At 31.2% G+C, this 72089-nt stretch overlaps 2 protein-coding genes across 3 annotated transcripts; one reads left to right on the forward strand and one right to left on the reverse strand.

Moving 5' to 3' along the window:
• Positions 1-6354: 6354 nt before the first annotated feature.
• LOC139905716 (uncharacterized) lies at positions 6355-7101 on the reverse strand. Its single transcript, XM_071889372.1, has one exon. It carries the CDS (start codon positions 7099-7101, stop codon positions 6355-6357), a length of 747 nt encoding a protein of 248 aa, XP_071745473.1.
• A 2883-nt stretch (positions 7102-9984) lies between these two features.
• On the forward strand, positions 9985-22526 carry LOC121119666 (angiotensin-converting enzyme). Of its 2 annotated transcripts, none has more exons than XM_040714401.2 (6): positions 9985-10110; positions 10189-10531; positions 20459-20835; positions 20887-21033; positions 21108-22013; positions 22064-22526. In XM_040714401.2, exons 2-6 carry the CDS (start codon positions 10289-10291, stop codon positions 22410-22412), a joined length of 2022 nt encoding a protein of 673 aa, XP_040570335.1. In that variant the 5' UTR covers positions 9985-10110; positions 10189-10288; the 3' UTR covers positions 22413-22526. The 2 variants fall into 2 exon arrangements, with proteins under 2 accessions (XP_040570335.1, XP_040570336.1); XM_040714402.2 differs by having other exon boundaries at positions 10091-10114.
• Positions 22527-72089: the final 49563 nt, after the last annotated feature.

Raw genomic sequence — 72089 nt, forward strand, 5'->3', positions numbered from 1 at the left:
GTCAAAATCCCCTATTGAAAACGTACTCCCAATTCATATCCTTATAAAATCTTAATTTTTCAAAATATAATCTTAAAATTTGGAATATTTCATCATTATTAATTTAAAAAAATCAGTAAATTATATAAAAATATCCTATTATATAATATTGCTAGTGATTTTGAGCATTATTCTTGGAGTGTACTTGTTTAAAAAATACGCCCATCAATTTTTAAATGCATAATGTGACAATGTTTCTCTGTTTTTAATTCAAAATATTATCAATCATTCAACAGAACACAGCTCAAACTAGTAGAAAGTATAAGTTTGTTTTATATTATATGATGGTGACTGGTAATATTACACATCCAGAGTAGACATAGACATACTAAGGTTTTGTATAGCACAATCTCTCTGTTACTAAAAATATTAGTTCATAAATGCTTCTAAAGGAAAAAATAAAATAAAAATCTCCTAGATTTTAAGTGTGTTTTAGGGCAGACCAAGAACCAAAAAGGTAGAAAATCAAATATTTTTGGTAGTTAATTATATGTTTGTAAATGTTATGCATAAAATTTTTATACTTTATTTAAACATATTACATCAGTCAAAAATTATAAAAGCATGTATTTGAAATTTTATTTGTTTAATTAAAATAATGAAGGAGGAAAAGAAAAAGAAAACGGGTAGATAAGTAATCAGATCAAGAAGTGAGGTTCCCATACGAGCTCTTTATAGACCCCTCGCTCGCTCTTTTCCTTTTCACCAATATATCACTCAGTATATTATATGACGTAGTATCGATCATTCTATGTTGAAGTCATGTTGCTGGAACATTGTTCAATAATTAAACTCTATAATAAGTAATACCGCAGAAGAGCCATCCCGAATTCCTCTGGTCTAGAGAATACCCTGGTCCGTCAGTAAGCTTTATACACAGTAATGATTCATCATTTTCCTGTAATCTCTGACTGGGCAGATACGGGTTCTAGGATCTCCATTGAGTGGGTTACATACTCTTCCAGCCTTGGTAGAATAGGCAAGATTATATCTTTAAACCCATATATTATCCCTTCCTGGAGTATCTTTACCCATTGGAGAACAACTGGTGTTGACAACTAAACTGGGATTGACAACTAAACATGGGGTTTGCACTTTCTTATATCCTTAAGAAAAATTAAGAGGAAATAGTTAAGAGTAGTTCTTTTAAACGTTTGCAATTTTCTCTGCCCTTATCCCAAACGTCTGCAAGCCCATTTTAATACAAACATACACAAAGGAAAAGTAAGTCTTGTAAGAATGTCACTCTATCACGTCAGTTGCTCATTATGCTTACTTACGAACACACATACCCCGACTTCTTTTAATCAGGAACAAAAACGTTTTGCCCTTTTATTTATTTTGTACAGTTTATATTGTAAAATAGACACCACGTTTTTGACTAAAACCTCAATTCGTCCAAAAATTCAGAAAATATTACTAGCAGGAGGATGAAGACCTACTGACGATGATTTCCCGGAACCTTGTGACCTAGTAGTGGTCAAAATTGTCAGAAATTCAGATTTGTTGAGGAAAATAAAAAAAAATGAGAAGAATTCTGACCAATCGATGAAAGGAGTCACTGACAGCATTGGTGCAACTTCCCATTCAACTGTTGACTTTTTAACCGTTATGCCTCCCACAAACCAACTAAACATATTATATAGCTGAAACAGTATATATATGTTTGTAGCGAGTGTGCTGACGTGAAAAAATATACCATTAGAAGTGTTCCTTATTCGCGGAATTTGAAGTCATCTTACTTTTTGAACACACCTCGTAGCTCAGAGTAATTCCAGTCTATATGTCCTTGCTATATGCGGTGATTTTTTTTCAAGAAGGAAAAATCTTTTATTCCAATATTGTTATTTGTATTACCATATATATAAATCGAGAATATATGTATACTCAAATTCCAATAACATATATGCATATGTTATTGGAATTAAAGAAACATAAAAATAAAATCTCACTTACATTAACGTGCTATTTTATTTCTTGATATTTGCTAAAGTATACAAGTAGTAATTTTATTTGTATTGATTCTCAAGAAAAGGGTTTTAGTATGAGCAGAACACTCATTAATTTACCTATATAACATATATAATATTTGAACAATACATATTTATCATACTATCATTTTAAATTATAATGAAAATATAAAATCTCATATATCAATAAATTCAATATCCTTTTTCGGCCAAATATCCCAAATTGCCCTTCGGCAAAAATGTTTTCAGCCAATTGTCATAGTAGCTATTTCTAACAATATGACTGGTAGTAATTTCGTTGCATAACAACATTGTCGTGTGTAATTTCGTTGAAATTTATATTATATTCGAGCAATCAAACTATGGGATGATAAAAAAATCATCATCAGCCACTTCCCGTTATTATCATACATGCCTTCTAATATCCAAAAATAAACCTTGGCAATCAAGTCGCACAGGTGATGCGTTGGGTCCCAAAGAAGTTTGAACTTCAGCACTACCACGTTTCTAAGCATCAATGATAAGGTACTATAATACACCCCAGTCCACATAATGTGCAGATAAACTTCTGGGCCCCAAGATATGTTAAATTCTCCACTGCCACTTTCCTGAGCATAAATGAAGCTTTCTATTATCCCAAAATACAACTCGGCCGACAGATTATTAATGGACATTATAATTTCTACCTATTTATACAAGGATGATACAGCTATAAAAAAACATATGTGAATTTATGAATAAATAAAGCGATTACTCTCACCAACCTTGTGCAACATTTCACTACATTGTCCTTTCATATTACCCGTGACAGATCGGTTATAGGTGGATTTGGTTCCAAGGATGACGTTATGCAAGGAGATATTTGGCCTTGGAGCCCAGCGGTTCACTTGCACAACCCGTGCAACAGGATGTATTTTGGGATATTGCAATGGGTTACTGATCCTTAAGGAAGCGTAGGGTGATGAATTTAAGATGTCATAGAGCCCGGTAGTTAACCTGTGCAATCCGCGGCCCGGAGTATATTATAAAAGGTCCTTGATACCTAAAGAAGCACGTATGGTGGAAATGACCCACCTTGGATCCTAAAAGTTCAACTGTACAGTCTGTGGGCCGGGGTGTAAAATGTAATATTAAATATGTTCTTACATACTATGTTTCTTCATCACTTAATAGTTTTATCGTCCTAATTTATTATAAATTGTACAAGATAATATTGTAATATTGCCTTGGAATGAAATTACTAACAATCATATTGCTTAAAATGATGTTGCTTCACGATGATATAACCCATCAAAAATTTGTCTCACAATGATAATGTACACTACGATTTTACCAGTTTTTACAATATTACATTTGTAACATAATCATTTTACATTGAACCCACGTATGTAAAATGCACATGAATACTTTAATAGGAGGGCAGCTACTTATCCATAGACGAATGAGATGATAGTTACACCAGTTGGTCATCATACTAGGGTTCTAGGCTGGGTATACCATCGGAATAATGCTCCAAAAAGGTTAAGAAAACAGTGTTTGCATCATGATATGGTCATTTGACATACATGATCAATAGTGAGGTGGTTGGTCCCTTTCCCGTCTACTGGGTAGCAAAGTCTATAGATCTTCAGAAAGTGAAAAATCCGATTTCATGCATGAACACTAAAATAACAGTGATCTAAATGAAAGCAGAATTTCTTTAAAAATTATATTCAAAATACATATCATACAATTTTTTTGTTCTTTATATTATTTCGATAAATATTTTCTGTTAATGTATCCTGTTTGAATTAACCTTTCGATACAATTCAATGCTAAAAATCCTGTTTTAAGTTTATGACATAATAAGGGAGAGTAATTAGTAGCTAGAGTTCTATGATTATACGGAGTGGTCCATTAAAATCTGAGCACTTTGAATTTTCAACTTCAACAAGATATAATTTATTAATTAGCAATATATTTTCAACAAAATTAATACAATAAATAGATGTGTGTCTGAGCTCTCTTAATATTAATAAAGCTGTCCTTAGTGGCAATGATGGCTTCCAGGCGGGAGTGGAAGGCCTTTGCACTCACTGAGGATGTAGTCTTCTGTCATGGCATCCTAATGCTCGCTGACAGTGGCTTTGTGGTCCTCGGTGTTTGGATGACAGTCACAACTGTTCTTCCCTCGACATCTACTCAAAATGTGTGGTCGAGGGTGTTGGCATCAGGGCCGTAAGGGAGCCAAAAGTATCAAAAGTAGCCTCTCCACCCTCACTTTTTTGATATAATTCTGGCCAGTCTGATGTGAAATCCCAAAATCTCTTGTATGTCCCCTCATGGACTTGAGGAGATTTGCCCCGGGCTGTTTTTTCAACTCCTCCGGGTCTAGTTTGTCGAGGACGAGTCCTTCTTCCTCTCCCACGTTTCGAAGTTACGGCGTAGACTGAAGATGCCCAATTGCTTCGAATGTGCGAATACAAATTCGTCGATCACGTTCAAGTGTTATTTTCTCGACTTGTACGTAAGCTTCAGAGCTCAAATTTTTCTTTTTTTGTAATTAATTGTCTATGCTTTAATATCGAAATATGAATTAATTTCAATCACTCAACCTTCATTAATTATTAAATGAGTAAGTTTTCAGATTTCAAATGTGACGCATTTTCATAATTTATACTCTTGTAGACATTTATTTTTACTATTCAGTAATTTTTTTTCTTAAATCCAATTTGATCTCAAACTCCAAGACTTCTTTCTCTATAATGGTAAATATATGTATATAATATTAATAAATTAATTTAAGAGTAAAATAAAGTTAATCGGTTTAGTTTTATGTAAGCTAAGTGTTTGAAGGCAAAAAGGAACTGGGGAAAGTAGGATCACTCTAATTTGGGCAAGAAAAAAAGAAGAAGAAGAGCAAGAAATGAACAAATACCAAGCCAAAAAGGCATAAAAAAATTTAAAAGTCATGTAATAGTACAAAACAATTTGAATTGTATCCATTTAATTACGTTAAGTTTAATATGCTAAATAAATTTATTATTTACTTTCTAGATATATTCATTAGTTAATTGTATTATTTGAAATATATATATTTATTGATAAATTTAATTGTGTTTCAATGATTGAGAAAAACACTATTATTTTCTACTATTATCTAGAAGAGTTTAAAGCAGGTCTGCAGAGTCGGTACATACAATGCACGACTCCAACTCCAAATCCAGTATTTTGAATGTCACCGACTCTATTTTAGAGCCAATATAAGTACTATTAAATAATTTGAGTCTATAGACTAATTAGTTAGCGTCGTTGGTTATCTCAAAGGATCTTTTTTGCGTCGAATGATTCGGATATGTTTATCTTCATTCCTTTGAATTAATATATTTTCATTCAGATATCAGGACCACACACCTCCTACTTTAAGTTTTAATCTTGAGGGATCTTGTCAATTAGGACGAGGTTCTCATATTTCACTCGATGGATATCATCGACTTTAATAGTGAGGTTTTTCATTGTACAGATGTCCCTTAACATCAAGGTCAATGGGAGCGACTTTTACCTCGTGGATCATCGTTCATAGGCTCCATAATACATGGATTGCTCTGGATATTGTCCTGAATAGTCCTATACTCCGAATACTCATGTAAGAAGTAAAAAAAAAATACTTGTCAGAAAGAGAGATAATATCCTAATGAAATACCCCGTGATAGAGTTCTCATTCTATATCAATAGCTACTTCATAGAAACTCTGGAATCAATTCCTACTAAATTCAACTCCACTTTGTCTTCTACTCCAAAAAAATTATTTTACTCATTTAAGTCCTTCAGTGTCCTTGTTGTTAAAAAAAACAAAGAATTGACTTATCCCTATCACACTGATATCAATTCAATTTATAAAGCTTATTTCGTTTTGTATGCTTTGTAGTCTGTAAGAAGTCATAATTATGGTTTCTGTGCATGACGCTTCAAGCTTCATTCCTGACTCAATTATAAGTTTTGAATATATTGTCATTGAAAAAAAGTGTAAGACGCTCCTCAACTCTCAAAGATAATGTGAACCTCTATTCTTGATATACAGAAGTTTATTCTGTTATTATAATCATGTATTATAGTTCAAGGGAACTGTTACAGGATTATGTGAGAGAGAAAATAAACCCTATAAGTTACAGAGATAAATGCAGACAAAAAGCTATTGCAGGCATTATCCACATCTGCAGCCTAGATCCTCGCCCACACCTTCTGCATGGTTGGCTTCAGGCTGTCCACATTATTGTGTTGCTTTGATCATACATCCCTCTTCAACTTCCCCTAGAAGAAGTAATCCAACGGATTGCAATTGGGAGAGTTGGAGGGCCAGAAGTCGTCAAAGTTGGTCCTGATGAACTCTCGGCTGATCTAGGACGTATGACAGGGGGCAGAGTCCTGTTGCCACACGTAGGGACGTTTGTGGAAGTACAGTCGACCTAAAGTACTCCACATACACAGTAGAATTTACCGTTTCTCCCTTCTTGAACAAGAGTTGGTGCATGACCTTCCCTGCGCTTGTGATCCCGCCCAAGACCATGATGGAGCTGGATTTCTTGAAATTATACATATAGGGGACATTGTCCTTGGATGTGAAAACCCATCTGTGCTTTTGAAAGTTCCTTTTGCGTTCAATAGTGAATATTTTCTCACCAGATAAAATGATGGTGTGACTTGCGTTGGACGTCTTGAGCCTAGAGAGCAGAGTCTTGCAGTAGGCCAACCTGACCTTCTTCTGTTTTTCAGTCAACAGATGACGCACAGACAACTTGTAGGAGTTCATACAAAGCTCCCCTAATGCATTTTGGATGGTGCTGCGAGCCACACTCTTCTTCTTGGGCAGTGTTGTCTGATTCAAGGATGGATGAGCGGTCACAGTCCTCTTCAGGCCTGCCAGAAACCTAAGAGTAACTTTACAATCACTTCTGGCACTATGTGGGGATCTTTCCTCCTTTTCCTCATTTTTGAACCTGGTGTAGATGTCGTAGACAGTGTTCCTGGCGTATCCCGTGAGCTTGATGATAGTTACTGCTCCATGCCCTGCACGAGCGAGCTGGATGCCAGTGGATCTTTTGGTTTGCTCCATGACTCTTTGGAAGAATATTATCCACAAGACTGCAACCTCTTAATTGAGACACTCTGATGTGAACTCAGTGCAAGGATACCAGTGTTATTATCAATATAATTTAATCTGAATTTATCTAGGCAGCCCTGTAATTCTTAACTTAAATAGAATTCCATTGACAAATCTGCATCCCATTGCAATTTCTAAATTTAGTTAATTGGCAATCTTCTACTTAATTAGTAAATTGTTTGTCACTAACTTTGAATATTACTGTCGTCGGGAAATTGTAGCCTTATACAAATAAATTATTCGCCGAATTTAATGAATACAATTCTTTTATTATTTATTACAAAATATAATCAATTTTAGACATTAAAGATATTACGTATAATATTTATGCATTCTCCGTTTAGTTTGTTGAATGTGTTTGAATATTACAAATTTATTTTGGGTTTTTACTGTTCCATTATTTATGTGTTTGTACCTTTTAGTGTCATACAGAGAAGAGAGGTTGCGAGAGTATTCCTATCCTTAGTTGTAAAGATATGTGTGACCGATGTTTATGAAAAATTCCCTTCCCTTTCTGTAAAGAAAATAATACTAATAATCTTGTAGTATTTTACTTACTATAAGTCAATCATGTTTTTCCTTTGCGGGGGGTCGAGTGGTTTATTATCCTAAAATTAAAAAAAAGAAAAAGAAACAGCAATTTAATTCCCTTTTAACACAAACAACCAATCAAACATTCAAAATAATTAACATACTGATATTTAAATCAACTTAAGCGTTAAAAAGCCGAAATACAGTATTCACATATCTAAAATTAGTTTATCATTAAAAATAGACTATTCATAGTCAATAAAACTTCCATCCAGAGCTTTTGGTTTCTTGTTAATAATTGTAATCTTGTAATAATTATATTCTTTCTCTTCTCTAGGGAATTTGTAATGAACCCATAATTTACCCACTATGTGTAACGAGAAATCAGATGGCATTGAATGCTTTTTAAAATCACCATGTGTTGATCCCCCATCTCTTCCTGAATTTTTCGATAAGACTCAAACCAGATGAGGTAGGTGCATATATGTGGTTTTTGATCCTCACCTTCGAAATAATTTTTAGTTCATGGAAAAATGCATTTACAGGTCTTTCAGGACAAACCAACCACACTTTTTTTTGAAATGTGTATACATACATAGTTGATTATTATCAAATATCAATCTGTAAACCACTTTTTCTATTTGACCAGTGTATTATGATTAACTTTAGTGAAGTAATACATCTTAGAAATTGACTTATATAGAAGTTTATTTAATATAATTATACGCAGACTTCTTTATAAAAGAAGGGACATATTTTGAAATTTTACAAGTTTTTTTAACAAAAAGTTTAAGTATTAAACGATTTTATGTAATTTTAATATATATATTGAATACTCTTCAAGGAGCAGTATATAATATATTATCTACTACAGCATCTAGGGAGGTATACATTCATAAGGAAAAAAAAACCCTCTTTGACCCTGTGTTAAAAAAAAAAACACGTTAAAAAATAAATAACCCCTCTGGGAGTGGGACAGACGCAGAGAAGAAACTTTCCTTTTCGGGTCTACTACAGGTAGATGATGAAAACATACAACATAGGAAGATTAGTTCACATGATTACGAATAAAACAACTAATATAAAACAAGGATTCTTAAGGTCAGTTTTTTGGGTAATCATAAATAAAATAAAAACAGTCTTTCATCCGGATATTCATAAAAAAAAAAAAAAAAAAAGAGGAAAAGAAGAAAATATTGGCATACGAGGTGTGTTAAAAAAGTATGGTTACTTTTCAAATTTCGCACCCAAAATACATGTGTATGCTCGATTTTTTTAATTTTGTATATTGGCACATTCGCAACAAACATATTTTTTACTGTTTCAGCTATATAATATGTTTAGTTTGTTTGTGAGAGGTATAGCACGATTATTGGCTATTGAAAAGCATGGATCAAAGAAATTGCTCAAATTTTGTTTAAAAAGACAATTAAGTGCTTCCAAACCCTTGAAAAGTTGACAGTGGCAAATGTTTGCAAGTGGTACAAACTCTTCCAAGATGGTCAGGAAAATACTAATGAAAAATAGATGAAAAAGTTGAAGCAGTGAAGAAAGTTGTTTTTGAAAACCGTCAAATCGCTATCAAAGAAGTTGTTGAAGATATTGACAAATCGCTTGTGTCGTTCCATAATTTTTTTCGAACGTTTTCGAGCATGAGACGAGTGTCAGCGAAGTTTGTTCAGAAACTGCTTAATATTGACCAAAAGAATTGTACCATTTTTGGCCGAAAACAACACTACAACACACTCAGTCACCACATTCACCGGATTTTGCCCCAAGTGACTTTTTATTGTTCCCAAAACTGAAGAGACCTGCATAAAAATCCCGGAGATTTGCAACAATTGAGTCGATAAAGCTTGCATCGCTCAAGGTTATTCCAAAAGTGCTTATAAGAAGTGCTTCGAGGATTAGTAAAAGCGAGGATTGGTACAAGTGTATCTGAGAGGTATTACATTGAAGGAGACAACAAAAATTTGATGATTAAAAATAACTTTTTGTCCTAAAAACACAAAGTTAATTTACTTTTTGAACTCACCTCGTACTTATAACACTCGATTTCAATTTCTACTCTCTTCCAAAGTGGTTCAAGAGGTTGAAATAGCTTCTAATCTAATCAATTAAAGTATAAATATATAAATAATGTGTCTATTTTCCTTAATTAAATAGAGGAAGAGTAAATAAAACACATTTTATGTACTTGCTATTTCAAAATACGTTTTTGTCAAAAACAGTTTCAACATTCATTTCAATTAGTGTAATTATTGTACCCATTCGGTGTAATGTCCTTATTATGGATCTGATAGAACTTTGTACATTATTATATAGTAGCACATTGTATTGAGAGCCCTCTTCATCTCGAAATACGAGTATATTTGTGAATATTTATTTAAATGCCCCTCTCCTTTTCAGTTTGTGCGCAAGTCTCTACAGGTAAGTAAGTATATATGTACATAACAAGGCTTTAGTCTGCATGAAGTTCTTTTTAACTTGTTGCCTCAATCCACTCAGAAAAACAAGTTTCCGTGTGAATGTTGTTGTGAGAAGACGTCATTGAGGTTGTTATTGGTGCTGAAGCTAAGTCTACATTCATTATTTTCTGGATCCAACCATGATGAATCAGGCAGGGATTTTACATCTTTTGCTATTTTCATTTGCTCTGCTATTCTTATCGATCCATGCACAAAGTCCACTCGAGGCTGTCAATCGATCAAATGAAGAGAAAAAGGCTGAGAAGTTTTTAGTGGAGGCGGAAGAAGTTCTTCGAGTGGCTGCTGAGAAGTTGAGCAAAGTGAGTTGGACATATTCTACAAATATCACTGAGCACAACGAGAAATTAAAAATCGAAGAGGAGGTAAGATATCAAAAAATATATTCATGAACTATGAAGTAATAGGTATTTATGTACATACAACAGGGGCGTCCGCGGGGGTAGGTTGGAGGGGCTACAGTATCCCCCCCCCCAATATACAAATTTCCATAAAATTAAATTGATCCTTTTTTTCCAAAAAATTTCATTTTTTGTTAATAGCTATAGACTTTTGACATTTTTTATACAAAAAAAATAATATTTTAAATTTTATTTTTGTTTTTGAACAGCTATAGATATTTGAATTTTTTTATATATATTTAATTATTTGTGTAAAGCTGTGTGTTTTAGAATTTATTTTTCCAAAAAATTTAATTCTTAAAATTTAATTTTGAATTTTTCTGTCAATATTTTTTTTTGTAAACAGCTGTCAGCTGTGGAATTTTGAAATTTTGTTCATTTTTTTTCAAAAATTTGTATTTTTTGGATTCTTTAAAAAAAAATAATCCAAAAAGGTAACCGCTCCCTAAATGTGTTTTTGAGGACGCCCCTCTTGTCCATATGATTGACAACTTCACAGTCTGTGTTTGAAGGGTTGTCATTTGTCAAATTTGGCAATGTTTAACTAACCTTAACAAGCTCGTTAAATTACATTCCAATTACTTTAAAAACCTACATCGTATCCTTCTTTTGTTTTCCTGACATATTTAAGAAAGATATTCATCCTTAAAATATCATATACCACTCCATTCAACCAGTATTTCCTAGATGGAAATACATCGAGTTCAGAACAAAATACAGAAACAATAAAAGCACTTTTACATAAGTTTTATTAATCATACTTTTAATTCGGGGATTGTTTTAAAGGTAAAAATGACTCTGAACGAGATTAGTCCTAAATTACTATAAACCCAGCTATTTTAGAATTCAGATAATTGATAGAAAAACTGTCATCAGTTTTGGATTCTGCACTCAAAGATAAATTCATTTTTTGGCTTGAATTTATTTGTAAAAAGTGAGTGTTTCCCCGTGGCATTCATTCAGTAATTATTGGCCCTTCTTTTTGCACATACCCTCTCTTTGCTAAAAGTGTCCCTTTCTGCTTTGTCCCTTCCCGCACTTTTCAAAACCTTCCACCGCGCCTGAATCTGCACTTGATTCAGAGTATTAATTTATGCAAAGAGAAAATATGAAACATAAATTCTTCGAGATCCGAATTGATGTTTGAATTTAGAGATAATATGGACTGGAATTCTCAGGTGAAATGCCTAGTTTTTCAATCAATAAGTCGCATGAGACACGAAATATCACATATCCACAAATTGATAATGATGTGAATTAGTAACTGCAAAGAGTAAGGCCATTAATTTTTTTTTTTTTTTTTTTTTGAATAGTCATTTGTTGTAGGAAATCATTTTTATTTAAATAAAAAAACCCCTTCCTACATTTATATTTTTTTAGAAAATCATTCTAAGCTAATAAATGCATTTCAGTTTATGTTCCTGAATTATTATATACATATTTTTAAAAACTAGATACAGATAACATCTTTATTTGGTTGTACACGCAAATATGCCTAGATATAACTGCTAAAATCATTTGTAAGCTTTAGAAAAATGTAGTTAATTAAGACTTTATTGATTTATGTTTGTAACTATGTAAGTCGGTAGGAGGTCAAAATGTCGACCGACAAAATAGAGAATGGACAAAACGTCCAATGGATAAAATGTATAATGGGCAAAATGTCGAATGGACAAAACGACAACCGGCAAATATTACATTTCAAAATATGAAAAACAAATTCCACGACATTTCTCTCCGGACATTTCTAACCCGAGATATTTACCCCACCACTCCTACCTAAACAAATAGTAAGGAACCCTTATAAACCCCCATTTATACCTAGAAGTTTGGGGGTATCTTGGGTACCGCCAGACTCAAAATGAGATGAAAAACGAAATAGTCTCAAAATTGGGGACTTTTCGGGGTGTAAATGGAGGTTGGGTAAATTGAAATAGTAGTGGTGGGTTTAATATCATTTTGGAGCCAGGCCATACCCGAAAACAACTCAAACATTTAGGGGGTACATATGGGTTGTGAGGGGCTCTTAGTGGTTGCTTAAATAGTGGCGGTGGGTTTAATCCGATTTTTGGACACGATGGTGACTGAGAATAGACCCAGCATCTATAAGGGGAATTAGGAGGCCCCTTACTGATAGTTTATATAGGAATGGTGATGCTGGGCAACACCATTTGGAGTAACCCTTTATTTTATATTCTATGGTCGACCTTCTGTCAGTCGACGTTTTGTCTATTAGACGTTTAGTCTATTCGACGTTTTGTCCATTCGACGTTTTTTTCGGTGGAAGTTCTGTCGGTCGACGTTTTGTCCACACACCATGTGAGTCACTCATATTTAGGTAAGTATGTACAGGGTTGATTCTATTTAGTGGTTCAGGTTTTATTATTTTCAATCCGGAATGACATTGGATCAAAATCACAGAGGAGGTCAACTTGATATCTTATCTCTGAGACACTTGGAAAGAGCTAAGAATATTCTAAATTTTCTCAAGGGCGACAAAATGGATGATTTTTTTTCTCTGTTGACGCCACTGTGAATAAGCAGAATAGCCGCTACATCACAACCGAACATTCAGAAAATATATCAGCTTCAGTGAAACATGTCTTAAGAACAAAAAAATACAACCGGAACCATGGTCTTTGGCGTTGTGGTGTCTGCCCTTCCACTTTTGTGAAAAGGAAAGAGCGGCTCCATGCAGATGCTTATATCGAACTTCTAGATATAAAAATGCTACTTTGTGTCAGAGAAAAGTTCGGGTACAACTATGTTTTCACTCAAAACGGAGCTCTGTATCATAGCGCCGCTAAGACCCAGGCCTTCCTAAGAGACAACTTTCCGGACTTTTGGGACCTCAATATGTGGCCACTCTCCACTCCAGACGCAAACCCCTTGGAGTACTCTATCTAGATACTTCTAGAGAGGAGAGGGTGTGTGACACTCCTCACATGAGTGTCCAGGGTCTAAAGGCTTCCATCAAGAAGGAGAGGACCAAGCTCGAGTCTGACTGCAATGTCAAGGGCCGTAAGGGATTTAGTCCTTGTATTGCGGATATTGTTAGAGTTGAGGGCTCATATATAGAATAAAAGTTGTGCCAAGTACTATTTTCATATGATTTTGTTAAATTAATGTCCTCACAAAACCTATCATTCAAATCCACATCTTGAAACATATGAAATGAGTATAAGATCAACCCTGTATATCACCCCTAATTGCCTTTGGATAAAAGTTTAGTTCTTCACGAAATATATCTTTTCAAATTATAATGATTATTAAATGAATATTATTCCAGGTCTTTTGAGAAAAGTAGAGTGGGTTTGATGATTGCAAAAGATTATTTTGGTACAAATTGAAGGGTCTATGTGGTGTATTGGTTTTTGAAGGGACATGGGATCCTTTTTTAAGTTTATAACATGTATTTAGGGGGTGGAATGCAAATTTTGTAAATTTAAACTCTAAGTATATAAAATATAAGTACTCATAAATACATCTTGAGTCTCACCCTCATTGGTGGTTGTGACTAAATATTTAAATAATTTAAGACATTTTGATCAAGACTTGATGATATCCATTTGGACTTTTGACACATTTGATTCAAGTGATAGATTATCTCTTTCTTTGAAATTTATATCCATCAAATCTTAACAACTGAGAATAGGAATGCTCTCGCAACCTCTAATCCCTCCATTACTCAAAGATATTCAAAATACAACTACAAGTAACAATATATGAATATATTAATATTAAATTATAATGAGTAACACAACACAGTATTAAGGTGGTAGTGTGATATTTTAACTTAAAATACAGTGTTTGGTATATTTTTGTTTGGGAAAGATATGTATTGCACGAGGTTACCGTAGTAACTACTGAGCAACTAAGTTCTAAAGTATCCAAAGTAGCCCCGGAAACATAATAAAACCACATTTTCATATGTTTCGTAAGGATGAGTCACAAGGAAAACTTTGAATTTAAGCTGTACCTAGCCAAAATTAGGAATCTTCCAAACACTCTGGCTTATTTGAACTACATTTTAAATTTGAATCCGAGGATACTAAAAAATTTCGTCGTAAAACTCCTAACATAGTCCAAAAATATTGAAAAAAGATGCAATTCTATCCCAGTTTCGAAATTTTCCTCTTTATTAATCTAATTCAGTTCCAACACTTAGATCCCAATCTTATCTTTCTCCATCTTGAGTCCTTAAGCAAATAAAACTTCTTTAAAAATGACATTACAAACTTTGAGAGGATGGACACATTATCTTCCTTATAATTACTTTACATGGAGCTTGACGGCCGTGTTTAATCAAAGAAATAAATTAACATTTTAATGAAATAAATACTCTACAATATTACATTTGTGAATGTAATTGTGGGATTTAGTATCTCAGTCCATTATAAATTGTTGATTCAAATTAGGTAAGGGATTTAACAATTTAGCATAATTTTGCGCTTAAGCATTGAAGATTTTTTAATTTTAGGTACAAAAATAATGAGCTTCCATTTCACCGCCTCTTTGCATATTAATACGAACAATTCTATTCATAAATGCAACGTATTGCTGAATATACAAACTTACTTCAATTCCTTATAGTGTTCTTGAATTTTATACTGAATGATTCAAATCTTATTGAAGATATTGATCATGTAAAGTTATCTTGACATATCAAGAAAAAACAATTAAATATAATTGTTTTACTTAGGAAAGTGATCAAGAATGGCATAATTTATTTTAAATCAAATTGGATTAAGGTGGACTTAATCGTCCATCTGATATATGTTTAACTTGCACTTTTGTATTTGAAATATTTTTTGAATTTCAAAAATAAGTCCATTTTTAAGAAATCACTTCTTCAAAATATTTAAAAAAAAATTATAATTTTTGTTATGAAAATGTTAGCAGATGACCAATTTGCTTTCGACATTCTGTAATCAGAAGGTTCATCGTTTTCACCAATACATGCCTCTTATTAAAAGTAAAATAAAAAAATAAATCGAAGGAATAAAATTTAATAACAAAATTAAATGGGGAATTAATAGGAAATAAACAATTTATCTTCAAATGTATCTCTAATTGTCTTAATTGTTAATTTTTTTGTCAAGAAATACTACAACAATAAAAAGATATAATAATAAAACTAAAAAAATATATATATTATGGGAACAATTTATTAAAATATGTAATCAATTTATTTGCGTAGAGATCATAGTTCTTGACAATGGTAACATTTCAACATGGTGATAATCAATTTAGTAAGGCAGTCTCATTAATTTTTGAAATTTGAATGACATTCATATTGTCCAATGACATCAATGAATCACAATTAGTCGATAGTAAGGCTTGAAGAGTCTAGGAAGTATAGTAATTAATGCCCCCTACGGACTGTACAGTGTACAAGACGAATTCATTATCATAAGTGGAATTGCAATCAGATGAGTGTGCTGGAGATGATACATTTGTTTGTCAAGGACACTAAAGAACTCGAATCAATAGAATATTCCTTATAATAGGAGAAGAAGTGGAATTTACTGTAGGAGGAATCACTCTGAGGTTTAATTAAAGAACTATGGATGGAGGATGGATACCAACTGGCGACTGATGTGATGGATCAATGAGCGATGTTCCACAGAGTTAGAAGTCATTGTCACAGACCTTGATGGAAAAAGTTATCTCTACGATGAATGTACCTTCCATAATTGTAGGTGAAATCCACTGAGTAAGCCATGTGCTCCTCTTTATAAAAGGACGATATCCCTGAACATCAAGTTCAAGGCTGTAGGTGTGTGGTAAGGGTATCCAAAAAAAAACATGCATTCAAAAGGAACATATAAAGATATTAATTAACAATTCATACACTGGCCATCTACAATTACTGAATATACACCTCTATCTTTTATCCTACTTTTTTTAAATCTTCCTTTTATCTCTACATGTATCCCATGTATCTCTTTATGTAATTATCCTTTATTTAGATGTTATCATTTTTGTTAAAACGGTTCAAACTAACTGTTGAAGCATCCTCATCATGAAATACATCATTTATATTTAATATATACCCAATAATTTCAAGTCCTGGCATAAAATTAAACACTTAATCTTTTTAAATCTGAGTAACATGAATGGGAATCCGTGGAACAATGGGAACTATTATTTTTACATACATCATAATCAAATTGATTAAATATTAGTTTCCCAAAAACTCATTGCATCAGGTGAAATTGTTTTCGCCAAAATATCCTACTATCATTAAATTCAATTGCTCACCACTCCATTAATCTTATATACATTAGGATGATTACTTTTTGACTTTTTTTATACAAAAAAGTTATTTACTACTCTGTTAATAAATGAACTGCCCAAATATGACAAAAGTTACCTTTATTTGATTAAATCCCCCTCCCGAAAAAGGTCACCCATAAATCATTTATGGCATTAAATAATGTTCTTGAGGTCATTGATATATTTATATTAACAAAACATTATTGTTATATTTTATAATTCGCAAGAAAGACATTTCATTACTTAATTTCAGGAAATAAATTGTGCCTTGCACGTATATCTGGGGAGCCTTAGCCTCATTAGCCTCTCGTTTCTACTAGGAATGGCTGATATCAAAGTATTTTCGGATCTGAAATCATTAAAAATAATTTTTCAATCTGATATTTTCCAAATGTACTTGTATCGACTTTACTCCAGACCGCATTTTGATAACAGACTCATAGTTTAAGTATACACACGTTGTTACCTTTATTGTATAAGACAACCTTTCCTCCAAAAAAAAAAAAACACGAAATCATTTCGTAATTAGTCAATAAGTCAATTATACCAACTTTTACTTATTTCTCAAATACTCTTTACTCATTTTCATTCTAATTTTAAACATTTAAAAAAAAAAAAAATTACATACATATATCAGGAGCGTCCGCAAGGGATGGGCTGGAGGGGCTTTACCCCCTTCCACACACACAATTTTTTTTTCTTTTTAATAGAAAATTTTATATTTTAATTTAAAAAAAAATAAATTGATTAAGATTTTGCCAAGAAAATTCTACAAATTGAGTTTTCTGTGAATATCTATGGCTTTTTGAAATTTTTCTTAAAATAGTTTGAAATTTTGAAATTTTTCTCAAAATAGTTTGAAATTTTTAATTTTTTTTCAATAAATTATATATTTGAAATTAAATTTTTAAATTTTTTTTCAAAAATTTAATTTCGTGAGAATTAATTTATATTTTAAAACAAATTGTATGTTTGAAAAAAATTAATTTTCTGTGAACAGCTGTTGATTTTTTAATTTGTTTAAAAAAAAATAATATTTCAATTTTTTTTTTATATACATATTAAAAATTTTTTTTTTTGATTAATATTTTAAACTTAATGTCTCAAATTTTTTTCTAAAAATTTAATTTTTCAAATTAAAAAAAAAAAAAAAAAAAATAAAAAATCAAGCCTTTCCGCAAATATAATCCTGCGGACACCCCTGTATAGAGTCACAATATAAAAATCCTACATTATATCTTATTCGATACTGTATTATAATATTGCTGATTGATATATTATTATAATTGTGGCTATACATTTTTAAATGTATATGATAGCCAGAATGTCTTCATAGAAATAATAAAATGGATAATATATATATAACATAAACGACAAGGGATTTACAAGAAATTGTATTCCTGTTCTTTTGGAAACGGAGGATATGTTAGAATAACTTATTAATTCGTTTATATGTGAAAAAGAAATACACAATGAAATAGCCATGACGTATCAAATGAGAACCAACAGCCGACCACAAAATACATTGGACATTTTTGTGTTAGCCAGTGTCCTAAATAGTGATGGGACGTTAATCAGAATCGGAGAATAAATAATTTGTTCTGGAACTGTAATCTGGACCAGCATCGGGGAAAAAATGTTTAATTTGCGATTCAGATTCTTATTTATTATCGTTATTTAGCTATTTATTACTTTTCTTAGTTATGAAAAAAAAAAAAAAAAAAATAGCCCTTCCCCAAATTAAGAAATTTTTGCCTTCTAATAAAAAATTTAATATTTAAATTTTTTTTCAAAAAATTAAATATTTCAATTTTCTTTCAAAAAATTTTCTTTTAATTTTTTCCTCATAAAATTTAATATTTCAATTTAAAACTTTTTTTGTTTGAGAACATCTCAGTATTTTTCATATTCTTTTACACAAATTCTATATATGAAATTTTTTTCCCAAAAATTTAATATTTGTATTATTTTTCCAATTTATTTCATTTTTTATGATTCTAAGTGGATTTTGGAAATTTTTCTTCAAAAAATTTAATTTTTTATGAATAACAGTTGATTTTGGTAATTTTTTTTCCGAAAAATTTATCTGTTTGGGAACATTTGCGGATTTTGGGAATATTTTTTGAAAAAATTTAATTTTTAAGAATTGTTGTGGATTTTTATACCAATTTATATATCAAATTGTATATTTGACCTTTTTTTTTTTACAAAAAATCTAACATTTGCATTTTTTTTTTTCAAAAAAATTTCCAAATGCTATGTCCCCCCTAAAATATAATCCTGCAGACGGCCCAGATAGCAAAATCGTATTTATTCATTATTATTTGAAGCATTAAAGAATCAGCATCCGGAATTTTTACTAGAATCGTATCGGAACTTTTTGGAATCGTCCTATCACTAGTACTAAGTTTTAAAAACATGACCAATGTATTCTTTCATTCATCTCAGTATAGGTATTCTTTGTATTAAGCATTCCCTGGTTAAAGAAATTAATCTTTTTTATACTTTTTTTCCATTCTTTGTCTTTGTCTAACTCCATCATATAAAAAATGGAACAAATATTGAAATTTATAAAAAAATCTTCTATACCGATACGATGCAGATATTGGATATTTTGTCCGATATATCGTTTTTCTCATTGCGATCCAACCTCTGGTTTCTACATATATGGTTTTAATCATTATAATAATTAAAAATATACTCAGAGTTGTATAAAATGCTTCTTAATACACAGTTGGGTGGCAACACAAAAGTAGGTAACATATCTCCTATAAGTAGATCATAGAGAACTGATCCGAATTTAAAAGTAATACAATTTTATCCCTCTTGTGTTGAATATTTCAAAATAAAGGCTGCAAAATTTTTGTACATTTATTTATGACAAATGTAGGAACTTTTGATTTTGTTCCGTTCCGTAATTTGCTGTCAGTAGCTCTGAAAAAGTACTTAACAAGTCTCGAATGATTGAAAACCCACTAGAAAAGTGAGAAATCTCCAATAAGTTTTGTTTGAAGCAAATAATGTTATGAGTATGAATGAAGTTGAATTAGTACAAATTTTTTTTAGTGTTCCTTTATTTCAGCAATGTCCAACCTGTAGCCTGCTTAATTTGTTAGTGCGGCCCATTAATGGGTGTTGTAGCTTCTGATGGAAAAAGATGCCTCTGTTCTTTTTCAAGACTGGACAAAAAATCCATATTGAGTTAAACAAGTTTTGCAAAAACCTTGTCTACATGTTATGTTAACATTATTTTTTTGCCTATTATTGAAAATATAAAATTATTATTGATGTATCTCTAAATCTATTTCTCGAGTTCACGTTTTGCTGCCCTACCCTGTATGTCGATTTATTATATAATATGTATCGGCAAAATGTATTTAGACGAATTCTCATAGAACTGTAAAAAAGTCACCATTCCAATGAATATACAAAATAGTTAATTTTAATAGATTAATAGTTGGTAATTGAAATGAATGATGTTATATTCAAATAAGACGATAGGAGGCGGACAAATTATAACTTTTATAATCTGCATGTGTACAAGTTACAACTTGTACATAATAGATATATATTTTACATACCTCCATTAACATAATTTTATTTACTTTTTAGAAAAGAGATGCTGCTGTTTTGTTAAAATATGGAAAAATGGCGAGAGAATTTAATTTGGATCTGATGTCTGACCCTTATATAAAAAGAAAGTTAAAGCATTTGTCTAATATTGGAATGGCTGCTCTAGAGCCAAATGATTTTGAGCAATATACTCAGATTTCTAGCAAGATGAATACTATTTATAGCACTGCAAAAGTCAAATCTTATAAGGACTCAAACAAACTATTAAGCTTAGAGCCTGACCTCAAAGAAATTTTTTCGAATTCGCGAGATCCACAAGAATTGGCCTATTACTGGAAGGAATGGAGAGCAGCTTCAGGAGGAAAAATGAGGGAGCTCTATAAGGAATACGTCAAATTTGTTAATATGGCTGCAAAGTAACATATATCATTAATTAATGTTATCTGAAGTTAAATTTCATTTTCCAGATTGAATGGATTCAAAGATGGTACTGCAATGAAGGTTAACAATTTCGAATCCGAGGGTTTTGAAAGAGAAATAGAATTAGTTTGGGAGGGACTCAAACCTCTATATGAACAAATACATGCCTATGTCAGATTCAAGCTCCACCAAAAAAAAAAAAAAAAAAAAATGCATAGTTTGTTTTGTCTTTATAAATTTTTATTATTCATTTGTTTTATCGCACTAGATATGGAAGTGATGTCATAGATTTGGAAGGACCTATTCCTGCACATCTCCTGGGTAATATGTGGGCTCAGTCATGGTCAAATATAAATGAAATTACTCGCCCTTATCCTGAAAGTTCTGACATTGATATCACACAAGAATTGGTGAAACAAGGATGGAATCATACACGCATATTTAAATCGGCTGAGAAATTCTTTATCTCTATCGGGCTGGATCCAATGCCCAAAGATTTTTGGATAAAAAGTATGCTTGTCAGACCCAAGGATGGCCGTGAAGTGGTATGTCATGCCTCTGCTTGGGATTTTTATAACGGAGAGGATTTTCGTATCAAGCAATGCACAAGTATAACTCAAAGCGACTTTTCGACTGTTCATCATGAAATGGGACATGTGGAGTATTATCTCCAATATCGAAACCAATCCTTTCTCTTTCGAAATGGAGCAAACAATGGATTCCATGAGGGAGTGGCAGACATTTTGTCCTTAGCAGTGGGAACGGCTGACTACTATAAAAGCCTTGGTCTCATGGACAAGAACGTTGATGAAAAAGATCCAAAAACAAACATTAATATCCTTTTCAACATGGCAACAGAGAAATTGGTATTCATGCCCTTTGGATATTTAGTGGATAAATACCGTTGGGATCTTTACTCAAATGTTGTTGATCCAGAAAAGGATTTAAACTGTCATTGGAACAAACTGAGGCTGGAAATTCAAGGTGTTTCTCCTCCAGTTACTCGTTACGAGTATGAGGGGTACTTTGATGCTGGAGCAAAGTTTCATATCGCAGGCAATTATGGTTACATTCGGTACTTCACGGCATTTATATACCAATTTCAATTTTTCAAGACAATGTGTCTTGCTTCCAAACGTTATGTCCCAGGAGATCCAAATATGCCTCTTCACAGGTAATTTTTAAAATTGTATTTTTAGATTGTATGAAAAAATTTATTTGTAGATGCAATTACTATGGAAGCGAAGAGGCGGGAGACAAGTTGAAAGAAATGTTGAGTCTTGGTTCATCTATTCATTGGAGAAAAGCAATGCAAATCATGACTGGATCTGAAGAGATGGACACTTCAGCTTTCAGAGAATATTTCTATCCTCTCGAGGAATGGTTAGAGCAGGAGAATCGAAAGAATAATGTAACCGTCGGGTGGAGAGTCAAAGGAAATAATTCTACTTGTATTCCTGGACCACCTGGACCTCAGATATCAGGATCATCAAAACCATCCTTATCATCTCTTTTACTTTTTATAATGGGGATTTTATTCATTTGTCAGTTATATTTGACTTGCCCTTCCTAGGGCTTAGAATTTCAATTACTTAACCTGTACATTTGATCAGTCATTAGTATAAATAATTTTGTTTATTTCTAAATTTTATTCAATATATAGCTATTATATCTACAACTACCTATATATACGTTTGTATAACTAAACTGTCATTAAAAGGATCCTTCTGCCACATACATATATACATTTTAGTAGTATCAATTGATAGGGCAGTTACATTTATCGTAATTTCTGGACTACACCGGGTGGAACCTTGAAACTTACACATGTTCTTTAATATTACGTTCAAAAAAATATTTTTCTGATACATAGTCAATGTCAAATTGATTTGTTCCATTCAGTCGCCCTTGCTATCACTGATGGCGATACACCTCTTGCAAAAAGAGTTGCTAGCATTGTGAATGATGTTTGGGTACATGGAAACCCACTCCTCGTCGACATAGGCCTTCACAGCTTCAACTTTTGGATAACGAATACTACTGGGTCTCCTCTCCATGTGAAAGAAAGGTCGAGGGGATTGACATCCGGAATGTATGATGGTCACATTCTCTTGTCCCTGAAGTTGATGTTGTTAGTAAGAAGGTCTGAGTAATTTTTGGATTGTGAGCGGGCCCCATCATGCTGAAAGACGACCTTGCCGTAAAGGAGATTTGGCTTGGTACAGGGTAGCAGATTGGCCGTAGAAATGTTGATAACTGCCGTGAGCCTCTAACCATCCAGGAAACAGATCAGGTGCGTCATTGGGGCTTCCATATTTATGATTTGGTTCGTAGCTCTCCTTCCTCTCTGTGGTCTGACATTTTCTTAACATTGTAGATGGTCTTACGAACCATTCCTGTAAGTCTGAATACCTCTGTTGGAGTGTGGCCCGCACGTAGAAGAGTTGATGCCATAAGCCTAGAATCTCACTGTGATGAAAAAAACCCAAAAAAACAAGTAGTTGGGCTTGATATAAAATTACAGTTAGTTACAATTAATTATTCCTATACAATTACAGACAAATCCAATTTTCTCTCACAGAACCTCTCAAATCAATATAATAAAAGTATGTAAGCTACAAGTTTCCGCCCGTAAGCCGCATTAAATAAATAATATACAAAGAATGGATTTTTTTAATCAGGAAATATAATTATTAACGAAAAGATATTGAACTTATAAAATTAGTGAAAGTTATTTAGTTCTTTATCATAAAAATAAACACTGGAACTAGATTGGACCTATCACAAACTTTTTGGTTGGAACAAATCTTTTTCCAGGCGGTGGAGTACCATTTCCTCGGACATACTTTATCCCTTTAAGTTTGAATGTGACAATATAAGTTTTTCTATTCAAAAGCATGCTGTAACGATGATATAAGTTAGCTACCTATAAAAAAAACAGTCACACAATTATTTTGAATTGATAGTTGAGAAAGTTCTATGCTTTATAATGCGTTAAACGCTTATAACAAATGATTAAAAGGATATAATCCCATTGTAGAGTGTACATTATAACCTCTTTTAAAATTGAGAAAAAGTGGTAAATTATGTAATCTACCATTTATTAGTTATAGCTCACAATTTTATTAAGTTTATTAAGTAGAATGACTCTATAAGCATTTAAAATGAATGGATTTTTTTCAAATTTACCCGAAAAATGATTTAAGAATATCAGTAGTTAATAATTTTTTGTTTTGTTATTTTAATCACCCCTTTTTTATGCCAAAGAATATTCTATACATAAAACAATTATAGTGACTAAAATCTGATGTATTCTTTTAGCTCTCCCATACTTCTACAAGTATATGTACTTCTCTAGGAGTGACCGGATCGTAAAGGCAAATTAAGGTTAAGATAATAACTTCTTCTAAGCGCGTTGTCCATTGCACACGTTCCATTATTTTAAATATTCCTTTAATTAGGGAGATGGAGTTGCACTGATTAAGTATTAGTAAACGCATTGAGGACTAACTAATAATTTATCCACAGCATTTTGTCCATTGATCTACTCTCCATTTTTTTAAATGTTTCTATAGTTGATCGGACGGAGTTGCACTGTTTAAGTATAAGTGAATAGTATAGTATTACAATTACTCCATCATACCATTTAATTATTGTAGAAATATTATGTTTTCCTTTGTTTTGATCAAATATCTTTTTTCTCTCGTCTGCTGTCCCTAGGTCAAAGATATTCCTTCCTCAGTAACATCACTCAATATATTTTATCTTTATGGTTAGGCTGAAACAAAATCGTAGGGGAAACACAGCAGATGGGTTCAGCAACTCTCTTTGTCTTTTTATAGTGATGTTATTGGGTGCATTTCTTTGAGTAAATGCAAAGCATAAAAAATATAGTTACTTAAATTTGTTTTTCCCCTTGATTTTTTGACGCTATATCTAGGGTTTTCAATTATTTTTATCTTTATATTCCTGAATCTCAATGATTTCATTCGTTATATTAATAAATTTTCCGTGAAAGTGGAAAATATTTGTTGTAATTATATTGAGTACAGCTTTCAATCGAGTAAGCACTTATCAGAGCAGTTCCTACGTCAAAAGAGTTAAATCCCATCCGTATACGTACTTAAAAAGTATGATTATTTTTATAATGCTCTTAATAAAAATCATAGAAGAGATCACTTGGGGACTTTTTGAAAGCTTCCTTCAATATGCACATCAGTACCGAGTGGTTCATTAAAATCAGAAGAACTTAAATTTTAAACTTCAACAAGATATAGTTTTTAATAGAATTTCTACAAAATGAATACTATAAATAGATGTATGTCGGAGCTCTCTTAATCATCATTGTAGCTACCTTTACTGGCAATTATGGCGTCCAGGCGACGGTAGGGGCAGTTTTTGTAGTCCTCTGTTATTGCATCCCAGTGCTGGATGACCGTTGTTTTGAACAGATCAGTGTTTGGATTATGGACATTGCAGGCCTTCCTTCGACATCTAACCAAAAAGTATTGTCAAAGGGATTTGGCATCAGGGCTGTAGGGGGAGGGTTGTAAGAATGTCTAAAAAGAGTTCAATAGAACGCAAAAGAATCATTGCATGGGGATGAGGGAATTGACCTAGGCAGTTTTCTTTAACTCCTCCGGGTCCAATTTGATTTGACAGAACCTTTCTTCCTCTCCAACTTTTCGGACTTACTGACGGCGTAGACGGGGGTCATGGAGACGCCCAACTGCTTGGGGGTGCGAATGGGAATTTGTCAATCACGTTCAACTGTCATTTTCTCAACTTGAATGTAAGCTAGAGAGCTCAGGTTTATCTGGTTTTGTAACTAATTACTTATACTTTAATATATAGAAATATGAATTAATTTCAATTACTCAAACTTTATTAATTATTGAATAAGCAAGTATTCAGATTTAAATGTACCACCTGGTAGAGAATGAAGTTCAGAAATACTCTGATTTGATAGAAGCAATGAATGTATATATAAGTGTACGATCGATATATGAATAAACCGATTACTTGGCGTGATCATATGTCTATTAATATTAATTAATAACTGATCAATATTAACCTACTATTATCGATGTAAAAAATATTTTTCTTTGTATTAAAAAGAGCAGTTATTCTAAAAAGATCCATTTCTAAAAAAGAAAGATTTTACTCTTTTTGAAGCAGACCTGGGTAAATAAAATTAATTTAAATTTCCTTAATTTTTTTTATATTTTAATGAACTTATAAAAATCATATTCAATTCGACTTTTTGATTTTATTTTTTACATATTTTTTGCGATGAAAAAATAATTGTAAGCTAGTGTTTGGATACGTTTTTTTAAAACCCAAAACCGTACAAGAAAGTCTATCTATAATATAAAACTATTCAAAATAATTTATATATTTACACATCATTTGTTGGAAATATGCATCACTATGCCCATAAAGGTGAAAGGCTAATTTGAAATAAGAAACAGATTGACTGGTAATCGTTTGTTTTTTTCTAAAAATGGTACCATCCCAAAAAATCAAAATCGGTCAGATTCTAATGTACGAGGGGGTTTGAAAATTTTTCGACCTAAAAAAGATACTAGACATTTTTTCTGAATTTTTATTTGTCAACATAGTCTCCTTGTTAATCTACACACTTCTCTCAGAGATGATCCCTGGCCTAATAGTACTCGGCGTTTTTCTCTGCTTGTCAAATTTTAACATAGCAAGCCTATAGTATGTCGGCTATTGTGTTTGCTATTGTTTTCCTTTATTTAAAGATTACCTTTTCTTAAAAAAGAAATCTAATGACAGCTTGATACTCACTTTTGTGTATTTTCACACAAACACTCACATCAACTCACTCAAACGACTGTTACATAGCAGCTGCGCTTTCAAAATGGCTGAAACTTTAGTAAGTAACTGTTAACAGATGCTAGATAGATGTGAGTATATCTTATTTACGAGTGCCGCCATCTTCACATTGAGGTCGGAACTTTCCAGACTACTTTCGTCTATACCGTAATTCATTGTTATAAGGGTTAAATTTGTTCTTGGTCCGAGTTCAAAAGTAAAAAAACACGTTCAGTCTAATCAATTTATCCTGTAACAAAGAAAAAACCATAAAATTGATTAAACTTATAATGTTTTTGAAATTCCGTCGGGCTTGAAACGAGTCTCTCCTTCACATCTGTTGCTAACTTTCGAACATCTTGTAAGTCAATGCAATATTTGTAGGTAATCCACCTCGTATGTCCAAAAATACTCGTATGGTAGGGCCGTTGTATTAAAATATATTACTGTATATACATATTGTCCCCTCTATGGAAAATGTACATTTCAAAAAAATCCTATTTAAAATACATACATATATTATATGGGGAAGCAGACTTGAGTAGTTTGTACTGAAAAACCTACCTTGAAAAATTAGCAAAGGAAAGACGATTATTGAGTGTGCTCTTTCTTCATTTTTGTTCACTTTTATACAGGCCGTTGTGGTGTTAACTTCTCCCTCTGAGGTAAGCTTTTTGTATCATAGTAAAATTATAAATTATTTTATAATTGCATAGTAAAATAAATAATACAAGAATTTAGATATTTATTGATATAAATCGTTTCTATTTTTTTAGCAGGCCCGTTTTTTGGAATTGGTAATCGGAAGAACGTTTTTTTTCCTTCGCTGTTGTATTGATTTTTAACTGCATAGAAATGAATTTCCTTATAATTGCAAGTCCTTGTTGTACTCGGAGTAGAATGGAGGATCGATCTCAGAGTAATTCTTGTCAATGTCCTTGTTTACTTCCTTCTCCCCCTCCTCCTTCGTCACAGCTGCTTGTACCTAATCTAATGAAACGTCATGAGGGTTAAGCGACTCTCCTCCAAAACATTCCTCAAACTGTCAGGGTTACCATGTTCATTTTCGTTTTTTTTAACATGCTCTAAATACTCATAATTTTAATCATAAACAATTTCTCTCAATTCCGCCTTCTCCTCTTCTTTTCCTTCCAAACATTTCAACTTTAGGTATCACTAAATGAATGCTTTGTAAATCTTGGAGCAAGTCCCCGTTGCCGACAGTTATTAATTATTTTATTATAAATTGTTTTTAGTGGTAAATGCAGGGGTGTTGCAACAAATTGGGAGGGAAGCGGGGATACCCCTTATTATGTATTATATAGTTACAACTCACTTTTTCCTTTTAATGAAATTAGATTCTGTGGAATACTTTTCATTACTATTTGAAAATAGTTATTATAATTAAACACGTAACTCATGTTGAATCATATATTAAGTACCAAAAATGCGTTTGACATGGAGTTGGATTTAATTAATTATTCATGAATGTAAACCTACAAATATGTATTGCACTTGAAGGCAAAAGTTGGAATTGAGCTAAATAAACTCACTACGTTAAAAGAAATCATCACATTAAATTAATATTCTATTAATAGGTAGAAGAGGCACAAAATATTTGCAACAATTTAAGATTTTGTGATCAATTACTTGGAGTAAGTTTGATTCGAAATTCGACACAATATATTTTTTGATTATATTTGGTAGGGATTGCAATTATCACAATAAATAATTTTTTCTTATTCACAAATTACATTTGAATATAGCTCAATAAACGTTGCATCTGTACTCGTCCATCAGTCAAACTAAATTAAGTTTGAGTTAGATATGAAGAAAATGAGGCTAAAAACATTTTTTGATGAATAAAATAACGTTAGCTTTCAGAGTGCTGAATTATTAAGTTCAATGTACTATAGGAGATTAAGATATGTATTGTAAATCTTTAATCAGTATTGGAGATCGGATACATTCCCTTTCAAAAAACTATTGGTACGTGTTTTGGCTAAAGAACATGCCTGATATTAAGTCTAATTAATTTAAAAAAATACAGAAGAATAAAGAGTGCAAGCAAAATTTCCGGACTTGTTGCAATTATTCCTTTTGTACAATGAGTTACCATATCTCAAATTTATCCTCAATGAGGGAGTTTTGAAGTTTAATAAAATGATATAAACACCGAATAATTAATACTTCAAATGACATCAAATAGAGAAAAAATTACAATGAAAATGTTGTTTATTAATATTTACACCTCAAAAACAGTTTGTCTTCAATATGTATATGAAGGATAAGTTGACAAAAATCATTGACTATCTTCATAATAATTTGATTATATTATTCCGCTAAAAATAAAATTTTGTGCTTGTAGCTTATTTGATGTTTGATAAAACGGGCCTATCGGAACTTTCCTAAGTCTTATATACTTATTAACAAGAATAACTTTAGCATCATTAATCAGTCTGATGAAGTTCCATCAATTTTACTCTCACAATTTTTGACAACAAATTAAATGACTGCGCAATCTTGGATTATTGTAATATAAAAACTATTTTTGCTTGATAAATCGAAATACAAGTGTAATATAGGACTACATACTATAACAAAAAACCTCTGTTAAAATTGTTTACTTAAGAATATTGCTAATAATTTAATTTAATTTTTTTTTTGTTTGGGTGGAGAAAAAAGAGACTTAGACAAATATTAATATTAATTACAAAGTGCAAGTTTCAGGGACACTTGAAACCATAGTTGACTTAAAAATAAGGGTGCGTGATATTTTCTTAAATAGTTCCGTTTCATTTTGAGTAAACAGATTGAGAATTAATATTATTTCCACTTTATTAGGAAAAGAAAATGCATGGTTTTTTTCAAATTTTTGTCATATGTTCTCTGTGACGTCATTTAGGTTTAGTTTTCATTTCCGCTCTTTAATAAAGATGTATACCTTTATTGATCCCCCCTTTACGGACCACGTAGTTTGTGAATGTCCCTTAAACCAATGATTTCTTCTAGTAGTCCTTGCTTAAACAAACTTTATTGCTTTTTAAATTGTTTTTTTTTTAATTTGTGAGATGTACTTACTCCAATTAATTATAAGTAAACATTATAACATTAAAAATGTTCTATCTGACCTAGGAATTTCTGGCAATATTTGTTGGCACAAAAGTATATTATTAACATAATTAATTGAGCTATTCATGAGAGTGGTTACTTTAACAACGATAGAGAGACGATCAATATTTGTTGACAACATATATCGACATAGATATGTACTACTCATAATAAATAGTTCTATTTTAAATTTAACCATATGAAGCATGTGCTTAAAGTATAAAATAATATAGAGCTATATTATACAGTTCACAAAAATCATTGGCCATGTAAAAGTTATTTTAATATCTGTAGATAGCGCTAATTGAGTTTCACTGTTCTCAAAAATTGGCAAGAGTCCGCTCAGTTCCTTTCACTATTGGTTCTAGCTCACCGTACACTATAGATCAGGGGTCATCAAGCAGTTATGTGTCAGAGTCTATTACAAATATTTTAATGGAAAATGATCAAAACGTCATTTAAGTATAGTTTTCATTTATGAAGACGATTTAATCAAAAGTTGGTACAAGGAACAATGCATATAAAGTTGAAAATATATAAAAAAGCTTTTCAGTAGTGATATTAATTGAGGAATGGTAGGCGTGGGTTATAGCTATTTTTCCATTTTTCTAGGTATTAAAACTTGAAACGCATTAAATTTTTTTCGAGCTGTGTATCATATATACTCTTCCTCACAATACACGTTATTGAATCTAGAACTGGATCTCCTCCTCTAAGGTAAATAAAATGGATTTATTTCTAGCAGTATCCAGGGGCGTTGCTGGCTTTTATCCTTTGGGGTGGAGGTGAGGGTGGGGAGGGTATTTTTCCAATCAAAAGTTAGGGTTTATAAATTATCATTCATTCTATAATTAATTAAGCAATGTTAAGGTTGGTTACCACATCTATGTATAAGTCTATATTTAGGTATAAATAAATAAGTATATATAAATTATATTTCTGTTAGAATAACCCTTCTCCCGATTTATTATATATATATATAAACTTAGATGTGTAAACGTGCAATTGATGTTTTAACATGCCTTTAGTCTGTGAGAATATCACTTCATCAATAAAAATAATTGCAGCTTGTCGTCATCTACTCTGTCAATCCACCTTTTCATACTTCCGTAAAATATTTGTATTTTCGGATTGAGTACTTCACATAATTGTTCGTAACAATTATCATTCTCTAATTATGATTGTATTTACAAAACCTCTTCACTTTATGTACGGATAATTGTACGAAGATCAAAATTTGATGAATTCTTGGAAATAAATTCCCAATTAACACATCCAACTTGTGAAAATTAAACTTTTGAAATAAGTTGTACTTTACTCCAACATGTTTTGATGCATGACAGTCGTGAAATGTATGAATTCTCTTTAAATTTGGATCGGAATTTAATTGGTGTAAATACGTACTTACATATCGTTGGGTTAGTGTAAAAGTGATGCATATACAGGATGTGCAAGCTATCCGTGCCGTGAAAATGATTGTTTTAAATCTCAATTTTCTTTCCAGCCAGTCATCGGATTAAAAATATAAAATTTGATATATTTTATTCAGTAAAATCACCTCTGCAACATGTACAAATCCATCAGATGTCTACTATTTTTGTTTCCCAATGCAATATTTGATGCTCCAGGGACTTAGGGTTTCTAAGTGTAACAGATCGGACAAAGTAAATATAAAAAAGCAGGGATTTGTGAACGATACTTTTTTCCTGAGGATTTTGAAATAAATCTCAAAGCAGAACTCTTAAAATTAAAATGCAGGAAACAATTTATAAGGGTATATTCCCATCGTGCAATATTTCAGGAAATCAATGCATTCTCTCTGAAATAAAATGTGACAAAGATTGACGGAAAAAAAAAAAAATTGGTGTAAGAAATATTAAAATCAAGACTGGCTTTAGAATATTTTCTCTCGAATTCGTACCCTCACAGGAAGTAATGAGAACTAGTCTCCGTTTGAGGCCCTTAGAAGATTAAAAGTTATCATGATTGGCAAAAATCATAACTTAATCCTTAAAACCCAGAAGTTGAGTAAAAAACTAATTAAAATGATCAAACAGCTTTGAGGATGATGTACAAATTGTAACAAAATCTCTGAATCCTGACTTATCTGTATGTACAATTAATTAGTCTAATCAATCAGATGAAAAACCATTAGATGGAGTTGAATGTTCCAATGTTTTGGAACATTTTGAAAATTTAGAGAATTTTGGCATTCAGTAAGACGTCTATAGAAATCAAATGTTCCAGCAAGAATGTTTTAAAGCCTTGAGAATTCAAGGTGATTATTTAGACAAGGGTCTTGCCTATATTACAGGGGTTTTTATTTGATATAAATTCAAATCTTTATATCTACATCTTTGACCGTCTTTAGAAGGCTGTCTCCTTTTTTAAAACTAGGACAAGAATAAGAATAAAGTACCTGAATCATAAACTTAGAACAAAAAATGCAAGTGTGAATTTGAGAAGATTGAAACAAATTGGCCAATTCACAAATTAGTAATTAAAAATATATTTAGTTCACGAATTGTACAAAAAAAATGATTTTATTGAGTAAAGGATTCTGTTTAAGTATTTTTGATTTAGTATATTTATTTCAAAATTTATGCTCTTACCTATTTTATATTAAAAATAACTTTGAATTAATTAAAAAAATAAATAATAATAATAATACCGTAACCATCAGAGGGTAAAAAATTCCACTAATAGTATTGTCTGATGAGAAAATAAAATGGTATATTATGTATTAATACGATTTATTTTATCCAATTTCTTCCTAAATTTCCTACTTTGTGACGTCATCAAAATAGCCAGTACAATTGTGAACAAAAATAAATAAATCTCTGATCGACACCCCTTATATATAGTAACCTTGCATTTTGTTTTACAATTTATTGTTTAAGCTTTATTATATCGAATTATGAATTAATTTCAATCACTCAACTTTCAAAAATTATTTAACTAGTAAGTGTTCAGATTTCAATTAATCCGGTTCATCGAGTTATGTAACTAAATACTTTTAATAACTTTTTTTTATTTTATGATAAAAAAGTATAGTTAACCGTGATCATATTTTTGGTTCTCAAATATTTTATCTCAAACATTGATTCTCTGATTTTAACAAAAAAATTCATCAGAAAAATGAAAATCAATATTTCACTTATGAAAAAATTACTTGAGTTGACTTTGGACTTGGGAAATATGAGTGATTAAATTTCTTCATACCTATATGTTACTTTAGTTATACTGTAAAATTTCACATTTAATGGTTCTAATTAGAGAGGTAATATTTTAAGATATGTTAATCTTGTAGTTTGAAACCAATCCACTTGTAATATTCAATCCCATCTACAGCTATTGTAAGAATTTATTGCTTACTCAAAATAAATAATAACTATTTATGATGATGAATATTTGACTTAAATTGGTTTAAAACTACAAAATTTCTTATACATATATTAAAATATAGTCGCAATTAGCCATACTTTATATAGCAGAATATACATACCATAAATCAAGTATTCTGTTTCATAGCTTAATAGTTATCATATAGTGTGTTTATTATATGCATCTAGTGGTTTACGAATTACAGTTAAAAATGCAAGGGCCTTCTAGATAACTTTTGATCAAAATCATCATGATTTTGAAGATGAGATTTCAAAGTTGGATTGAGTAGCAGAACTGAAACTTAATTTTTACAATAATAAGTTACTTGAAATATCAGATTTTAATCAAAACGGATGAGAAAAAAGAAAAATCTAACTTTTTATGGAACAACCCAGTTAGTTTGCATTAAAAAAATAATTTTGGTCACTTCATAAGTAATGTCATTTCATAAATCAAGGGGTCTATAAGAAGACAAAATAACTCTTAGTTTTATTAGCTAAATAATTTAATAATAGAAGTATTGTAAGTAAGTATATAAGTAATATACGGGATTGATTTTATCTAGAGGTACACATTATATTATTTTCAATTTTTCAAGAGTAAAATTAAAACGAGAGGTTTTGTTAGGACAATTATATTACGAAATCCTCTGAAAATATTGCTTGTCACAACTTTTATTCAAAATGTGAGCTCTTGGCTGTAATGATAATCAAATTGGAGGTCTAAATTCCTTGCAGACCTTGACCATGAAGTCAGACTCGAGCTCAGTCCACTCCTTCTTAATGTAAGCCTCTAGAGACTAGAAACTTTTATGAGTAGTAGGATACACCTTCTCCTCTACAGGGCGGAAAATCTATTGACGCCCGTTTTTAATCTTTTACTAAGACCTCTTTAACTCTCTTCAAAAAAGATAGAACCTTGAAATCTACACAACATGGATTTACATAGTTAGCCAGTTTGGCTTTATTCATGGATAGATATTGCACTTTTAAAAACAGGCGTCAATAGCGTTTCACCCTGTAGTCATGCTTAGATAGAGTAGTCCAAGGAGTTCACGTCTGGAGAGGAGCGCGGCCACATGTTGAGGTCCCCAAGTTTGGAAAGCTATCGATTAGGAAGGCCTCTTTGTGATGCGATAACAAGGTATTGAGTGAAAATAAAGCTGTCCCCGAACTTTTCTCTGCCCTTAGGTAGTAGCACTTTCTTATCTAGAAGTTCGATGTAAGCATTTACCTTTAGCCTCCCCTTCCTCTCCACAAAAATGAAAGGGCATACTTCCTCTGTGCTGGCCATAGCACCCCAAACCATGGTTTGGCTGTATTTTTTCTCCTAAAGATATGTCTCACTGTAGCTATTCCGAGTTCTTTGGATATGGCTATGGGGCCTCGTGAAAGAAGCTTCAAAATTTCACTCGTTGTTTGCTGCATTTTACTCCTTCTCGTTTGCTTTATTTTTAATTTAGTCGAACTTTACATAAGGAAGTTTGAGTCACAAAACCCGTCTTTTGCCGGTTTTGAAGACCCAATTTGAGTCAAATGGAGATATGAGTTTGCGTGAGATGATATATTTGTTTGCCAATGACACTAAAGAACTCGAATTAATAAAATATTTCTTATAGTTGGAGACGAAGTGGAATTGACTATCAGAGGAATTGCTCTGAGTTTGAATTAACGAACTGTGGATGGAGGATGGGACTCCGATTGATGTTATTGATAATTGTTATTGAGCACTGAGCGATATTCCACGAAGTTAAAAGTCATTGTCACAGACCTTGATGGTAAAAGTAGTCCCTATAATGAATGTACCTTCAATAATTGGAGGTGAGATCCACCAAGTAAGGCATATCCCTGAACATCAAGTTCAAGTCTGAAGGCGTGTGGCTAGAATATCCAAAGGAAAATATGTACTTTCATTGGAATAGTGGGTGGATGCAGGTCAATATACTAGGAGATCCATCTAGTTAATCAATAAATTAGAGGATGAAGCTGTCAAGATATTTATTAATACACAGCGACCATCTACAAATACAATACACTCTTTAGTCTTTTCTCTTCCCTTTTTTATTTCTCACTTATACTCCGATCTCTTATGTAGTTACCCTCATGAATATCCCATCTCTAACCAATTAAATCAATTGAGTCACACAGTATCCACAATTTTTTTCTCTTTCTCTTCTGGAAACATCCATTATCTTCCAAATATATCCAGTATATTTTTTGTAAGAAATTTGGTACACTTTGAGGGTATGATTTATGAAAGTAACACTTTTTCTCTTATATTTTGACTTCCATTTTCCTTTATGGAGCGTCTCCCACATTTATAGAAGCCTTGCATTCAATTAACTTTCCGCTGATTACATCAATTTGAGTAAATTTTGAGTTTTTTATATAAATTTTATGGAAATATTTGATTTGATAAAAGCATTGGACATGAAAAAGTTTTTACATCCTTCACTGTTTACCTAAAAAATTCGCATTTATATGGAATAAATTGTTATTAATATCATCCCATTGTAACATGACCTGACTATTTTGTATCTTATCACCGTTTCATTGGCATAGCAAAAGACAAATGTTATATTCCGTCCCCCACATGACTAGTGTAACTATTCTTTGTTTTTCCACAATGCTGTTGAACTATTTCCGTAACAATTTTTGCCTCAAAAATTATTCACTATTGTTTTGTTATTTTGGAAATATAGGGACAAATATTTGTAAGCATTTATATGATTACATTTTGACCACAATGGACAGTTTGCCAAAAAATAAGCTATACTATTTAGACTGATACATTATTTTTCTTTTCTACTCCTCTCTTATCTCTTATTGCTAGGTACTTTTGCCTTAAACTATTTTCCTTCCGGACATTTTGCCTTAAATCCATTTAGCCAAAATATATAAATAAATGAAATTTGTACGTAGTTATTATTTATGATTGTTCCTTGATGATGTCACTCATATTTATTTCTTCTTTTATAATCATTTTTAGTATTGGCAGACCAAAGGGCCTACACTCCAAATGACCGGTCCTAAGACTGGACTAGACCGAATAAATAAGGACTAACATACCACTATCTATGAGTTATTCATAATATTTCACCTTAAAATATAAATAAATGAGGCTCAACATCGTTATAATTTATTTTTGTTTGAAATTGATGTTCCTTTTATATTAAAAAAAAATAAAATGTAATGTTTATTAATACAAAAAATCAAAAAATGGAATGTTTATTAATACAAAAACTCAAAAAATGGAATGTTTATTAATACAAAAACTCAAAAAATGGTTCTTTTCCGTTAGAATAATGATGGAATTATGCTTCAAAATGTCATTGCTTACACAAAAGTACAATTAAAAAAAAAAAAAAAAAAAAACTTAAACACTTTTTCACTTTTCTTTTTTCCCGCTCACATCGACATGATGCATTATTCATACTAGAAAAGCCTCCAAAATTGAGGATAATATGAAGCAAGAACACAATTCCATTATTATTCCAAGAGAAAACAAACATTTAATAAATTTTATACTAATAAACATAACATTTTTTGATTAAAAAATTCAAAGGAAACAACAACTTTAACTAAAAATAAACAATAATAACGTATAAATCTAATTTATTTATATACATGTGGTGGCAAAATGTTCTTGAGGCAAAATGGCTTAAGGCAAAATAGTTTAAACTAAAAGTACCGAGCACCATCAATACATCAAATACGTTTTGTATCTCTTTAGTTATTATATAATTTAAAAAAACCTCCCTATATAATTTAATTCTTTTTCGACAATACAAAAGATATATAAAAGTATTGAGCCAAGAATACAGGGTTGCCGAGATAATTCAGAAGGGTCTTTCTAAAATTGTAGACTAGATAGAGATGTGAGCAAAAAAACAACAACAATTATTTTTTTGACATATGTGTATTATTTTATTCATTGAGGCAATCACTTTTTCGATCATCCGGGCTCTGAAGCTCTTGTAGGCATTCTCTACATCTGAAGCCAATACCCTCTCCCATTTCTTCTACATGGTTGCCGTCACGCAGTCTACGCTGTAGTAGTGCTTTGAGCAGACCCCCCTCTCCAACTTTCCATAGAAGAAGTAATGCAAAGGATTGCAATCTGGAGAGTTGGAGGGCCAGGTCTTAGTGGGCCAGAAATCGTAAATGTTGGTCCTGATGAACTCTTGGGTCATCTCGGACGCATGGCAGGGGGAAGAGTCCTGTTGGCACATGTAGGGCTCAGGAATGTTTGCCTGCAACCACGGAAGCACAGTGGACAACAAGTACTCCACATTCACAGTAGAATTGACCTTTTCTCCTTTCTTGAAGAAGAATTGTGGCATGACCTTCCCGATCTGTTGATGACGCCCAACATCATGATGGAGCTGGAGTTCTTGGACTTGTATAATATAGGGGACATTGTCCTTGGACGTGGAGAGACATCTGTCATTTTGAGAGTGAATATTTTCTCATATGAGAAAATGATGGTGTGACCTACATTGGACGTCTTGAGCCTAGAGATCAGAGTCTGGTAGTGGTCCTACCTGACGTCCTTCTGTTTCTCAGTCAACAGATGACGCACAGATAACTTGGAGGAGCTCATACCAAGCTCCCCCAATTCCTTATGGATGTTGCTGCGAGCCACACCCTTCCTCCTGGCCAGTGTTGTCTGATTCAATGATGGATCAGCGGTCACTGTTTTATTCGTTATTTACTCGATCCAGTCCAGTCATAGGACGAGTCATTTATAATTTAAGTCCTTCGGATTACCAATACTAGAATTGATTTTAAATAAAGATGAGTGACATGATTAAGGACCAAACTTAATAAGTTGTAGGACTGAGCTAGACCGGACCGAGACTGAATAAGGACAGATACAACAAGAGCTTCGATAAGTCAGAAGTATGTTACAACCAGATACACTCCTATTCTACTTTCCTATCTAAGCAATTTTTTACGGATAATTTATTTAATAAGAAAAATATAATTAGAGTGACCTTTGATTTGAACAAGACACATACTTGAAAGATGAAAAGACAAAGAGAAAAAGAAAGAAAAGTTTGTAGAAAGCAATTTCTTGAAGCTCATGGACAAATATGTTGAAATATTTGTGTTCCTATCAGTCAAGTGATAAAAACTCATGTCATTTATAACTCAAATTGCGGACATTATTAAGTATTGGAGTATTTGCTTTTAAATAGCATTAAATCTAATATGTAGAATGCATGGGGAGTAAGACATTTGATTCGTTCTTTCCTTGAAAGCCAGGGTATAAGTCATTTATGTACATGGCACTTACACCTTGCATTCATTTGTATTTGTTTAATATTTTGTTGCACTTGAACACTTAGGCTGCAGACAATTATCACAATATATATGTATGTACAAACATCATACATTTGTATTCAAGTATGTAGAACCTGTTGGATCCATTGTGTTCCTCTATAAGGAGAATTTTCAACCCTTCAAATTTTTACATCTTTGGCTTGTATCCTGGGATCCATATGTTTTTACTCTGGGGAAAATTCTGGAAAAATAAATGTTTGCCACAAATCTCGCTACATAAAAAATGTATTTATTTTGTTATATTTATTACTTTCACACATACTTAATGTATACATATGAGGCAAAAGGAGGATCGAAAGCTTTACGAAAACAATTTTAAACCAGAATGGACATTTGGTAAAGCGTAAAGCCTCCGTTTACAATCAAATTGAGATATGTATCTAAATATGTTGTAAAGTTATAGTTAATTATGCATTTGTTACTTTTACCTTGACATCCCAAAATTTGATAGACTCTTACTTTAACTATATATAATCTTCGTAACAAGTTTCATTCAAATCAATAAGTAATTTATGCCGTAATTCTGGTAACTAACAAACAAACAAAAAGGTGCCAAACATAACCTCTGTGCAACTTCGTTGGCTGAGGTAAAAACAGGACTATTCCGTTCTTAGTTAACTGATGAAAAGGGGTAAGTGTTGAAGACTTTTTCCGTGTATGTTTCAAGTCAAATGGTATATGATATAACTAATATTATATCTGTATATAATATACATTTTTTTTGTTTGTAAAAATTGTATTTTGTTCATTTTTATTACGAAATTATATATACGAGTATATTATTTACCTATTTAAAAATGGACATCTATGTCTAATGATAAGGTTTACATCCTTGAAAATCGTTAATTATTCTCTTTATTGCCATAAAAACATTGTTTTGTTCTGTTAGTAATGATTTCTCTGAATATAAGTCTCAAATTTTCCCGAAATTCAGGGATTAAAAAAAAGTCGTCTAAAATTACCAGTCCTAATTTGGAAACTTATTTTTTTTATATCCTTCTTGAGGGTGTAGTTATTCATGTTATAAAATACAAAAGTCCTTCAAATTTAGGAGAAAAAAGGGATCATATTCGACAATCGAATACGTGAAAAACTTTGATAAGAAAAATTTTACAATTAATCAGAGAAAAATATCGAAATTGAATAATTGTGCATTGTACATGTTTCTTAGTTTCTAAAAAAAGTAATACTATTAATTTAAAAGCCCTAGTAATTAATGATATTTTTTATTACACCCTTTTCAAATTAAAGTCGATTTGGTTGTCCAAAGTCCGTAGAAAATTGTTACTTGGATTTTGGTTAGTGAAACATTAAAGGAATTTACTAGGAGGTTTGTAACACAGGAAATGATTGTTTACAAGTTATATGAAGGGTTTCCATAGAAATTACTCTTATGTCAAATAGGTAGTCGATTACGTTCAAAGTGTAAAAGGTCTCTTTTTGCTTCTATCACTGACAAAATCAAAAGAGATCATGTTCAGATCCAACATGTTCTAGCCATAGTGCATTGCTTTTAATGTTTTTGCTCTTTCTGAAACCTTCAACTGAATGTTAAAATCTTCATTAAGACTATTTCTTGTTCAGGGCAAAAATATTATGGGTCATAACAAGATAAATTTAGCTGAAAGTAAGATTTTCCTTGATTTATGGATTTTTTTAACTAATTAGAGGTTTTGTACACTAATAACAAGGTTGAATATCATTTTCACGTTGAAAATAATATCTACTCTCCTAATCCAGCCACTTAAGGAGAAACAAGAAGAAGGTCCAAAGGGGGTAGAAAATTACTCCAAAAGAAGTGCACAAACCATTATTATATTATGATTTATCTAGTTTACCTTATAATTAGGTGTAGTTTGAATTAATTGATGTACAAAAATTCATAAAGTTTTTTAGATATAATTTAAATCAAATTTATGGGTGTTCATTTACTCTTTACAACAACCTTTAATTGTATCCATAGTAAAATAATCTAAAAGAGTAGAATATTAAACTTTTTAAGTCTAATATAATGTGTATTAGCTAAAGCTGGAAAACTAACTAAACATTTACTGAAGAACTTAATAAGTAAAAATTTAAATTGGATGAATTTATGTACAATATACGAGTATGTAACATCATTAAATTTTTTTCATAAGTACTTTATAAAATGTAATGACATGATTCAATTTGATACTTTATTACAGAGGTAGGTTGGGGGATTTTTGCACAATTTTCTAGAATTGAGTCATTAGTATACAGGGTAGGGCAGCAAAATGTGGACTGTTCATTAATGTTTATTTTCTCATTACTATGGAAAAGTTAAGTGATCATTTCTGATATTCTGTTTCCACTGTTCTATTTGCGGTGTTTTCCAATGTCATGTTCTGCCACCCCTCATTTTTCTAATTGCCAAATAGAGCGGTCATTTTACATAATGCCCTTGAAATTTTCACAATGTCTGCTCTTTCGGGCATTTTGCATTTTGAAAATATTTGAGACCAGAGCTGGATTCGGGTGCCCGAACATTTACAGATCATACACAATATTCGAGGGATTTTCTGATCTTAAAATATTGCTGAGTACTTAATCCCAGTTATAAAAAAGGTAATATTTATATCAAATGTACATTCTATTTATAATGATTTGGGACATATAAATAAACATTTGCATCGTCTGGTTATTCAACATGACCTTACTTATGCACACACACAAAAATTGACAATTTACATATTCGGTTGTCAACTGTCGAAGTTTTTTTTCTCTAATCAGTGTTTTTAGCATTGATAAGTTGAATAGGACTTATTTCTTATTAAGCTGTGGAGAATTATCAGATATTATTGAATAATAATTCCATAGTTGGACGAATTGGCCAAATACCAACTGATCTTAGATCTTTGTATGTTTTTTGTGTGTACTTGATAGTCAAATATTTATGTCAAAAGATCTGAACCTATCCGAATCCGGGAAAATGTGTTACGAACTATCTTTAACTGTTGGACAATTCTTCTCATAATCCTCTGTTACTCACTTTGCAAATCCTAATGAGAATGATATCTGTTGGGGGTTTCAACTTATTGTAATCTCAAGCCAATTTGAGCCGCATATTGAATAAAACATTGAATTTAATATTTATATGTATTTTTGAACAAATGATTCTTTTTATGTTAGAGCCATTAACTTTAACTTATACTGAAATAAAAAAAAACCTCAAATACTATTTGATAAACCAGTGTAGAATTTCAAATTAAAATCTTAGATTCATAATATATTAAGAGGTTTTGTAGTCATTTCTGTCTTTGTGCATATAATTTTTCTTCCTTCTTTTACTCTTTAACAAAATCAATATCTAAAATCAAACTAAATACTACCATTTTGGTAAGTCTCGAAAAAACTCTATCAAAGAGCACCTAAATAGTGAATAAAACAAGATCGCAAGATTTGCATTCTATATTGATCTTGTTGCACTTGATCATGAATCTGTAATTAGTTTTTTTTTATCAAATATAATTTTTAAGAATTTTTAATTTAACTTTTAATAGTATTTTTATCGGTTTAACTTTCGTACATAAAAAATTATCCAATACTGAGAAATGCAAGTGGAAGATTAAAAGATCCCTATTTTAAGGGATTAAAAAAAAAAACAATGAGTCAGTTTTTAATCGTTTACGACAAAGTAAAAAATTAGTTAGACTTTTATTTACAAAGAAGTATTTGGTTCTAAAGGGTTTAGTTCAGCTGCAAAGTTGATTTGAATTATTATTTTTTCAACATAATTTTAACAAGGTTAGGTACAAAAATATAAAACAGGGTATTAAGTTTTAAATCAAACGTGAGATGCTTATCAAAAAAACAAGTATTCTATGGCAAAAAAAAAAAAATCGATGAAAATTGCAATATTTGCAAAAATGAACTAGTTATCGAGGGTTTTTTGTCAACGACATTATTTCCCATAATTTTTTCGGTTTTCCAAGTAGGATTTGATTATTGTTATGTTTGAGTTTCTCTTTACAATGTCAATAAATACTAAATATATACGTAAATCAGGAAAATCAAGGATATACAAAACCAGTGTTTAAATTAGAAAATTCACTTCCTTTTGTCAAAATCAAATATCTCAAAATAGTAATAAGGGATTTAATAACGTAATATTATCTTTTGTAGTATAAAATTTATGTTCTTGTAGTCTATAAAAGCAACAAAAGATTATTTCAAATAAATAAAACCTTTAGAAATAAATTTCTTCATAAAAACTTGCCTTACTAGTTTTTAGTGAGTTATTAGTTTTTTTTTATCTTTAGAGGAATGATAATATCTTATATTCTAACAAATTATTATTTCTTTATTGTTTATTTTATGTTTCTATTTATATTTGAAAATATAACATTAAGAAATTTAATTTTGTTATCAAATCTAATTTTTTTTAACTAAAGTATCACTACTTACTTAGCTATACGTATGTCTCTATAAAATCATTAAAGTATAATATTGATTCCCTAACTTTTAATAAAATAAATAGAAGCAAACATTAAACTAAAAATTCAGAAAATTACAAATAAAAAACAACCTAAAAACCTTTTTTTAACATTTGGGAAATTGATTAAACAAATATGACCTTTAATAAATTTTGATTAGTAGGTAATGTAAAAATCTCTGTGTGTTTTTTGCTAGATGTTTTTATTGAGCTATATCTGACTATAAGTACATTGCATCAAAAAAGCTCAAATATGCGTAAGGTTAAGCTATCACTTAAAAAAATTTCACTTACAGTTTTGTGTTGTTTATGCACATCACGAAGTATCGAATGCAACATCAAAGGGGAGGTTCTAATGATTCTGTTCTGTTAATATGGACGTCAAAACAGTCGATAAAATAATGGAAATCGTTGGACCGTCATGTGAGCACTTGTTCCATTGCCCAGGAACTTCAGATTAGCCAGAAAACTCTTTGGAACCATATCAATCGGATAATCCATACTATATTAATTTTATAGTCGAAATAAACCGAAAAACGCTCAGAACTTTTTACTCAATCTATATTGTCAGGAAGTTGAGTTTTTTAACTTTTAACCTTATACGATGTGCAACAAATTAATTTCCTCGTTCTGAAAGACAATATATCAAATTAAGTGATAAGTGACGTTCCCCTTGTCCATACACTAAATAAACTTCAATACCCATTGATTTGTTCAATCGATAGACAACATAATAATTATAAATATATTCCTCCTTCAACCATAATGAAGGTAAATACCAAGACTAACTTGCTTATCCTCTTCCTAATTTCTTTGTTAATTTGAATTCAATATACTTACTCCCTTTTTCCGTTAGTACAATAATTTTTTTTTGCATTTGTAATTTTTTTGGTACATTTTCGAATGGACAACTCATACTTTGAAAAAAACTCTAAGACACGGGACACAATCTTGTTTTATGAAAAAAATCAGCTTATTATCGAAAAATCAAACTTACCCTCTAGAACTCTAGAATCTGGTCTGACCAGAATGAAAATGACCTTAGGTATGCAATTCAAAATTCTGAACAACTTTTATTTGATAACAAATGTATGTATCTGACCCTTTAATTTTTTATCAGCGGAGATGCAACTATAATATTTTATTATAGTAGGTATATTTTTATAATTTTATGATTATAATTGTGTGTCCACTGATCAAAAATATCAGGGGCCATTATAATATGCATGTTATAAAATATAAATATACTTTAATTTATAAAATATTCTGTCCAATTATTTTTTGATAATATTAATTTTCGACGGCAAACGCACGTTTCTCACTACGTCAAACATGGTAGTAACTGACTGTATTTCCAAAAAAAACTTAGGAGTCTTGCCTCTAGAATGAAACCATGTTCTTTTCTATACTACTTCAAAATCTGATTGCCACACATAAAAAAAAATGAAGTCATGTTATCACACCCTGTATAATTGCTTAGACGTGATACAATGAAAAGTTTCCGACTTAACGAAGATAAAATAAATTTTTCCTGATTTTTATTTTATTTTTCAATATAGTCTCCTTTAACTCTACACACTTCTCCAATGATGCTTCCATCTCTATAACACATGTACTCCGCGTTTTTCTCTGCAAAATAATTGTTTCTCTTCATTTGACACAATTTTTGTAGTCCTCTGTTTTGGGCATGGTGTATCCATGTTTCATTTACAGTCATTGATCAGCGTCAAAACTCGGATTTATTGCATTTAAACTGCACCAACAGAAAAATACTCGATTTTGCCCATTTTATAAAAACCCTCTCATCAACTCTCTCAAATGACTGTTACATAACGACTGTGCATCCAAAATGGCTGAAACTTTCTTGAATAACTATCAACAGATACTAAATAGATGTGACTAGCTTTTATTTAAAAGTGCTCCCATCTTCACGTTGAAGTTAGAAACTTTTCAGAACACCTTCGAATATACTAGTAGTGAAGCAAAATATGCATTGTGATGGTGAACAATGATTTGTCTTCTCTTGTTCGTTTTTCGAATTTCTCCAAAGACTTTAGGAAAATAAATTGTGATGTACAGCATAGAATTGACCGTCCTACGATGCTCAAGTGGAACAGTCGCCACATTACCAGTTTTGCCAAAGAAACAGGCGACCATTTGCTTCGAAGTGGTTCTTCCTCGAACAACTTTCGTGGGATTTGACTTGTCTTCGAAGACCCATACGGTCGATTGTTATTTTGTTTCGGACTCATACGCATAGATCCATGATTCATCACCTGAGGCGGTATTATAAACGTTTTTTGAAGCACCGCATGTTTTCAACATTTCTTTGCACCAATCATCAGGAGCTTTCTTTTGAGCGATTGTCAAATTGTGCGGGATCCAACGTGAACAAACATTTTTTACGACCATGTGTACATGCAATATCGAATGTATGCTGGCGGAAGAAAGTGCTCTAGGATGCCTCTATCTAACAGTATGTCACCTAACGATCTTGCATTATCACTTCACGCACGCCATCAATGTTCTCTGGCACAACGGCCGTTTTTGGACGACCTTCAAGGAATTCGTCTTTGTGCGAGCGTCGGCCACGATTGAATTCATTAAACCAGTTTTTTACAGTACTATGAGATGGTGCTTCATCGCCATACAAAGATTTAATTTCATCAATGCCCTCTTGTCGTGATAATCAACGTCGAAAGTTTTGAAAAATGATCGCACGAAATGTTCAGGACTTAATTCCATTTTTTTGCCAAATTAATTTTTTCAAGTCAGTGTTAACAACACAAATGATCGTCGTACGTCAAAACATTCTGAGTACGATTATACTACCAAAATGTCAAACTTACCAAAGGAAATGTCAAATTTCAGCGGGCAACACTTATTATAGCCTAGGCCAGAAATATATATAGCAGCCTACGTATACTGCAAAATATGGGGAGTCCGAATAATTCCCAACACAGCGTAATTCAAAATCCACCGTGTTTGAAAGTTATCAGTTTCTTGTCCATCATATTTGAAATGGAAGTTTGTTATGATCTTCGTCTTTTGTGTATTCAATTATACTCTAAATATTTTACCAAAAACAAGAGAAGCAAGCTGTATTGATTTTAATTGTCCTAATTCTCTGTTCCTACAAAATAATTAGTTATGCCATCTACAATAGCTTTCTACTTTATATTTGTCGACATAATGATCTCCTTGACGAATGTTCCTATATATTTTAAATTCAACTTTTGCTCAGTTCTATTGGTACATAAATTATGTAATGATACCCTAAACTTTAATAAAAGATTCAATTATACGATGAAAAACGCAGGCACTTTAGCAGCTGATTATTTTGTGATAAATAGTTTGTTCAAACTTGCACCAGTTTGAAAAAAATTTAATCCATAGACGAATTCGTTGTCCCGAATATTTTGGAAAGGCACAGAACTCACCTTAGAATCTGCACCGGAATTCACCATAACAATTACTCATACTCTGGGTCTCAGTTAGACGTTCGTTTACAAATAGGAGGGAATTTGAGGCATCTAAAGGTCGACATGCCTACTGAAGTGTTCCCTCAAAGCCTCGGGTTAATACTGATACATATTTGTACGTTAGAACTTCCAATTTTAACTTTTTTTGCAAACCTTTTAATTTTTGACTTTTTCCCATTCTCCATTTACAAAAAAAAAAGTTTTTAGGGTACAAAACACAAGAAATTGGATGATATGTTTGTCAGAATAATAGGGATCAGGAACACATTATCTTAATCATAAGGCAAAAAAGGTTGATTTTTTAATGAGTATTATTAGTAGCTAGCGGTAATACCCAACAGTGCCCTGAATTATTAGGCATCAAGGAAAATTCCCATTTTGCTTTTATAATTTAGAGGATAACCCCTTAAAAAATCTTTAGTCAGTGTGTACTTTAGTCTCTAGGTCACTACCAGACTGAGCTTTAGCTACAGAAGCTTGAAGCTATAACTCATGTATGTATATTTATAGATTCATTTAATATTAAATTCCTGTATGTTAAAAAAGAGAAACCAAAAATTAAGGACGTCACCCTGACAATTTAATAAGCCTTAAGTGGAGGGAAAGAAACCAAAATATCCCTTCGTATTTAGCGAGGAAACTTTGATGAAGATTCTGAATTCTATTCCTAGCCCAACATGGTCTTACACTTATATTTACACACAAAAAAAAGTATCTTTGTCTTTCACGCAATAGTGTTTAATTCATAATTATTTTTTTCAAGAATAAAAGAATTATGATAACTTTGGAAAATAAAAAGTACACTTCCAACCTCAAATAAAAGAAGAACTCAATCTTCAATTTCATACTTTCTAAACCTATAAATAGTACCATTTGGTAGTGTCACTAGTCCTTTTTTTTTTTTCCGAGGGAGGGTGTTGAGGCGGCCTTAAAGCTTATGTAACTTCCTAAATTTTTTTAAGCATATCTTATCTATATATATTTAATTATATTTGGGTTTTTCAAATTTGGCATAATATTTTAATATTAGTAGGTAACCCAAAAATCTTACATTTCACTCATTTTTGTCATCTGGTTCAGGGTGTTTAGATGCTTCTAAAGTTTCGGCCTCGACGTTACCTACCCTATTTTTAAATCGCTGTATTTTGAATGTTTTTGAGGATATCGATATACTATAAAAACCATTTAATAGATAATCGTTTTATTCTTTTGTTGTTTTTATTGTACAAGCCAACAAAATGAGTTTTTACCCATAAGGTTACGAGGTCAATATTTTGACCTCAAAAAAATTGAACATGCCCATTTTCAATTTCACTCCAATTTTATATGCTAATTTTTAATATATCATTAATATATATGTACAATAAGTTTTTAGAGATGCTTTCGATTCCACTTTATTACTACATGCTAAACACCAAGGATATCTATTATAAAAACTATTAGTATATATATTTAGAAATTTGCTTTATCTACCCTCACTTTTTGTTATGTAGTATTTTGAGTAATTTATTTGGTTTGGAATGCCCCATATATATATATTTAATCTTTTTTTTGTGTGTTATCCCACATGGAATCCAAAACAGATCAGTCCAATGTTTAGTGAGAGACGTTGAAAATAACCAAAAATATTCCTATGACATTTTTTTGGGACTCCGTGGTCATTAAGAGGCTGTTTTGGAACGAAATAAAACCATCTTCCTCTCCTCTCTTTCCGTACCTCCCTCTGTGTCCCCATCTTCCTTTCTCCCTCTGTCTCTTTCTACATCCCTCTCTCTGTTCTTTTTTTTCTACCTTCATTTCGTGTTTATATTCACCTCTGTTCAACACAGCCTGCCTCTGCTACTATATATATATAAAGTTAATCTATTTGTATATTTAATTATGTAGTATCCTTAGACACTTCAAAAGGAAACCCTCTTGTAAACATGCTGACCCCGACGTGATATTAATGTAAGATACTTATATTGCAGTCACTACAATTATACAACGGCGACTTTTTGGGGATAAGCCCTCTAAACAATGAAAGCTACCAACGCTCCGGATCAGATTTCTTTTTGAATATGAGTCCCTAGCTCATATTTTAATATTTTATAGAGTATAGAGTTGGGCTATTTATTTTTATACAACTTCATTCATATAAGTATACTTTTAATTATATGATGCGCACGCTCGATGGTATTGTTATTTATTAGATCAAGTATACACTCAAAAATGACTTTATATACATATAAACACTTACACACATACTTAACTTTCCTTTATTATTATAAATAAATGCTTAAGGAAAAAAAAACAAAAAAAACATTTGATGCATTACTTATAAATAGTGATCTACAGTTGAAAAAATGTCAATTATAGAAAAATGTGTGTATCTAAGCATTGGGATAGATTGTCATAATTGAATCCTTATTAATATGACGATATATGATAAATATCCATACTTACCATAAGTATTTGTAGATAAGATTAAACTCAGTAATGTCTCACCTATATTTCAGGTCAAATAATGTGAAATGATAAGAGGACAATTAATGAAAATAGTAGGAGTATCTTTCAATACTTTAAAAGTAATCCAATGCTTCAAAAATTTCAACGAATAGACTCAAAATTATAATGATTTATTTAAGTTTGAATGTAACTTGAATGAGCTGAAGGTATGTATTGGTAAAAAATTTATTCTTTGTAATAAAAGTTAATTTTAGAAGCATTAGTTTGGGTTTCAACAAAATATAATTTGTGATTATCAATGTTAAAATATTAGAATTTAATTCATATTTATGAAATATTCATTATTTTTGGCGAATTTTGAGTACACAAATAAGTACTTATAAATTTTGATGATGAATTGATGAAAGTCTTATAAAATGAGGAGCTTAGAACGTCCCATTTCACTCACGGAATATTAAGTCGATAGATTTATTTTTCTTACCGTTAAATTTTTTACTCATTATTTTATAATGGCCATCTTATACTTTAAGAAGTGCTTTCTATATTTTATTTCTTATACAGAGAGAAAATTTTTATAAATAATCTCCCAGAATATTTTGATCTAAGAAATTTTCAAAAATGCTTATTAGTCGAAATCTTAATTTTGCTATATTTAAAATTGTTTTTCTAAATATATGTTAGACAGGATTCCACTCATTTAAAGGACTTCAAGTGAATTTATATCAACCAAATGAGATTGTGGTAAAAAGTATTTTTCCATAACCGATTTAATAGATTCCTTAGAAATAATATGTTTTCCTTTTTCATATAGTCCGAAAAATATATATTATCTGGCTGATATCAATTATCTTACCTAAAAATGACGTTTGGCCATTAATAACAGTCAATGATGTGATCAAGGGCTAAAAACTATGTTTTGAAAAACATGTTTTATAGAAAACCAATTTAAAAAATTGGTTTACGTATAAGTAATTATCTAATATTTTTATAACTTTGGGAAACAAAAAAAAAAGTCATAATTTTTTGGCTAATGCTTTGATTAAAAGTACATCATTTTGGTTTTTAAATCTAACACGACCAGGGATATCAAAATACAATATCTCATTTGTTTAATACAAAATAAATCAAAATTATTTTTTCACTTAAGTTGTAATTTTATGACTTTTCTATCATTACCAGTTAATTATATTTTAACTTATACAAAATATGTAGGCCTCTAATAAAGGTATTACATATCAGTATGTCATAACTTATGTAATTTCTTTTTATTAGTGATTGTCAAAATGGCATTACATGGCCAACCAAGAGTGTATGCAACCGCAACTATTCGATTATTATAATCCTGGGTTTCAATTTCGTTTGCTTTTTGTTCGACAACAAACAGATAAAAAACTTGAAACATAAAAAGTTCTAAATGGAATTTAAGCAATAAAAGGAATACTCTACTTTAAGGCAAATAAACTGTGGAATCATTTGTTATTCATATCGTTTATTAAAAGAAAACTTGTCAAATGAAAATTCACTTCTAGACTTACATACACGTCAAAATCCTTAGAAAAAAAGGAAATGTCTCCAATGTGTTATTTGAAACCAAATACATTCAGTTTTTTTTTTGGTAATATTTTGAGAGATGCCAAAATGAATAATAAAGATCACAGCAAATATATTTTCTGTTCATTTCAAATGTCTTCTCTTTGAAATAAAATGTTTTATTTATAGATATACAAATAATCATACTCAAATCGGAAAAACAACGTAAAAAAATATAATTATAATTTCTGCAAAACAGAGATAAAAATATTCGTCAATATAGTGAGATGTAAACATTTTTTTTCACTTGTCAGTGTTTAATTTTTTTATTCAAGAGATACAAAATATAATTTCCCTTAGGACCGCAACCCATGAGATAAGACTCTATAGGCAAAAAAAAAAAAAAAGTGAAATGTAAAATAACATATACTTATAATTCCTAAACAAGACACGGCGTGATTATCAAAGTCATCAAAAAGTGTTTTTTCGAAAAAGGTTATCAACTAGGAAAAGTGTCTTTTTGAGAAAAAATTACTCTATGACCAACAACACAACCTCAATTAATTCACCCTTTTCATTAAATCAACAGGGTGATTTCTGCGAAGGGAAAGAAAGAAAAAGATGATGAAAATTATCACGGTGAATTCTGGTAGGTTTAATTTTTTACTACCCTTTGTTTATCCTTTGTCTCGCGTTGTTGTTAGAAATGGAGGTTTGGTAGTGAAAAATTACAACATTATTCTTTTCTTCCTTTATTAAAGTTCCATCTCTAGTCATTTATATTCCTTTTTGTGATCGAGATTGGTTTAAAAAGTGATTATATTTATTATTTAAATTATTTTATTGCCTCTTTCCTCTTAAAGTAAAGCTTGTACCTACATATGAGCGGTTTCAAATTTTGATTGCGGCTAGTGTGGTAAAGTTGTCTTATATTATGAACATTACCTATGAGGTGATTTTTTGGTCGTACATCTATATCAATTTATAAGAAAAGGCAAACACTCTTCACCTAGCGAATATAAATACAAGATATACACTTTTAGTTGTTTTGAATTAAATATTGGTTTGTAATGTCACCGCCTACATATAGCTTTCTTTTCAAAATAGAATACTTAATAACTAAGGTGCTATTTGTTCTCTACGCCGCAAGAAGTAAGAACTCGCCATACCTACTATTCTGGAGAAACTCCACTTAAGATAGTACGAAGTGTTGGAGAGTTTCGATATTAATGGAAATATAATTGTCTTATAATTTTGTTTTTAATTTAATAATTTAAGAGTTATTTTCGTTAAGATGTTATCTTTTTTTCATTTACCCATGCTTATTTTTTGGATTTGAGCAAAGCATAACAAATGATTGTCACTGTTGTTCAATTAATTTATTGATATTATTTTGTGATGAAGTTATTATTTTTTTTTTTTTGGAATGTATACAAATATGAAATTAATGTACAGAGAATAAATTTAATTATGTAATCTAAACAAACAAAAATTAATAATAATAATTTTGATATACATTTTTTTAACCAATAAAGAGGCTTTCAAAAGTGTTTTTTTCTAAAATCGTCCTTTAAAATAAAAAAGAGAAAAATTAGTTGAAGATGATGATCCGTACAAAGTGGATATCCTTTTTTTTACATTTACCGATACTAAAATTCAAATATTTATAATGTTATTTTTTTTTTATGCTCCATAGGATAGCTTCAGAAAATAACTTTACAAATATTTTTATAGGGTAGAATGATGCGTATCATCATTAATAAATATATAATAAGGGGTTAAGCTGTATTTTAACCCTTATTGACAAAATAAATAACTTTTATCTCCTTCCTAACTTTGAACAATAAGTTATACCTAACAATGACATTGTAGTAAAATGAAATTTTGCATATGCTATTTTCTTACCACATGACTACTTTTCCTAAAAGCGGATACGATTATCTGTAAATTGAGAAATTTGTGGATAATTTTTAGATGCAAATTGAATTATTTTATAAGTATTTAATATATACAGAATATATTCTTAGTATTTATACGTCCACATTGATTAATAATGATTGATTTTGAAAATGCAAATTTTGAAGTTACTTATTATTCATTGACTTGGAGAGAAAGGAGTGGAGGTTTATTTAAAACTATATTAGATAATTATAAGTTTAGAAACGATTCAAATTTGATCAAAATCAATCACACGAATGGTCGATATTTTTGCAGAAATTAAACGTGTAATTTTTACCCAAAGGAATATTATTATCGATTAATTTCATTACAAGATCTACGTAGATCAATTGGTAACACAATTTAATCTACACAAATAGGTAGAATAGTTATACCGAATCGCTTTCTTGGAATTACATACCTGAGTAAGATGTTGTTAATTTGACCTCTTCATTTGCATACTTTGGAATTTCTTTATTTGTGTACCTAGATCTTGTCTTTATTATGAGAGTTGTCCTATTTACGTACTCACTTATCCTAAAAGTAATTCATTTTTGTCAATATTGGTGATTTTTTTATTTATGATGAAATTAATGCAGATTAATCAGACCCCAGGATGGTTGAAAAAACGCTGGGACCCTGTTTCAGATAACAACCTCTTGTAGAGGCCAGGTGAACATATAATTTTTTCCCATAGTAGCAGCGTTTTCTTAGCCATACATCTATGAAGATCTGCTCTGTGCAAGACTAGCTTAATGGTGACACCTTCACATCTTCCTCTCACTTCATCAGTAAATTCATGGAGACCCCGGAGTAGATATATTGCCATTGGTGTGATAGGGATAATCGCCGAGACAGAGATCCTTTAAGTATATGGAGCGAGGTTGCAACTCTCAGACTGGATCATAGCAATGCTTACCTTTCATAACAATATCAATGGCTCAAGAGGACTTGTCTTCCCAAGAGTCAATAGTAGAAGTGCTCTTTTGTGGGGTTGCTGGGGATTAATAGACGGAACGTGGGTATCCTAAGGAGCATTGCCCAGGAAAACCACCTCTGAAAGTACTGATGCATATTGTTACTTTGTTTATAAATATATATTTAGTTTTATAAGGTTGGAATGTTAGAGTTTTGTTTTTTATTCACATTGGATAGGTATTTACGTTTTAAGTTATTCCTCTGTTTGTTCTTATCTTATATTAACCGCATATACTTTTTCCATTTATTTTGATAATTGTATTCAGTGTAAATATTACAGGGTCATATTTTAAAAGAAATTAACGCCGTCTAAAGAGTTAAAAAAAATTACGTCTGTAATTTTGATGTCAGTTGGATAATAAGACTCTTGTCCATGAGCTTTTTTGTCAGCTAAAAACTTTGACTTTCAAAAAGAAAAAGACAAATCTGAAAGAAAAGATTACTCCGTGTTTTGTTGTCAGACTTCCATTTTTCTGCTTTTCTACTATTATCAATTCTCTGAACGTTAATTGGTTGAATTGTGAGCTGGTGTTGTGTCAGTTCTTATTTATTCGGTCCTATCTGTTCTAGGGAACAGTTTCAGAAATATTGGTCCCTTGGACTGTCAGTACTAGAACTGATTAAAACAAGAATAAATAAAGTTAATTGACGTCATAAAGGAAATAACTTAATCAGTTTAAGGACTGATATGCAGGACGTAACTTGAGTGAACCGAGATTGAACTGGATGGGTCTTCTGTCCTAAATAAAGATGGACACAACACTAACGTGAGCTAGGTTATGTTAGACATGTTGAAATATCTACGTAGAAGAGAATATTTATTTATGAGTACCCTCTGGAATTCATTAATACGTTGAAGTAATTGTTTTAAATCAGAGCTAAAATCTGACAAAAAGAAAATACTTAGTATTTTTACTTATCCCAAAAAGTGAGTTTTTCTCTTAATACGTATTAAGTTTCACTTCTTAAATCAAATATAATTTGATTTTGAAGCCCTTCTTTTTTAAATTGAGAAATACGAGTACTTACTAAAAAAAAAAAAAAAAACGTATATCCATCAAGTTTCTAAAACTTTACCTTCCAATGGCTTCAAAAAAAGAAGGAGGAAATTAATACCTAAAATTTAACTGCTCTATCAAAATAATACATCGTCGGCGAAACTTACAAAAATCAATTACATTAATGGCATAGACGAACTCTAAAATAAAATAATTGAAGTAAAAATGCAAAAATACAATCTATTAAAGTATGCACAGAAACAGTTTCAGGGTGAGTCTGGGGTAAAGACACATAATGATATATATCTGGAGTATTTTTTAATTCCCCGTTTTTTGGAGTTAGTAATCTGAAGAATATTTTTTTTAAAATTGGGCTTTAATTAAAATATACTACAACCATATAATGACTAAACTAATAATAAAATACATCAAGAGGGATTCCAATAAAATTAATCATACATAAACGCTATAGTTAAAAATTAACCCCCTAGATCAAAGCCCAACCCTTCAATATTAATAACTTAATAATTATACCTGCTTATTTCAAAAAACCTTTTTATTAATATTATGGTCTCAGACGGCCTTTTTTAATTAAATATTAGATAGAATTGAGAAGAAATGACCCAGAGACAACTTCCCCTGCCAAAATCGACTTTGTGTATACACAAATCCTGGGCTTTGATTATTATATCCAAAATTAATTGTCAATTTGAGATTTATTGTGAGAGATATAATTCATATTTATTTAAAATGAAAACATCAGACAATAGTCTACATTTCAACACATATCATATTTTACCTTAATCGCATCATGCAATCAGGGAAAAATTTCCAAAATCACCTCGTCTGGGGTCAAATCTCCTCTATTATGTAATTTAATTGAATAAAATTTTTCTAAGTTCATTTGAACTCAACTAACCAACAATCAGGACATTGACAAAAGAAAATATGTAGACACATCGACAGCTGACAACAAAATACCATGTATATGTTCGTATTGGTGAGTTACCGCCATAATAGCCTCGTACTTTTAATTCTTTCTCTCTCAAAAGTATGTGCATTTCTTTTATTTTTCAAAATGTTAAAAGCACATTCCAGGACAGAAAAAATATAGCAAAATATACATTTTTTAATACTATTAATAGCATTTATTAACTTTACATACCTTTAGTCTTTTTATGGCAATGTTTAGAATATTAGCACTTTAGTATAATGAATGATAAATTTACAATGTTACAATCCTTATACATAAGAGTGGTTTTATTTCCAACTAGCCATAATTTCAATGGCTAGTGCGGAAAAGTTTTCATATGGTATGAAAACTATCTATACGAAATGGCATTGTCCTACGAGGTCATCATTAGGTCGCATATCCATATCAGTTTATGAAAAAGGAAAACAAAAATTACCTAATAAATACAAATACTAAAAACCAACATTTTTAGTAATTATGCATTAAATAACTTTAAAAGATATTTATTTAACCTATACAAATGCATACAAAATATTTCAGGATATTGATAGTAGATAAGTCTACAAAGGCATGAGATGTGTTATTAAATAGCTTTCCAAAGTCCTTGCAGGATATTTAATACAATCTGTGGAGATTTGTAACTGCACGGTAAATTTTTTATCATCATTTATCCCCTCTCAGAGAAGATCTCTTAGATCCAACTTTATATGGAGGCTCAAACGCTTATTTTTTTTCTGTCAAGCATCAACCTCTTATCATTAGACTAAAAATATCTCTTGATTGATATTTGAAGCGGAAATTTATGTTTATGTGTGAATATTAAAAATTTCTAAGCATGTTTTGATTTTTGAAATTAATATTTTACCACTTTTATTTAACCAATATTTTATTAATAATAATTGTAATATTTTTTCATTTTTTTCAGAGTTTTTATGGCAGTATTCAAAAACCTCTTGCGATCATATAATATTGCGAGGTTTTGTCCTTGATTATTATATCATAGATATATATATACCACACACTATATATTGTCTATAATTATATAGGGAGCCTTGTATTTCATGCACAATCGGACGGGAAATGTCATTGCATCAAGATTCAAGGCATAGGGCATCAACTTTTCTTCGTGTGGGTCACAATCCAACAGAGGTGTCTAGGTTGACATAAATGGCATGTGAGACCCTCTACAATGTTAAGAAGAGGTTAGACCACAATAAGAACTTAGATAGGAAGGAGGGCTTCGGAAAAAATCCCATCATTAATGCGGATGCCATCAAGGACGCACCTGATCTAGTTCCTGGACAGGCTCACAGCAGGCATGTAAATTGACATTTTCAATTCAAACCTGCTCTCTTTGGTCCAGGGAAATTTCCACGACGACAACGTTGCTTTTAAGCATGATGGGACCCCTGCTCACGTTGTGAAAAATTACTTAAACCTTTTCAGCTAACAAAATCGTTTTCCAGGACGAGAGAATTTGAATATTGAAGCCAAGAATGCCTCTGTCGACAAAGAGTGGGCGGCCATGCACCCAAACTTCGTTTGCAATATTTGTATCTCTTTTTGCAAAAGGCTTGTCACCATCTATGAGACCACGGCGTCTAAATATAATTAATCAATTTGACATTGGCTATGTATCAGAAAAAGATTACTAAATATCTTCGTTAAATGCAGAATTAAAGAATTGCAAGCTTTTTTCTTTTTTCTTTCTAAGTGTATAAGTTTCAAGCTTTCACCTGGTATTCCTTCAAACAAATATTATCTCACATAATTTTGTAAGTCGGTCATTCCGTAATAAATTTTGTCAAGGAAATGAATTTTAGTAAACTTTGTCATGTTGTAGCATTGACAGTAGACCATCTCATAAAATAAATTAAGGTCTTTGACTCAATCCAGCTCTGATTTTTAGGCCTGAAAAATGAAGAAACTAGCATTTTGATGAATATTTGATTAGCTATTTATCGTAAACCAAAGCAATGATATGCAAGTGTGAGACATAATTATAAAGTTCTCTGTAGCCTAAAAACCTTTAGTTTATATTTTCTAAAATAATTCAAATATTAAAAAAAATCATGATCTTAGTTTTTGACCTTAAACTTTTCAAGGTGTAAGCTCTAAGATTTTTTTTTTTTTTAACTTTCAACCAAATAATGAAGTAAAGTAGAAAATCTATTAATTTAGGAATAATAATGTCATGCATAAAAATGAAATTATATGTATTTTTTGTACATTTATTATACTTTCTTATAAAAGGGTATGTTCGAGTAAACCTCATTTCATTATGAATCACATCATTACTCCGAATTCAAGGTTTTTCATTTATTATTATTAGTGTTATTGATCTCTATTCACATCATATATGTAGATAACACATTAAAATGTAATATATATACAAAACATAAAATATTATTATATGAATGGGTAGGAGGAATTGCGTTACAATAACGTGTATAAGCATTTTAGCTTAAAATCAAATCTCCTAGCCAAGATCTACATCTAAAACCAATGAAACATTTCAAAATCCAAAAACTATATTGAAAAAAAATCAACTACTAAACATTTCAAAACATAGTAATCAATCGTTTGCTGTCCCTTGATGAATCCTTCCGAACAATTCTTTTTAAACTAGTCATATATCTAAATTAATTGGACATCCTTGGCATTTTTAAAAAAAATGACCATATGACCAGGTGTAGATAACAAAATTATTGCGCTGAAATTTTCTCTATGAATTGGCTCTCCAAACTCCAATTTATTAGCAATAAGAGCTTTGGTGCTCTAAGGCACAAAATGACCTGCCTAATTTTCTTTCAGAACTTATTTTTTAAATTTTTTTATTAAAATATTTGCTTTGTCGGCTAGCCAAATTAAATGGTCGCCTTTAAGGCATTCACATTTTCCCCTTCCACATTAAAAAAAATAAATTGATGAGGATTTTTATTTTATTAATTATTATAGATGAAACATATATTTTGCCTCAATGTTTATAAATCTATCTCTAACTTGCCTTAAGGTATGAGTTTTTTAATTTAAATATGCTTCCAATAAATAAATAGGGTCATTCCATGTCAAATCAACGAGGACATGTCACCAGACCCACTCAGTTTTTATTGATTTTTGGCACATACGCCAAAATTCATTAGTAAATTAAGTGTGCTAAATTTCAGCACATAATTCTAAGTCGTTTTTGACATAAAGATACTCGTCTCAGATACAATTTTTTTAAATGTTCTTTTAATTGGGTAGATGGAGTTGCACTGATTAAGTATAAGTAAATATTATAGTTTTACAATTAATCCACCTAACCAAGGAATCATAAACATAAAGTAATTATACTAGGAATAATAGGAATGCACTTTGATTTCAAGAGAATAAAATCTCCCGAGCGCGTTGTCATTGAGCTATGGCGATTCCTAAAACTTTTTAGTGTCACTTGAATCTTAATCTACCCGCAGCTTTTTTTTCTTGTCTATTTTTTTTTATCCAAATGAGCTAACCTCTTGAAATTAGTTACATAACTATTTTGAAGTGTGAGGATTCCAAAACTGAAGTCATAATGAGAATATTTACATTTCTTATTACCTCAATTTTGATATAAAATAAGTAATACACTAGCAATTACTGGATCAACAACAAATAAAAATTCCCAACTTTTATGAATATTAAACATTGGGAACATGTTTTATATAAATAAGTGTATCACTCTGCCAAAAATCGTGTAGGCTTTTTTATCATAGCTCCCAGGGTGGGTTCTCAATGTTAAATTAATTTATTCGGAAATTTGGTCAATTTTAATTACGTTTTTATATCGTAAACTTGTTTTATTATTTATATAGACTGAAAAATGAAAAATTAACTATAGTAATTCATATTATTGATTAGAAGTTAACAATTTAAAAAAAATAAAAATATAAGTAGTTTATAGTATATCACTTGTTTAAAAAGTTGGACATAACGTTAAATTAGTTCCTTTTTTAGACTTTGAACTGTCATCCTTTCGCTCTTGCTGCTACTATCTCAATGGCGTCGTTAATTCCTTTTTACGGGGTTAAAATTTTTAGTACAGTGATATCTCCATTTATGTAGAACATGTTCCTAAAGTGTCACATTCATAAGAGTTCAGCATTTTTTTTTTATTGTTGATCAAGCACTTGCTAGTGTTTTTCAGATTTTTATTTTTAAATAAAAATTGAGGTCATAATTAATTTCAAAATTCTTATTTTAGCTTCATTTTTTGAATTATCACACTTCAAAATATTTAATTTCCAAGTTTCAAGTAGTAGCTCTTTGTGATAAACATACAAAAGAAAAAAAGCGTCTGGTAAAAATACATTGAAACGACGTTGAAAATTTTGGTCTGAGACGAGTATCTATATTTGAGTAACGACTCATAATTATTTTGAACTTTAGCACGCTTAATCTACTCATAAATTTAAGCTTGCTTACCCAAAATCAGCCAAATCTGATGGGGTTAGTTTGACATTGAATTACCCAATAATATTTTTTGTTATTGCCTATAACGCGCAATGATTTTGACGTTTCCCTTCATTTTTACTACTCAAATATCGTTTTACTGATGCCAAGTGTCTTATATATATTTTCAAATATACTTTTTTATGTATTTATGTCAAATACACCTTATTTGACCCATTCATAGTTTTAAACTAGAAAAATTGTCTATTAAACCTGTAAAAACACTACCTGTTATATATCATTTATTAATTTTCAGGGTTGATTTGTTTTTATTTATAGAGGTTAGATAATATATAATAAAAATATCCCCTATACAAATAAGAATCCTATTTGGCGCGGACAGGCCTTATAATTTAGCTCCTCTATATTATATGAATTTAAAAAATAAAAATTGCTTAAAAACGTCAAATAATAAATCGACATATAGGCATTAAAATTTTTTTCCAGATAAGAAGCCCATATTGAATTTTTGTCAAAAATTACCAAATCGAAATTTGTAAATAAATGTTTTGTACTAAATTTTCAAGAAAGAGTAACATTTATTGCCCATGTAATTATGACCACAAGCCTACCAAGATCTTTTAAGTAGTTGCAAAAAATATATGTAGAAAAATATCGTCAAAAAGTTACATACGATAGAAGGTACATTTTTGTAAATATTACAAAATTTAGGTAATATAATGTTCTAGAAATTAAAAATAATGCTTTGTGGTACTAAAATCTATAACTTTTTGTACAAATTGAATTTTTTTGTGGCATTTCCATTCGAAATCTAATTTTTGCATAAAAAACAAACAAAAAAACTCAAATTTTCGACGATTTATTTTTCCCCATAAAAAATTCTTATTTGTATAATTGTTTTTGAGACGCAAGTAACTTTTGATATATAAATCAACCCTTTATCGAGTCTCCTTGAGTTTAAAAAAAAAAACCAATTTTTGTATGTTGGGAAAAAATTTCAAAATCCATAGATATTATTAAAAAAAAATGGAAAAACATTTCAAAAATCCATATCTATTCTCAAAAATTAAGTTGTTTAGGGAAACTATTTCATAATCTACAGCTTTTCACAAATAATGAAATTTTTTGGAAAAAATTTAACCTCCTGCGAACGCCCCTGAGCTATTTGCCACTGGTAAAGTATTCTTTCAAAATCTCCAGTATCCCCTGGAGTGCATCCGAGTACCCCAAGGGTACGTGTATCCCCATTTGAGAACAACTGCCATAGACCAAGCAATCCTAGTCTCTCTCTGGATTTTGTCAAGGAGAGTTTGTTGCCCTGACGGCACTCCCTCTGTAGACTACCCTTCGTTGGCGTGACTTTCTACCTAGTTCCTCGAAGAGTAGTGCTTACAATGATCTCTTTTAGGATATTGTCGTACGAAAAGCAGATAGGGAGATCCACATTTTGATCTTGGAGTCCTTTTAAAGCACCAGCAAAGAAAATATTATCAAAGGTTACACTCAAGACTAACAGCAAGATCATATTTCTTTTCATAAACAGCCTCTTCATGGAGGTCAGTCGCTTCGGCAAGAGCTGAGTCTGTAGATCGACCAACTTTAAAGCATGTTGTAAATACTGACATAGAGGTAGTTGTTCTTAAAGATGCCATTGAAGAATCTGTTCAAGTGTTTTAAGAATAAAACTTGACAAAGTTATAAGACGAAAAGACTATGGATCAGCATACAATTTTGCAAAACAAAAGGAATTTCATTCAACCGTAGAGAGCATACAGAGAGAAGGAGAAGATATTCCTGCATTTTTATTCGAAGATTTTTTAAAACAAAAGGGAAAATTCCATCTGGACCCACTACCTTACTGGTAAAAAAGGAGAGCACAGATATTACCAACTTTTCAAACGTGATAATACCATCCAAATCATCACTCTCCTCAAGCAAACTCACTAAAAATGCATCCCGAATAAGGTATAGATCAGTATCCAGTTAGCCCCTAGTAAAGTGACAAGCTAAAAGATTTTTGATACTTTGTTTCAGGGGTGTCGGCCATCGGTCCATTAACATCACAGAGAAGTCCTGGAGTGGCAGTTGTTTCAACTTTACAGATCAAACCACACTAGAGACAATATTCACGCCAGCTAAGACGTTTAAAGATTAGTATACTCCCTTGTTTTCTTCGTTAGAGCACCCCAGAGGTAATGCCCCCTTTGCCTTTGCGAACACACCGTAAAATGTTGTGTCTTTGTTCCACCAAGGCACCGGTCTAGAGCTGCTTGCAGACTTGAGAGGAGCAATCAAATCCAGCGCTTACTGAAGAGCCCCGGTTCAAGCGTTGGAAGAAATCTCAAGGCTGCCGATCCGGGGTTTGGCGGATCCTTTAATTTTTCCAGAAATTAAATTGTCCAATCTCTACCAGTTGGTTTTAATAAGGTTACGATATTTCTCAACGACAAGTTCATAGCTACCTGTGCAGTATTTCAGGTATGAGTTATCACTATATGAATGCTCAATTTCCACCTGATAATAAGTAACCTGCATTCGTTTGCTAAATATATTGTTTGTCTTTGTGATGCAAGCCCCTTACCTTAAGAATTTGAACTAAGAAATCCCCAAAGGAGGCTATGGGCATTGGAGTCATTTTCAATCACTAGTGGTAGATGTTGTACCTTACAGTATGAATGAAAGTAATCTAAGGAAGTTATTTTGGGCTCTCACATTAAAAGAGATATCAAAATAAGGGGACCTTTAATATCCATTCAGCTTTTGTGTACGAACAACTGTGGTGGAAATCACAAGTTTTTTGGACAAAAATGGTGGTAATATAATCCCTTCAACTGGGGACTTGCTTGTCAACTCGTATATATGCCCTACCCCTGGCTCTTACATTTTCTAAGCCTATCACGTTACACATAACTCAATCTTCAATTTCAAGTTTCCATACAACACCATTAAATTTGGTGATAATTTTTATCGGCTTTCTGAAGGTAATTACAATAAAACTAGCCCAACTCTAAAAACTTTGTCCTCACATAAAGATAATTCCTCGTATAGTTTTTTTGTAATACCTGACTTTCGGATGAATCCTTGGAGATTATTATTTTTCCAATCCAGGTAAACTCTATCCAAAATGGGGCCAACTTGGATTTCCTTTTTGCGATTATTTACTTTGATTTTGCTTGAGTAAGAAGTTACCATTTGGATGTGAGTTTTTTACCCCATTATCAATTCTTTCTTCAATAAGATTTCCCATAGATCTTTCAGTATCACTCTCTTTTCTTTTCTCTTCTAAATTATATTCACTCTTGCCATCAAGCGGCTCGTCTGGAGGGAGTTCAATCATTATATACTAAAGAAATCTAACTCTTACATGATTCCTTTTTTTATATCTTATTACGATAGTAAATACGTCACTAAATAAACAACAATAATATAGACGGGAGCCAATTTAAAAATCCAGAATATTAACAATTTTACGGCCTCCTTCGAGTATGTTGTCAGTTTTAATGTTGAACTTCGATCTCTAGAAGGATTACTATCTTTAGATATAAAAGTCCCAACACAAAGCTACTTAGATTCAGTTATATTTAATTTTTTACCCACAAAAGAACAGCACAGCATCTCACACGTTAGATACATTTTATAATTATTATCATTTAATCAATATTCTATGGTTATATTTGTATATAATATATTGATGATAAACTGATAATAACACAATGGATCATTGGTTAGTTGAGCAGCATCATATTAAGATAGGCGTCGAAATTATCTATTACCAGTGGCATAGTTCAACTTTTGCTTGGGGTTCTGTAAATTACAGATTTACAAAAATTGTCCACCCTCGACATTTTTCATTTTTCTTTTAAATTTATAATGATATTTTTACTTATCTGTTTTGAGGACAGAAACTTCACAATTGGCCGTTCCTTTATAATATGGTAGCCACTGCAATATTCTTTGCATTGGGGTCGCAGCTGATATGCCACTAGTGCAATTAACTACTTTTCCTGATGTCCAAAATTGTTAATCATACTTTTGTTATTTTTAGTTTCTACGCTTGAAAGGGTATGTAAAAGATTTCTAATAAAAAAAGTATCCAAATCTGGTAAAAATTCCTATAACTTCAATCTATTAAAACAATAAACATAAATTATCCATAATTGTTATTCTTTGTATTGTCTACTATATTGACATAGATAAACAAAGAAACTGGATGAATATTTAATTATTTCATACATATATTTATGTATCGATACAATCTAAGCTCCTAAGTATCACCTTGGGTGGAAACAAGGCTTTTTTTGACAGTGTAAAGATTATAAACACTTATAATTCATTTTTAAACTAAAGAGTAGGGATGTTCTCTGAGGGGGTAAGTTTCACAGTATAAAAATAAAAGTAAAATGCGGAAGGAGGGAGGTAACAAGGTTTCAAAAATGTCCATTTAAGTGGATTTGACATCCTTGGAGATCTGAATAAGTCTCAGCTCAGGTACAGAGAATTGTTCCGGAAGCTTACGGCTAGGCATAAACCGGCACAAGTGAGTGGGGCTCCCAACTAAAGTATCCCTCTAGAACTAATTTGAGAGATTGGAGGAGACTTGTTATTTGTCTAATTTACTGTATTTATTGGCTTATTGAGATATTAATTTTTATAGTGCTATATATTAATGGGGATATACGGCTAGCCTTTAAGAGCTCTACAATTGACCTTTTTTTTTTAATTTAAAAAAAAATCAATTTTATGCTAATGGGTGGCATGTTTTCTGAGGAGTGGTTTAGAGTATAAAGTGAGAAAAGGAAGTGTGGCGGGATTAGCTACCCCCGATTTTGGTTATTGATATTATTAGGGTTGGAGTCTGAATAGGCTAGGGATATTTAATTCTTTAAACTAAAGGGTATGAATGTTTTCTGAGAGAATAAATCTCACAGTAAAAAAGATAAAAGTAAAATGTGGCAAAGTAAAGCCAACAAGGTTTTTCGAAAATCATCGATTTTGGTGAAATTGACATTCATGGGGGTTGCAGGGTCATGGGGTTCTGAATGAGTTACGCGTCAGAAGTAGATAACTTCAATGGTTTATTTAAACACTGAGTTGTCAAGATTGCCCAATAGAGTAATCGAAGATCAAAAAGGTTGGTTACAAAAGTTATATTCTAACTCTTAATAGGACCATGAGGACACCATTGGGGAGGACTAGTTAAATTAGGTCATCTTCTTCCTAAAACTAACAGGAAAGTTATAATGTACCTATCCTTTAATCCAGAAAAATAATTTAGTTTAGCTATTTCTAATAGCAAAAATTATATATATATTATTATGGGAGATAATTATCAGAATCTCTTTCGTTTGGGCTTTCTCTTTCCATTTCGACGACCACGCCTCCCAAAAAATCTTATAGAAATCTTCTAAAATGACTCTACCTTTTTACTTGGGCCTTCTTCAATAGTAAAAAATAAAGGCGTTCTTTGCAGATAAACTTATGCATCCAAGATATAATTACAATGCCAGAATCAATAGTTAAATCTAGAGAGTTTTATCACCATTTGCTAACATCAAGTTTATATATCTCCTATAACATTTAAAGATATTTCTTCAGTCTCCTTTGCATCATAATGCAAATAAAATATGTCAGACGTATATTGATCTTCTTGACCTGCCACAAATATGGGAAAGTAAAATAATGGAGTCTCTTACTTTTGTCAAGGAGGATTGGAAATTTCAATACTCAGTTCCAAATTTCGACTGTCTGAATTTACTTCAACTTGCCCTACAGGGAGTGTAGAAAGATTTTAAATCAATCATTCATTCAATTGCAAGATGTCCAGTATTATATTTTCATCGACACTATTTCGAGTTGAATTTTGGTCTTTTGAATTTGAGTTACTACGTTCTCAAGTACTCAGTTCTAGACATTCCTTTTAGAATGCCCAAAGGGAATAAAAGATCTACCCCTGAAACTAAGGCTTTCTGCTTTTGTTAGCATTAAAACATACATAGCTTTGCTGCCACACTTCTGGGCGTTTAATAAACATTCTCTATCTGAGGAAAGTGTAGATTGCTTCCTTCAGGATTCCCAGTTAAGAAGATCGAGAGTGGAACTCTTGAGCAGACAATGCTAAGTTTTTCCAACAATGGTTCATATAAGTTCTACTGAATCCTAAAATGTTTATTATGTGGATACTTTGATGATAAGGAAAAGAGTATCCAAGATATAAGTGGTTTTTTTATTGGGTTGTCTGTTAAAATTTTAATATTTTGTGTGTTACGTACTCATATTTTGAAGCGGTTGACTTTTATATATTTTTTTAGAACATAGTTGTTAATATTAAAAAAGAGTTTTGCCTTGAATGAAAAGTTTAATTTCAAACTAGATCATTTATTTATGATTAATTGGATTGGAGTCTCTCTTGTCATATTTTATATTGATAATTTTTATTTATAAAGAAAATAAAAAATAGGTGAAAATGAATCAAATTGTATATAAAGGAAATAATAAAATTAGGAAAGCCATTGAGTCCATATCTTTTATTATTTTGTGAACCTCTAATTGGTTCTTTCCTAATGAAACATTAAATGTAATAATAGGTTGGGGAAAAATATATTCCATATTTCTGACTTGTTTTCAAAGATTTATGAGAAGTGTTACAGTCATCAGATTTAAACCAAGTATCCCACGTTCTGGTCAATAATTTGTAATCAATAAGAATCAAACTTCATAATGCCCTTTTCGTAGAAGCCCTTGTCCCTATTGTCTAAAAAACTTGGACAACTAATTTTCCCAGGTCTCTTGAGACCAACTTTTTACCCCCAAGTGCGATGGTAATAGGCAGGAACAGGTGTTAGACACTTTGTCTGGACTGTAGGTTGGATTCAGAAGAACTCCTATCCGACCTTTCGGAGTTTCTGGTTCGTCATCAAAGATGTGTGTGACCTGACCTTGTCTTGTTGTCTAATATTTATCAATGTTGGCTGCATCTGTTCGATCTCCAGCTTCAAACAGTCGAGTTGCTCAAAGTAAAGAGCAGAATAGAGCGATTTTCCCCCATCGAGCAAATGTAATGCAACATGAACCGAAAAATTATCAACCCTGTATACATAGCAAATTTGCGTAGTTGCTTTAACAACGTTTTTCCCTTTCAGGTACTAAAAATGTAAAATAAGGCTAATTTCTTCGTTTGATAACTTTATACTCGACCAAGCGCAATACTGTCTAAAAAAACATTTGTAGTGTACTTTCACACCTTTAAACGCCTTATCGTATGATGATCTGATGTGACAAATAATACAGAAGATATACATAATTAAACAAAGGGCGGGATAAACGAAATATATATTTTTTTGCTAATTTGTGATATTAAATTCCATATAATACCATACGTGTTTGAAAGATTTTATTTCACTTTTATATTAAGTGATATAATTTCCACAATGCTTGATTCATATTTTGTCAAGAAACGACAGTTCTTTGTATTTCAATATATGCTTAAATGTGTATAACAGAAAATGGAGCTCAAAAGAGAAAAAACTCGTAATTGTCCATTGATTAACAAATAATAATATTTCAAAGATTTTCATTGTTTTTAATGGATGAAACATATATGTAATATACCATATATGCTTATTTTAAGCTAGTGGGGCATTAATTATTGAAGGTATAAAGTGCAGAGTCTCAAGATATACAAACTGAATCCTGAAAAATTGAATGATGTTACACATTTCCTTTTTAAATCTTACAAAAATCCTTTCACTTTTTTGTGTAGCATTAACTTTTAAATTAGTATTTCGTTTTTTTGGAATTTGTATTGTTTTTTGAAAAACTTTAGTGATTATTTTTTGATATTGTATTTCTGCCGTCCTTTTTACATGAACAAACTATACTAGTGATTGAATAATTTCATCATCATGATCGATCAACAACAAAAAAGATAGTGCATCTCAGATCTCCTAGATGCTGGAGTTGATGTAATGAAGATTAAGGACATTGTTAAGCATTTTAGAGCCTGGTTTTTAAGTTGGACAAGATGAAAAAAGGAAAAAAATGGAGAAAACCTCTCCAAGATGTCAGTGAGTTAAAGCCATACTTTAAAGAGGGGTAAAAAGTTTTTGTTATGTATGTAGAAGAATATAATGGAGGATCCCACTAAGTTCATCAATAGCCTTGCCAATAACTTCTATGTGGCTCCTAGGACCATGGAGAGGGCTATAAAGCACCATTTGTTTCTTTCACAAGGACCTCATGCTTCCTTCTGACAGAGGGTATGAAATCCAGGAGGCTCAAGAGGTGCAAGAAAGGATATTACATGGATCATGGCAAATGGGTGGATTGTGAAAAATTAATTCGACAAGAAGATTTTCAAAGTAAATTAATGCTACAAATACCGGAACGACTGGTACCTTGTGGAAGCAAAATTAGAGGTCCAAGGGGTTTACCACACCAAATATTCGACATAAACCATTGTCCTCGGCGGTGTGGCCTCTGATGGACAGAAGATGCCTCCGTTATTTTTTAAGGGTGGACAGAAAATCAGCAGGAGCCTACAATAATGTGCTTAGGTACATCATCTTTCCATGGCTGAAGACCAACTACCAGGAGGGTAACTACGTGTGTTGACTCAGGACGATGCCCCCTCCCACACGTCCGCAAAGAACCAAAAGATACACAGATAACATGGGTTGATTCTGGTCCAAAGAGATATGGCCCCCTTCCTCATCAGGTTTGAACCCACTGGACTTGTCTATATAGGGCATTTTGGAGAGGGAACCCAACAGGACATCACATCCAAATGTGGACTCATTGTCGTCATCCTTAATGGTTGCATGGCACAACTTGTCAAAGAAGTTTATCATCAACTTCTGCATGACCTTCAGGCGATGTAATAAGGCTGTGATTGATAATGAAGGTGGCCATATTGAGTGAATTTTTTTTTCAAAAGCATTGTCTATATGTTTTTTATAACACTATTTTTATTACTTATTGAAAATATAAAATTATTGATGTATTTCTGAGTCCATCTCTCGAGTCACATTTTACTGCCCTATCCTGTCTATTTCTTGTATCATATAAATTGTATTTGTTCATCGTGTTTAACACTATACTTATATATGTATGTCTATGATTATTAACTTGTATTGCAAGTCTAACAGTGTGAGTATACATCATATATTCCTCGATAATTTAGTACTTCAATACATGTATCCTAAAATAGGCGACCAAACAATAATAAACTTCGTAAATTCAAAGAAAATAATTCATCTAAGTGTATCAATACAATTTAGCCTCCTTTTAAAAAAAAAAAAAAAAAAGGTTAGCAATTTTGTAAGGTAAAAGGTGTTACAAAATTTTATATTGATAACACCAAAATTCTAGGCTTTTGTGTATATGGAATATTTAGTAAAGTCCCCCCCAAATAACCTTAACCATAGAGCAACACTTGCCTAAATAGAATAAAGAAAAAATAATTGTAAATTAATCGTTAACTTGCCAATTACATTACTCTTCTAAACTATATCAATAATTCTTTATTTATTACAGCGAACCTTGTCTGAAAATTGCCCATCATTTCCTATAACATTGTGATTGGATAATACTTCAATATCTCGTATCTTTATAAGAATTACTTAGTTATTTTCAAACGGATCCAATGATGTGTTTGATTTTACGGGAAATTTGTTTGATACTTACTCAAAGGAAATACATAATCATTCAAACACAATCAGGGAGAACACTTTGGAAATATTTTCAAAATATTTCATATTGAGAGGATATTTTAACAGCAACTAAGCATATTTGGTAAATGCACGTAACGTTCAATTTGACTTTGGTCGATTATTTGAAAAGATAAATTCAAAAAGGGATGTTTGTACATTAAATTGATAGCTATCAGCAGGGGCGCTGATAACATTTATTATTCGGGGCAGGGGTGGGGCTTACCACAAAAAATGTTCAACGCCGTTATATAATTGCTTAGATGAATAGGTTTATATATATATATATATATTTATATGCTAGTAGAGTGTACCTACCTTGCAGGGTTGAATTGAGAGGGAATATACAACAACGAAACCTTCATATAATAATTATTAGTATATGAAGTATATAGAAGTATTTTCTTAATATTTTTTTTAATTGTCCCAATTAATTTGATAATTCACAATGTGATTTCTCTCTCCCTCCTTAGCCTGAGCAACGCCAGGTAATCTTTAGCTAGTGTCAGAATATTCTTTTTTTACTATGGACATTGTCTTATATCTATAGTCCTATTAAATAAATACTATTAGTATCTATTATTATTGGATTTTTTCATGTAATACTGTGTAGTTATATTGAGTTACTAATACAAAATCCTCTTGAGAACTTCACAGGTGTTAGTAGCTAACAACTTATTGGAAAAACAAGTCTGAAGGTAAATTTTGTAGGTTGATTGTACATAAATGTTTGAATTAGTTCAACTTTCTTCTTTGTAAATATCAGAACTTCTATCAATCTACCTTATTTACGATCGTGGACTGAAAAGTTTCCTACGTCAATGTGAAGATGACAGCACTTGTAAGTAAAATCCATTCACATCTATCCAGTCTTTGTTCACAGTTACTCACCAAAGTCCCTGCCCCTTTGGATGCACAGTTTTTATGTAACAGTCGGTTGAGTGCGTAGATGTGAGTGTTTTTGAGAAAATAGAAATAAATCAAGTATACCACTGTCAATATTTTTTTTTTTTTTTGAAAGTGCAACCTTTAACTAGATTTAAATAATAGTATATATATAAAGGCTTGTTGTGTTAAAATTTGATGTATCTAAGACAATTCAACTCAGAGATTTTGAGCCAAAAACATAAAGCGTCTCGTGAACAATTATTTTTGAACAGAAAATTGCCGAGTACTATTTGGACAGGTTATAAACATGGGATCACTTTTGGGAAAAGTGTGTAGAGTTACATGGAGACCATGTTGAAAAATAAAAATTAAAATGCAGAAATAATATCTTGTACTTTGCTTATTTTGAAACTTTTCTGACAAACCTCGTATGCCTACAAATACGAAATCAAGATATACTTTAGGAAAAAAATATTGATGATCTTATTTAACCTCAAATAACCTTAAGGTACCAAATGTTTAATCAAAGATCAAATTTGACCCTTAATCTTAAACTTTCAATAGTGTTCCTTTAAAAATAAAATTTAAAAAAGTACTTTTGATTTCATTTGATGTCGTCTCTTCATATGGTATAGACCTAGTAAATGTTATAATAAAATTATTGTTCATACTTATTTCTAATATTAGTTTTGTTTATTAATATTTTTTCCATAAATACGGCGAATTCTAATTGTTATGAAAATTGATTGTTAGGGTACCTAAAAGACTCAGTTTTGTTTATTTAATGCTTCACTTCGCTCGATTACATATTTATATCCCATTTAAGCCGTTCTTTGTTGTAGAACAACCTAAAAAATAATGAACTTAAAACCTTTTTTATTATAAAACTAATTAGTGTACTTCATTGTTACTGTGTAAGATGAAAGTACTTTGCCTTAATTTTTAATCCCTCATAATTGTTTTTCAATAAATATTATTTATTATCAGGAGAACGTAGAAAAATGTACTCGAATTTCAAATGAACAACAACAAGTTTAATTGTCTTACCACTTTATATTGGTAGAATCCTAATTTATAGTATTCAAAATATAATATTTTTTTGTCAGCAGATCAAACCACTTAAATGAAAACTTTCAAAGTGCTAATTTTCGACTATTTTCCAAATAATCCGATAATATGTTTTTCGCTTTGCAAGGTTATTTCCTTATTATTAAATGTTGAAATAATGGAATTTTCAATATCCATTCTCGTTGTCTCCTATTTTAAGATCCAAAGAGAAAGTATGACGAGTGGGCAAACTTATACAATGTACCCATTGTTCTAGATGGAAAATAATGAGAAATATAGATTCATAACTTAGTCTGATGATTTATGTACAATTGTGTGCATAGTCTTTCTTGAAAGCCTTACCAGATCTAGCAATCAGCAAAGATATGTTACTAGAAAAACGCATAACGTTTTTGAATTGTTTTGAAGTTATCAAAATCAAATTTCCAATTGTTTTTTGTTCCTTGAACTTTTCTCAAAACAGCACACAAATTGGTTTCATGATTCTCAAGGACTTCTTTTGATTTAAATAATTAAAGAAATAAAAGATTATTGATAAAAAAATTTAATTTAATAATTAACGGACATCCTTTCAGTTCTTGCTTAAAGGCTTAGGGTAAATAAGTTGGCTTTTATTTTTTGGATCTGACTAATTCCAACTTTTTATCAAAAGTATAAGTATTTATTCAAAATTCGGAT

Source organism: Lepeophtheirus salmonis, chromosome 6 (assembly GCF_016086655.4).
Source record: "Lepeophtheirus salmonis chromosome 6, UVic_Lsal_1.4, whole genome shotgun sequence".
In the NCBI taxonomy this organism is placed as follows: Eukaryota; Metazoa; Arthropoda; class Copepoda; order Siphonostomatoida; family Caligidae; genus Lepeophtheirus; species Lepeophtheirus salmonis.

Coding starts and splice junctions, on each gene's coding strand:
- LOC139905716 (XM_071889372.1), bottom strand. CDS start 7,101: ATGGAGCAAACCAAAAGATCCACTGGCATCCAGCTCGCTCGTGCAGGG.
- LOC121119666 (XM_040714401.2), top strand. CDS start 10,289: ATGATGAATCAGGCAGGGATTTTACATCTTTTGCTATTTTCATTTGCT. Junction 10,532..20,458: donor AATTAAAAATCGAAGAGGAG/GTAAGATATCAA, acceptor TTTACTTTTTAG/AAAAGAGATGCTGCTGTTTT. Junction 20,836..20,886: donor TTTGTTAATATGGCTGCAAA/GTAACATATATC, acceptor TTCATTTTCCAG/ATTGAATGGATTCAAAGATG.